The sequence below is a fragment of the Bidens hawaiensis genome, unplaced genomic scaffold (genome assembly GCF_021521415.1).
Source record: "Bidens hawaiensis isolate Kalapana, Puna unplaced genomic scaffold, B.hawaiensis_p1.1 tig00067335_1, whole genome shotgun sequence".
NCBI classification, from domain to species: Eukaryota; Viridiplantae; Streptophyta; class Magnoliopsida; order Asterales; family Asteraceae; genus Bidens; species Bidens hawaiensis.
Window position 1 is genome coordinate 3,732 of NW_027501938.1, and position 72,089 is coordinate 75,820.

Here is a 72,089-nt window from a genome sequence, read left to right on the forward strand (position 1 = left end):
GATAACTATGATGCAAAGGTATGTATAAAAAGAAAGAAATATGAAATTAGTACTAGATTTATTTAGTTGGGGTAAAGATCTCAATAAAACCCTTTGCAAATTGAGAACTTTGAGAACTATTTTGGATCACTAAAATAATCTCTAAAAAAATATTTAAAAAATTATAAAACAAAAAAAAACGAAAATTTTAAAAAAGTAAAAACAAAACCAAAATTCTTATATTTCATTTCGGTTTTCATAAAAAAAATTAATTCATATTATGCCTATACACATGTGTATAATTTCATTTAATCTCTAGTTACGTAATGTATCATTTGTCTTAAATTATACATGTGTGTATAAAAAAAACATGTGTACATATACATACATATTATACATATATGTATAATTTAGCTAAAGCGAGAATATTTTTTTTCGTGTTTTTTTGTATGAAACCGGGATGATAAATAAGAATTTTGTTTTTTTTTTACTTTTTTTATTTTTGTGTTTTTATTTGTATGTTAATGTCATTTTATTGTAGTATTATCACTTTTAATCTATATTTATGATTATATTTATGAAAATTAGTTTTTACACATATCTAAATTTTGTTTTTGCATATATGTAAGTTTTGTTATTACATAAATTTTACACATATGTAAACTTGTGATTTATATATCTAATAAAAATTTTGTATATAAAATATGGTAAAATTAGTCTCATACAATGTTAATATATGAAAAAAATCAAAAAAATGTTTGGTTGTTATGAATTTTTAAAAGTTCTTAACTTTTTTATAGTTCGGAAATGATACTAACCATATATGTCGATAAAAAAATCAATAAAAAATCATAACTCAAAATATAAATACAAAACAAAAAATTTTAAAAAACTAAAATGTTCCCCCATCATTCCCGTTCAAAAAAAAACCCCGACGAAAAGATACAATGTCGAGATGAAAGACACAATGACGAAAATGAACAAAAGACACAACTATAATTAAAAAAAAACTCAATAGATCGCAAAATATAACACAATGCCGAACAAAATATAACACAATGTTGAGTAATATAACACAATATCAAGGAAAAAAGACACAATGTCAAGAAAAAAAGACACAATTAATAACGAAAATAAACACTAACACAATGATAAACAAAAGACATAAAGATGTTTTTCACTCAACATTGTGTTTTTTTTTAATTTTTGAAAACGAGAAAGACGGTCATTTTTTGTTTTTACTTTTTTCGTTTTTTTATTAAATTTTGAGTTATGGTTTTTTTTAAGGGGTTTTTTTTGTGTGGCTACAAATCTTTCTCATTTTTGTCCCTTTTTGTAGAATAACTTTATATATGCAAAAAATTATGTATGTTTAATGATATAAAAAAAATTTGCACAGTCCAAATCATAAGCTAGTAAGCCCAGTTAAAAATTTTATTATTTAAACCCAACAAAAAAAAACTTTTTTCCTTAAGGGCAAAAAAATTTTCGCCTTCGGCCCAAAAACTTTTAACGATTTCCGGAGACGGCCCGGGCATAACACACAGTGGGACGAAAACCCGGGTGAGCTCGGGATTCGAACTGACAACCTCGCAAGGCCTAGCTCAACTCCTTTATTGCCTTAATACACAAAAAGTGACACAAGTTGGATCGAACTTGAGTCTCCACTAAAAAACCCAAATCTCTTACCACTAGACCACAACTAATGAATTACTAGAAATATGAAATAAGTATTCTGTTTGTTAGACATTACGGTTATGAAATTAGTTAAATTAGCTAAAGTATACTTTTAGGACAGAAGTAACTTGTTAAAATATATAAAATTGAGTACTTGTTTTAGTCTTTCACTTCTGTTGTCATTCAAACCTTGATACAAGTATAAAAACTATATATATTTATATAGGGGAGAGACTTTTTGAGAACCTTGATGAGTTTTAAGAACTTCATTCTAGGCCACACATTTAATTAAATGGATTAGATTATGTGGTTGAAATTAAATTTGATTAGAAAATCAAAGTAGAAGAGAGAATAAAAATGTAAGTGGTTACACTAATTTTTACGTCCGTTACACATATGTAAAAAGCCAACTCGGTGCGTAAAAATTCTGTAATTTTTTTTACGTGTATTTAACCTACATATATTACGCATGTGTAAAAAAATTCAAAATTTTTTTTTGTTACACTGAGTTCTTAAAACTCAAAGTGGTTCTCATTTGAAATCTCCCATATATATATATATATATCATTACAAAACTTTTAAATTATTTAATAACATGAAAGAACTCTTAATAACTAACGTTTTTTATATAAATTTTTGTATGTTAATGTTATTTTATTGTAGTATTATCACTTTTTATATCTATATTTACGATTATATTTATGAAAATTAGTTTTTACACATATCTAAAAATTTTTTTTGCATATATGTAAGTTTTGTTATTACATAAATTTTACACATATGTAAACTTGTGATTTATATATGTAATCAAAAATTTATATATAAAATATGATAAAATTAGTTTCAAACAATGTTAATATATGAAAAAAAATCAAAAAAATGTTTGGTTGTTATGAATTCTTAAAAGTTCTTAAGTTTTTTGGAGTTCTGAAATGATACTAACTATATATATATATATATATATATTGAGAACTTTGAGAACCATTTTGGATCACTAAAAAAAACATCTAAAAATATTTTAAAAAATTATAAAACAAAAAAAAAAAGAAAAAATTTTAAAAAAGTAAAAAAAACCAAAATTCTTATATTTCATTCCGGTTTCATAAAAAAATGTAATTAATTCGTATTATACCTACACACATGTGTATAATTTCATTTAATCTCTAGTTGCGTAATATATGTACATTATCATTTACCTTAAATTATACATATATGTATAAAAAAACATGCGTGTACATATATGTATAATTTTGCTAAAACCGAGAATTTTTTTCTTGTATTTTTTTTATGAATCCGGAATGAAATATAAGAATTTTTGTTTTTTTACTTTTTTTTTTTGTTTTATGATGTTTTTTATTTTTAGGCTTTTTTTTGTTCAAAATGGTTTCCATAGTTCTCAATTCCCAAAAAGTTCTCACAATCCTAATCCTATATATCATGTGTATATATATACATATAACAGGTTTCAAATAAAAATAAGAAGTTTCCTAGGAATGGTAAGAACCAATCGTTTTTTGACATGTGGCATTACAAATTATGGTGAAAGAACAATTTTTAGGAAACTATGACGGTTATTATGGTGAAAGAGTTATTCTAGGAAACTATGTCGGTTTTTGGTAATTTTAAATCTCAACCATTGATTAAAATGTTCCAATGGCTATGATTTATTCCTATCATTCTTATGAAACTAATTGTTTTTATTTTAACCCTCCCCTATATATATAAATATATTTGTTTGTTTATTACTAATTTCACAAACTGTTGCTAGGATACGGAGATTACAGATATGGCAAAAGATGAGGATAATATGTCTGTAGTTGAATACCCATCCTATCACCTCACACACGCTTTCCATGACCTCCGTAAGATTGGATTGGGTGGACTTAAAGGAGTAGAGGTGATGTTTGAGATGGAATGTCCAAGTATTAATAGAGAACCGGTAACAACTCAACAACAACAACCATTACTTCCATATCTTCAAGAATTACGATTATACGAAATGGACACGTTAAGTCATGTGTGGAAGTGCAACAACTGGAATGAATTGTTTATACTTCACAAACACCAACCACAATCCTCATTCCAAAACCTCACAACTATAGACTTGTACAAATGCAACAACATTAAGTACTTGTTTTCGCCTCACATGGCCAAACTTCTATCCCGCCTAAAGGTACTCTGCATAGATTTCTGTCAAGGAATGGAAGAAATTGTTTTGAGTGAAGATGCGGTACTGAATGCATTTGCCTACACTTTGTTCCCATGTCTTGATGATATAAGTCTCAGTGACCTAGATAATCTGAAGCATCTTGGTGGTGTTCTTGCCAAGAGGACAACCGATGTCATTCATGATCAATTTAAGGTATGTTTTCTACCTGTTTTTTGTTACTGTCGAAAACTCGTTATATTCTGTTGCTGTCGCCAACGTCGTCATATTCTGTTGCTGTCATATTCATTGGCTGACCTTGTAATCACCGTCGTCACATGAAGATGAAGTGTTGCCAGATGAATCGATAATGCAGCTGTACGAAAACAGAACACCAACTTCAACCAGACCTGCTTTCAACTCAAAATCCATAAGACTAAATCTTGGTTTTTAAACGTAAACACATGTAATAACTGGATCATTTTCTTATTAGGGATTTAAGGTTGTAAGTGATGAAACTACAATTACTGAAAAATATTTACATTAAATTATTGTATTCCAAGTAAAAATGACAGACTTTGGTGATCCAATGATATGCATTTGTTAAATTATTGTACGAATATTTTAACATTGACTTTTTATTTACTGCAGTCGGGTGTGACTCCATCTTATGCAGCAACACAAATGCATAACGTTCAAGTGCTAGATATATGTCGCTGCAGATCATTGGTGGGGGTGTTTGGAAGTGAAGCAATCAACAACATTAATGATTGCACTAGCAGTAACTTTGACCAAGGAAGCCTCCCATTGCCAAGACCCAACAATATTACTACGCGTCATGACCTAACCAACTTGGAGAGACTGTCCATTAGGTGGTGTGACCAATTGGAATATGTTTTCACATTTTCCACACTTGAAAGCCTTAAGAACCTCAAAGTGTTGGGCATATATAATTGCAAGTCATTGAAAGTGATTGTGAGGGAAGAAAATGGAGAGAAATCATTATCGTCTAAGGTTGTCTTGCCTCGTTTAAAATCAATTACACTGAGTGGTTTGCCAAAGCTTGAAGGTTTCTTCTTGGGGAGGAATGTTGACTTCGAGTGGCCATCATTAGATTATGTCTATATGGAGGATTGCACCCAAATGAAGGTGTTCACATATGGTGAGTCAACAGCTCCAAATCTCAAGTACATACACACAAGGCTAGGCAAATATAATCCTGAATGTGGCCTTAACTTTCATCAGGTGTGTTTTTATACTTTCTTTTTCTTTCCTTTTTTTTTATCTCCCGTGTCAATTAAAATTTCTTAACCATATCATTTTGTGATTTTAACACTATAAAAAGTTTTTTTATGGATCTCATTAGAAGTGGCAATATGGATGGATTGGATGGGTTCGGGTGAGTTTGTCAAAATGGGTTTGGGTTAGAGGTGCACAAATCAGGTTTTTTCCAATACCCAGTTTCGGGTATGGAACCGGGTTCTGTATGATCGGGTATTGGAAAATCGAGTATTGAGAGAAATCGGGTTCCGATATAGTCGGGTATGTGCTTAGGTATGACCAAGTATCATTACCCGGTTTTGAAATTTTAATTTTTTATATATATTTAAATTCGTTTAAAATTAAATTTGCTTTGTAATTTTTAAAAACAATTAAATATTACAAAAACCATGAATTCACTCAAGTGCAAATTAGTACCTTATAATATGCACTTAAAAAAAACTTAAATGTAAAAGTTGTGAAGTGAACATAAAAATATACTATGAAAATTCATGTACGGGTATTCAAAAATTGTATCGGGTATAATTTGGGTAAGGTTTTGGGTACGGGTATTGAGCTCAAAATGCATACCCTATTCATACACTACAGGTAGGGTCGGTTTCGGGTATAACAAAAACTGGTTCCGAGTATTTTCTTCGGGTCACCTCTAGTTTGGGTCAAGATGGATCATTTAAAGAAAAGTTTAGGATGAGTTGAGCCCAAGATGTGTTAATTTAACATGGAAAACCTTTGTTTTGTTCTGGTTGGTTTTTTCGGTTTTGTTTTGGTTTTTTTGTTTCGTTTCAATTTCGACATTTTTTCAGTTTTTTTGTTATTTTTTCGTCGGTTTTTCGGTTTCGGCTTCGTTTCGGGTTTGACTTTTTTCAGGTTTTCTGTATTTTGTTTCGTCTTGGTTATTTTTTTTTATCTCTTTTCAGTTTGGTTTTAGTTTTTTTTGTTTCGTTTTGGTTTGATTTCGTCCTTTTTCAGTTTTGGTCGGTGTTTTCGGTTTCGTAACGGTTGTTTCGTTTTGTTCGGTTTTGACTATTTATAGGGTTTTTTTGGTTAAAAAAAGCCGAGGCCTTGGCAAACTATATACTAACCAAGGCATCTTAGCTAATTAGGAATGCCCCCAAACTACTACCGTGCTAGCCCAACTACTATACAAGAATCGAAGGTCGGGCTCAGCACCATGACATCTCCTAAAATACAACAATCTAAGTACACATAACAAAGACCGCACAACTTATCAAAATTAGGCCTCCAACATAATAAATGGATGCCCAAAGTATAAATTCATGGTCCAGCAAAAATTTCTGATCTCCAGCCAGTTTCAAAATTTTTGGTCGGGCGGTTTTTTTCTAAAATAGCGGTTTAAACAAGTTCATGAGTCTTATCCCAGTTACAGTTAACCCTGCACATAACCTCTTGTAATCTTTAACTACCTTCACCATATTAGTTAACTTTATCAATGGATTGCTGATAACAACAGCAAGAGAACAGAAGACAGCTCTGATCCAAACCATTTGACTTTGGCAGTTGAAGCAGCTTTGACATTTTAAGATTAACCAACAATCATTAAACAGTTTATGATTTTGTTGACTTTGCTGAATCTGAGTTTGACTTAATCTGCTAGCAATCCATCTTGACCAGAACATGATAGAATTTAGATCTTTTTGACTTTCTGAGTTGACTATCATATGAATGGTTGACTTTATGCTTCAAAGACATAACAAAATACCAAAAATACCCCTGATCACCAAACAACCAATATTCCTTAGTATTCATGCGTCAACTACACCAGGAAGTTTTACTTTGACTTTCCCGTTGACTTTCCCCGTTGACTTTCCTGTATACCATTCATTTTGATTAGTTTGAAAAGACCAAAATTCCCCTGAGTATGAAAAATCCAAAATACCAGCATAAAACTCAGGTTTCTTGACCCGAAATAGGTTTGAACCTCTACCATATTAATTTAAGCCCAGTGTAAGCTACAAAGATAGTATTCAGCCAAGTTATTATCTTTCTTAATTCAGAGAAGGCTTGCAACTAAAGCTTCACTTAACAACCTGAATATTCTAGGAATTTCCACCAGTGTGATGGCCTCTCTAGGAATTATAGTTTTTCTGTTTCGTTTTCGTTTTTTTATTTCGTTGTGGTCGGTTTGGTTCGACATTTTTTAGTTTTTATTTTGTTTTGATCGGTTTTTCTGTTCCGTTTCGGTTTTTGCATTTTCAGTTTTTTTTTGTTTCGTTTTCTTCGGTTTTTTCAATTTCGGTTTCATTTTTTTTGTTTTGTTTTGGTCGTTTTTTCGGTTTTGGTTTTTTGTTACGTTTTGGTCGTTTTTTCGTTTTTGGTTTCAGTTTTTTTCTTTCGTTTTGGTTGCTTTCTGTTCGGTTGAGATTTTTTCAGTTTCTTTTGTTTCATTTTTGGTCGTTCTTTCGGTTTTTGAGTTTTCCGATTTTTGTTTCGCCTTTTGGTTTGGAGTCTTCCAAATTTTTTCGTTTTTGGTCGTTTTTTGGGTTTCGTTTTCGTTTCTTTTTTGTTTTGTTTTGGTTGTTTTTGTTTCGGTTTGCTTTCGACTTTTTCTGCTTTTTTGTTTTGTTTTGGTCATTTTTTGGTTTTTTTGTTCTTTTTTGGTTTTTTTTTTGTTTCGTTTTGGTCTTTTATTGGTTTCATTTTGGTTCGGTTCCGTTTATTTTGATGTGTTTGTTTTGTTTCAATTTATTCTGTTTTTTTGGATTCGTTTCAGTTTATTCGGTTTTGGCGCAAAACGCGTCGGGATATGCGTTGCACGTACCACAATTTTAATTGAAAAATATTGAGTTTTGTTTTGAAATAAAATAGGATGAACCTTGTGTTGGCCCATTTAGACTCATAAACGAAAGCCACTTATAAATTTTTTCAACCCAATTGACCTTCTTGAATGATCCATTTCACTTTTCAAATTACTTGACCCAAAAAACCATATGGATGGTTTTTTCCAGCCCTATATGTCCAATCTGTTCAGTTGTTTGATAAAAAGAATGTTGTTTTCTCTAACATATGTGTTGTTTTGTCCTTTTCTTTCATCTCTTTAGACTCCGGCCTCAAGTTCCGACGGTTCAAGCTTGGCCCCTGCTATTGCACAAGGGGCACCCTGGTCCTACCATAATTTGGTTCAAATGTCTTTAGATGATGTCAACTTTAAAAAGATAGTTCCATCCAATGAGTTGCTACATTTGCAAAATCTAGAAGAGGTTATTGTAAAATACTGTTGGGATGTTGAGGAGGTATTTGAAGTAACATCGGAAGTGGCAAATAACGAGTCACAAACTGTAGTGCAGTTAATGGATCTACTAAGACTCAAGTATATATGGAAGAGCAATCAGTGGACAAGATTGGAGTTTCCACACCTAACAAGACTTCATATTACTCAATGCGATAGTTTGGAATATGTTTTTACACCTTCCATGGTTGGCGGTCTCACGCATCTCCAGGAACTATATATAAGTTTTTGCTATCATATGGAGGTAATTATCGAGAAAGAAGAAGAATGTGATGGGAAAGTGAGTGACATTACGTTACCTTCTCTACACTCCTTAAAACTTGAACGTCTTTCAAGTCTCAAGGGAGTATGCTTAGGGAAGGATAATTTTACATTGCCTTCATTGAATATGTTGGTAATTAAAGACTGCCCAGAAATAGAGGTTTTCACTGAGGGGTGTGTAGTTGCTCCTGAGCTAAAAATAGTAGAGACAGGTATTGCGTTCTTTCATGTAGGGGAAGACATCAACTCCTTCATAATGACAAAGAAACAAGAGGTAAGTAGAAGTGATTCGGTTCCTGTTAATGTAATTGTGATTCAATATTTTGTTTTTACTGTTTTCTATTTATGCAGGGATGTGCGTTTAGAGACTGGGTCCCTCGTGGCTAGGATGAATGGTGTAAATCAAATATTAAAGGTGAATAATATAACCTTTTTTTCTTTTCTGGTCTCTATTAAAAATTTTGAAAAAGTTTAAATTTTCGGTCTTTAATTAATTATTCACTATTTGTAGGGAAACGTATTTGGAGAGCTCGAGTCCCTAAACTCTGCTAGCGTTGATGAACAATGTAAAGTAAATATTTTGAATTATTCTTTTTAGGTGCTTGGTGCCATTGCCTATGACATTTTTAGGCTTTAATTCATTTTTAAAATGTATTATTGATGGTGATGTGAATGTTTATTGTGTGTTACATGCGATCTTTTAAAAACCGGTATCTAACAATTCTTGAATTGGACTAACAAATGGTATAATGGTTGAACCAGGGAGCTTCAGAGCCCGGGTTGAATACCGGTCTGCTATGTGAATTACATGGCGAATTAAGTGTTTGAGCAGGGAGTGCGTATGCACCCTCTCAAATCTATAGTTTCTTTATAAACTTTTAATATATTAGACCCTAATACCCTAGTGCCCCATTCATATTTTTTTAGTGCCCAATTTGAGCACAATTTTCTAATCTTAAGTTTAATTTTGTATTGGAAAATAACAATTAAGCCCAGATTGCTTAATTGTCTAATTATTTCATTATTTCATCAAATTGCTTAATTGTCTAATCATTTCATCTGTTGGAAATTTAGAGTCTGCTAGTTATACAGGAGTGGGAGACAACTAGAAACGTCATCAATTGTTTATTTATTTTGATTTTGTTGATTTTGTTGATTTTGTTTATAATTTGATTGTTTACGCTTTTCTTAAAATTCAAAAGGTAGTGGATTTTTGTTGTCATTTGGGGAGTAATGATTTGGATTCTAGGTTTCTAAAGCATGAAATAATGAATGAGGCGCTGGCATGTCTTACAAACGAAACTGTAATTGACCGTTTACAAAACATAAAATCATGTAGAAGTCAATTGTATCATGTATTTTGTTTATTGTGTTTAATTAAATTTGTTGCTTACATATCGAAACGTAGTTTATGTAATATAATTATTCTTAACCCAACCCATGTTGCTTTGAAACACCCCATTATAGTTTGACTTTGTTCATTCTAGGTTAACTTTTTTTGACACCTACTGACTAAAACTTTTGTATTCACCACGGGTGTGAAAGCCGATATTACCGGTTCAACCGGCAGGTACGAACCCCTTGCTATAACATTGGTTACATGTAGGTTTAGATCCATGACAAGATCAAGAATCAAAGGAGATTAATAGAAGCTCCCAAAATGTTTTCGACATTTTCTTTAACGTGTTGACTGCCTCTTCAACTTAAATTGGTTTTTATCATCTTGGTAAATTAATTGCTTGAATATTCATTACAACTTTGTATCCTTTTTACTCTCTTTATAACAGTTGACTTTGAACATCTTTAAACTTTGTTTCTTTTGACTTTCTGGATAACATCCAAATGTATATTGTTCATTAAAGTTTCATTCAAAACTAAACATAAATAAACTAGCATAAATGAAAGAATGTAAATGAACATTCACAAACATAAATGAACCAAAGAAACATGTGTTCATGTTCATTCGCTTATTAATTGAATGAAATAGCAACGAAATTATGTAATTATGGGGGGGGGGGGAGGCTTCTTCTGACTATTTGACCCGTTGTTGGTTTGATATAAAGACCAGCTGAACTATCAGCGCAAGCTAATACAATACCACCGTGTGTAAACATCGCATATGTAAGGCCTACATATTAAAAACAGAAACGTTAAACCAAAAAGTTAACATTCCAGACAACAAATAACCAAATCCAAACATTAGCAAACCCATGAATAATCTCAAAGATATATATATATCCTGAGAGTTGTAACATCAATTCTCTGTGATGGTTAATCGCACCCTCTTAACTTCTCAAATCAACACGCGGTCCCTAGAGTGAAGACAATATAAATCCACTAACACCACTGCATAATAACCAAACTGTGCATGCATCATAAACTCACTGTAAACCGATACAATCCATACAAATTCATCATACAGTTCAATTTCTCTACCAGTTACTCATGCATGCAATATAAGCAACCAATTAGATCGATAAACCTAAATCTCAATCTCAATGTAAATCAATGCAATCCGAAGCTATAGCGGATAAGATCGATAAACCTGAAATTCAATCTCACCCAATCCAAAGCTATCACAGCTCAATTTCTCTATCAATTACTCATACATGCAAATCGATACAACCTCTAGTATCTCAATTCATAAAATAAGCATTTCAATTGACAGTTATGGCTAATTAATAAGTCATAACTGTAATATTCAAATAATGAGTCAGTAATTTGCAATTTATCTCATGCAATCAAACATCTTAAATGTAATATTCAAATATTGAGGAGCTTAAAACATCAAAATTAGTGTTTTTTGTTTCACCAAACATGCTGAGTCAAGATTACTCACATTCATTAAGATAATAACCTCTGTAAACTGTTGGGGTTTAGCGTAAACTAAAAACAGCAGACTCTAGAGGATCAAAAAAACTTATGGTTCCAATTTTATCGGATGTCCCCGAAGGAAACGGAATAGAAAAAAATTTGGACCATTTCTCGATTTGTGCATGTCATCCTTGCGCAGGGGCCATGCTAATCTTCTTTGTATCGTTCCAATTTTATCGGATGTCCCCAAAGGGACAATAATCTTCATCCAGCTCGGTATTTTAAAGTAGCCCAAAATTCATCCAAGTATCGATGTGGGATAAACTGTTTAGTTTCTTTTACTTTTATTTCCCTTTTGAAAAACAACATTGTGCTTTATTTAATTACTAGTAGGTGTGCCCGCGCGTTGCGGCGGGGATGCAATGGGGATGCTTTCGGTAGGAGCTCGGTTTGCGGTGTGGGGGTGTCTAAATGAAGACATAACTATAAAGTTGAATACGAAACGAAACAATTCTAATTAGAGTTTTATCTAATGAGTCAACTTTAAGCAAAACCTTAATCTTACGACGTTTTAAACAACATTAAATGAAAGTTGGATATAATACATTAACAATTTGTTAGCTATCCAAATTGTTGGATGAAATTTCTTAGGTTGATTTGCTTATAAAGTATATACCTCTGTTTCTTTTTGCACAGGAGTTAAAGCATAACCAGTTATTTAGTTATTAGAATTAAGAAATATATAAAATACCTCATATGCGTCTGGCTTTGTTCTTTGACTTTATGGTCAACCCACTGCATCATCAGTTGATTGCATTGAAGTAGGCTTGGTTTCAACAATGTCATACAAAATGAAGAACATGAATGTTTTACAAATAACAATCACTAAACACACAAAATAACAAAACATGACAAATAAAGCATTTCGGGTTTCGGTTAAGTTTTGAGCTGAAATTTTAAAAACGGGTTACGGTCAGGCCGGAAACACAGGGTTACGCCAAACACCGACATAAAATATATTAAAATTAGGCCAGGCTGGAAACAAATTAATTGGGGTTTGGTTCAGTTTCGAGCTGCAATCAAGCTTGTATATATGTTTTTTTTCATAAAATGTGAGCTTGGTGCAAGTTGAAAAAGAAATTTTTTTTAAATTATGTTATTTAGCTCAATTCGATTAAAATTTTAGGAGCAACACAAAGCAGTTGATCATTTTATATAACATTAGTATGCATCAATTGATTAATCAAACTATGAATGATATATGAACATAAGTATGTCAAAGCTAACCTAGAATTTATGTGTGGCCATTCCCCTAAGACGCAATACCACATACAATGGGTGACTGAACCTGAAAGATCAAGCACAACATTTACATAAATACATATAATTTATTTAAATCATATATTTTCATAACTCATCAGCAGTTACAAACAAAAAAACCAGAAAAAATGTCACTTGCTTTTAGCAAATCAACGTTTAGGTACTGAAACCACCATAAACAGTTCAGATTGCTTCTGTTTGATAATTGGGTAGTCTTGTGAAACCTATCATTGAACATCAATCATACATGAAACCTATCACTGAATGAGAACATAATTGAATTGAAAGGATATGCAATTGAATCACCATCCATCAGCAAAACAAGCATAAATCTAGAAATTGACTCAAATTAGGGTTGCAAAAATAAAACAAATTACCAGAGAATGATGATGTCCAAGCCAGGCTAAGGGAATAGTAGAAAACAGAGAGGATGAGGAGCCAAGCGAAGAAGAGGATGAGTATGTAGACAGCGAAGAAGAGGGTATCGAGAAGCTTTAGGTATTATAGGAAGAGGAGACAGCGATAATTCATTAATAAACGTCGCCTTGATAGGAGACAGCGATAATTGAAGGAAGCCACGACTGAATGAAACTTTGCTTATTGAATGTTGATGTCTGACCTAAAACAAGCGTTTTAGCATAAAGGAAAAAAAAAACAGATGGTTTTATTTAGTTTGTGCTTAAATTTGGTTGGGCTTTAATTAGTTTCGGCTTTTAATTTATATAATAAGAATACAAGTAAAATGGATACCTGACATTGCACCTCAAGACTGCTGCAATTAACAACCTCAAAAGCAGCAACAACATCCTGTTTTTAAGAGTTGTAAAGAGTCAATGATCATATACTAGTAACATCCATGTCCCAAATTAACACAAGTATTCTACTCAAGTTTTTTTTTTTTTTTTTTCTTTTGGTAAATTGAATTTTAATAATCCCAAATTTTTGCAGTTGGCCAATAATAATCCCACTTTTGAAAATAGCTGTCACTGATCCCACCTTTCTCACTAATTCTTTTCATTGGACCTCCGTTAAAAAAAACTTAACTCCGTTAAGTATTTTCAAAATTTCAAACTGATGTTTAAGGGCTTTTGATTGAAGTGAGGGCACGAGTCGATTGATGTAAAACTTACCTCGAAATGGTGCTCAAAACAACGAAACGGTACTTCAATTCAGGTGTTTAAACTTCCAATTAACAAAATCAAGCCGTTTGGAGCACCGTTTCTGGTAATTTTACATAAATCGATTTGCATCATCTTTTTGATCAAAAACCCTAAAACATCAGTTTGAAATACAAAAAAAAACTTTTCCGTTAAGTTTTTTTTAACGGGGTTCAATGAAAACAACTAGTGTGAAAGATAGGACCAGACAGCTCAGCCATTTTTTGAGGTGAGATTATTATCAGTCGACTGCAAAAAGGTGAAATTATTAAAATACAATTTGCCTTTTTTTTACACAAAGCAGAAATTTGTCACTGACCGTAAATACAACACCCGTTTTTGTGCATTTGTCAACAGTTATGTTGTTAACTTTCCCTGCATAAACAGAAAGCATAGACAATAAAAACACAGATTATTGGAAACAATTCAAACAGGCTAAACCATAAAATATACAAAGATTGTTAAACCATTTTATTTTTTAAAAAAAAAATTATACACTTCTCTTGAGTGATATAGCTTATAACTATACTTCATACATTAACTATTTACAAAGTTTAATAAAAGAGCAAAAATTGTGTGTGGGTCAGCACAGCCCGTTTGACCGACACATAAAGTACCAGTTTGAGCCTGTCAAGGCCGTCTCCGAGAATCGCTAAAAAATTTTGGGCCGAGGACAAGTATAAATTCGGACCTTAAGTAAAATAAGCTGGATAACTCATATATAAAACTTAAAAAGTAACCGAGTATTGTCTATGATTTGGATTTTGGGCCTGATTTATTGCGTATTGCTTAAAAAAAACTTGTAATTGGGCATAATACCATTTTTTTATAAATGCATGTATGTATATATATATATATATATATAACTTTTTTTAAAATTTTCTGGTCTCTGGGATGATCCGGCCTAAGGAGGTTGACCTCCCTGCCTCCCCATCCCAGATGGACGGCCCTGGGCATGTTACCCAAACCAATGACCCGCCCGGTTTTCCAATGCTAAAGGAAATGAGCTGCAGAAGAAAAAATACATTGTATCACCTTTGACCTGAAGAACTGAATCTTTGCAGCCAAAAATATAAACTGTTTGCTTTGGATCACAATCATCAATCAACAAATCCTTCGCGCCAATTTGATTCTCAACAACCCATCTGCATAATGTGTATTCAGATTAATAATCTGGTGTCAGTTTCTAAAACAAAATGTTAAAAAACACTTATAAATATACTGACTTTCGACCCATTACAAGCTCGAATTTTGGCGGTCCAACTTTAGCATCCGCTGCGAAATTCTTTTTAGGTTCTTTTTCAACCGAACTCACAAAACCTGCTCTATCTGTTCGGTTTTTCGTCTTCATATCATCTGTAACTTTCTTTAATCCTAAACACATGAAATTCAGTTAGATAACGATATAATGGAACTAGAAACAAGCAAGCGTAGGCCTGTAAACGAACTGAATGAACATGAACAAGAGCATGCTCGTGTTCGTTCATTTAACTTAAAACGAACACGAACACTTAATCGAACAGATATTTTGTGTTCATGTTCATTTATGTTCGTTTGTTTAAAATCTAAACGAACAGTTCACGAACATAAATGAACAAAGATAAATGAACATATATGAACAAATAAATGTAAATCAACACAAACAAACATGAACGAACGTATATGAACACACTTAAATGAGCAAATATAAAACCATTAAGTAGATAAGTCTTCCATTTAATGTTTAATTATTTGCTATTAATATGTAAACAAACATAAATAAACGGGCATAAATGAACATAAATAACGAACGCTGGTTTAGAAGACTTTGATGGAGCAGATACAGTTGCTCCTGTTGCGCTCCATACGGGTCCTAACGGATAGTGAGTTTTAACATAATCCCTCAACCCTGGTACATAAACTTCCTTCAGAGCTCGTGCCCATTCCACGTGGCTTGGATCTTTGTTTTTGAATTCTACAAGAACCTATAACCAACAAATTCAATGTACTTATTAAAAAAACACCACCCTCAAATAGGGCCTCAATTTACTCTAGTTTATAACTATTAGATAGAATATATTAGTAAGTCTAATGTGTAACCATCCTCGTTGTATTTCTATATATAGCTGATCAATTATATATAATATCTCACAAGATTTGAATTATTCTATATATAAGGATGTTAAGATAACCCCATGAGATATTATGTATTATTGATCAACTATATACAGTGATACGATGAGGATTATGCGGTTTATGCAACCGGAGTTGAAAGAAAACTGAAATATACGTGCAAATTATGTACTTTGTTGCGTTAAGGTAAAAAACCGGTACGTAGGTTGCATTAAATGGTTACAAATTGTCATTCAAAAGGGGGTGGCGCCGTGGCGGTGCCGCTTGTTGTCCACTTACCTACCTCTGTAATTGAGTCCTTGTATTTATGAATTAATTTAAAGAAAATCCCTTTTTGAGTTTAAAAAAAAAATGAGTAAGAAATGGTGAGTATGTAAGTATGTTACAATGTTGAAAGAAAATCATATTGCATACTATGTGCAATAGACATGAAGTACCTTGTTACTGTAAAACTCAGCAGACTGCCAACATTCTTCAACATGTGAAATAGGCATGCTCATTCCTAAAATTACAAAAGATTCAATAATAGATAACTTTATACAAAAGTGTGTATTTTTCATATAAATAACAAGATATGTCGAATAGTATTTTCTAACCGCAGTTTTTCCCTGTATATGCAATCCATGCTAAAGCTGTGAGACTTTCAGCAACAGATCTTAAGTGGTTGAAGAAATCAGAACGCGGTCCTTCTGTCATGCGAGTTGCTTCACCGAGTTTTTCATTTAATGGCTTGAGGAATTCACCCAATCCTCCAGCGTCAGGTTTCTGCACAGTTAATATGCAAAATCATTACACGAATTGCAGGAACGGTAAGGCGTGATTAAGGTGTGTTTTGCTCCATACATTTAACTAATATTGATATCTATTTTTACTAATTTTGTTCAAACTCAACTACTACACACACATTTTGTGATTTGCATCTTGAAATAATTGATTCATAGCAGTCTGATATATCAGATCCAAAGAGTGCTCATGTCTCCTTTTTCACCCAACTTCACAAACGCTAGAGATAACTAGGGGTGCAAACGAGCCGAGTTACTCTAGATCAGATCGATAGAAAACTCAAAATGAGCCGAGCCGAAAAATAAAGCTCATTTAGTTTTCAAGCCCAAGGTTGAGCCTTGTATGGGAAGCTCATTTAGGCTCATCGAGTCTTAACCAGCCTTGTGTATTCTTAAGTTTCACCTCTTTTAGACTTTTATTTATTAGTTTCTCACTGCACAACTAGCTTTGGCTCATTTAAGGTACTGCAGACGAGCTCGAGCCGATCTTATGCTCCTTTAAGATTTCCTCAAAAAATATAAAAATAACTAAAAACATATAAACTAATTAATAATTTATTACTAATCGAGCTGAGCCCGGGCTTGCAAAAACTACTCACGAACCAAGCTTTAGCATTGAGCTCAAAACAAGCCAAGCACGAGCCTAATCATTTTAAATCAGTATAAATAATCTTGAGATCATTTATGTATGCATATACGACTGTATGTATGTATGTATGTATGCATGCATGTATGTATATCTTGTGCATCTAATAGTCGCTCTACATGACTAGTACGTTTTAATTTCTCATTGCACAACCGACTGACCGAGGTTTGGCTCATTTAAGGTACTACACGAGGTCGACCCGAGCTTAGGTTTGTTTAAGATTTTCTCAAAACACATAAAAATAATTAAAAACGTATATAAATTAATTAAAATATAATAAACGAGCCCAGCCCAAGCTTGAGAAAACGACTCACACGACGAGCTCGAGCTTTAGAAAAAGAGCTCGTTTGAGCTCGAGTTTTTTAAACAACCGATTGAAAATCGAACCTCATTTCACCAGACTCGCTCATAAACATACCGAATACATTAATATGCATACGAAATGCGTAAATAACGAATCAAACAATATTATACCTCTCTAGTATGCGTGTATGTATATCCTGTGCATCTAATACACTCTCTACACGAAAACGAATCCGAGTTTTATTTATCATTATTATTATTAATCGATCTAACAATATCTTCTAATTAGGTATAATAATAATAACATACCTAACACGTAAATTATACATTTACACATTATATATTACACATAACAAATAAAACAACGTAACACAAACTATCGCCTTTTCGTAACCACAAACAACACGAAATCAATCACCGAAACGAACCTGCGTTTGCTTGATCTTAACAAGCAGCTCCTTCTGCGCGTCAAACGCGTCTCGCAGCACACTCGTGATATCCTTAATCTGTCCGCCGATCTTCTCGGCCGCATCGGACACCTTCTCGACGTATTCAGTGATCAGATCGTCAAACGCGACGATTGACGGATCAGACGACGCTGACGCGGCGTCTAGTGCGGTTTGCGGCTGCGAACCGCCGCGGGAGAAGGATTCGAGCCGCGTTACCGCGGCTTCGAGCCTTTGGATCAAGTTTTCAGCCATGGGAGTGTAAAGGTGTAGGGGTGTGTGTGTGTGTGTGTTTTTGTGTTTGGTGTATGAAGTGAACGTGGTTATGAGTTTGTTATATGCGGGATATATGGGAGATGTGAGGTGGTGATGTGACACGTGGATTAGTTAGGTTGGTTTTGTTAAATACAAAATAAATTACTTTTATTTAAGCTGGGACAGACGAGCTGAGCTGAGTCGAGCTTGAGCTTGATTTGTTTCGAGCTTTAATTTCAAAGCTCGAGTTTGGTTTGTGTGTAAATTTTCAAACTCTAGCTTGGCTCGTTTACTATTTATTGATAATTTTTTTATATATATTTTTCAATTATAATGTTATGTATAAAATAATATATATTATTTAGTTATTATATTTTTATAACATTATATATATTGATTAAAAGTTATTAAATATATATTTTAAAAAAATTATATATGTGACACACTCATTTAGGCTTACGAGCCGGCTCAAGCTCTATAAGTGAGGCTCGAGCTCGGGCTTGTTCATAAACGAGCTTACTTTCAGGATCGGGCTTGTGCTTGATTCAGCTGGATCGAGATTTTTAAGGAGCCGATCTCGAGTAGCTCGCGAGCGGCTCGGCTCGTTTGCGCCCCTGCTTTTAATACCATATACATAATGCATATAGGGTTGTAAACAGGCCGAAGCTAAATCAGACAAGACCTTGTTTGTTTTCGTCTGTTATGCTTTTTTCGAACAAACGGACGGTTCACGAACACTTACCCAATGGAAAGTTCGTGTTTGTGTTCGTTCATTAAGGAATTGAGTTTGCTCATGTTCGTTTTTGTCTGTTCGTTAATATTGTAAACATACGCAAATGGATGATAACAAATACTATGGACAGACGAACATAAATGACCCTAACGGGTCCAAACGAGCAAATGAACATAATTGACACTAACGAAAAATGAGCGCGCTTACATAATTTTTGAAAATATAAACATAAATACAAAAATAATTAAGAAATTTCGTTAAATGCAAAATAAATTAGTAAGTATGATCATTTTAATACCATAGTAAGGTTTGAAGGTATAGGTTATTGAAGACACAAATTATTAAATTATCTTAAAACATATAAACTTGACATATATGTGTTATGGACAACCTAGTATTTGATGGTCAAAGTATTATGCCATTATAACGTAGGCGTTAGGATTTTAACTAGCCAACCTTTAACTAGTGTATCACGGGTTTACTAAAATTAAATAATCAAAAAAAATTTTGACTGGTTGTTATGGAATGAACCCTACCCACTATCGGGTGAAGATGGCGTTAACATGCTTATGCCGCCGGTACTTTGAACGACACAATATAGAGCTTGTTAAAGTGCCCATATGACACTTGTGTCTCATGTGAGCCCATAATGACCAACCCAAAGATGGAAGATTTGATTTCAGTCTTTTAAAAGATTTTTCGTTTCAGTCTTCTAAAAAATAAAAAGTTAAAAGATTTTTTTAGAACGTTATAACTTTTTAACTTATATTTGGTTTTTTTATATTTCTTAGCTTGTGTATTAATTAGGCTCGTTTCATTAAATAAAAATAATTTTAGTTATATATAAGATGGTAAATATACTTATTTTAATGTCATGTTGAAGCAGGAGTTTGAGATTAGATGTTTTCATATGAGTACATTTTTAATTTTAGTATATTATCCGAAAAAAATATAAATTTAATGACGTGCGCACGAGTAATGGTTGTATACGTAATATCATAATTTAATATACAACTTGAGGATTTACGATCGAGGAAGTTAAGGCTATCCGCATTTTTAAAAAGAACTGTATATGTTTTCCGTTAAAACAAAAGCTACACACGTTAATAATACTTTCTTACTATGATTTGATCCTCATGCCTCTACAACAGATTCTCACCTCCTTACCACTGAAGCAGATTTGCAAATGGTGTGATTGCGCTAATCTGATAGGGAAATCGTGCATTAGATAATCAAATCCACGAAGGCATTAAACCAACCAAAACCGATAAAGAAGTTAATGCATACCATAATTGTGAGAACACTATGGTGCATTTAGAAGGCTCGTAATGATAAAATCTTCAATGACAAGAATAGTCCTCCAAGATTGTGGTGGAGATAAAAGCGACCCCATTCCGTTTCTAGGTTACAAAATGAACAAAAGCTAAAAGTTTAGATTGGTCCAATTGGTGTTATAGATAGGGACGAAGCATAGTGAAGGCCAGTGGTGCACCCCCCCCCCCCCCCCTGTTTCATAGTGGTGTGTAAATTAATCCGTTTTTCGCCCGAAAATTTGTATACATAATATAAATTTACTTGATTTCGGTCTAAAATTTGAAACCCCCCCCCCCCTCCCTGGCATTTTTGTCCAAGCTTCGTCACTAGTTATAGTGTCCTATCTAATTATTTTCATATCCTGAGCCAACTTAACTACATGCTAGACACAAAAAGAACCACTATTGTATATATGTAGCAAATACTTTCAACTATAAATTACAAATGATTCAGACTCTATTACATACTTTACTATATACTTTGATATATCATCATATTTCCTAGAAAGAACAAACAAATTGTCACAGCCAGATAGATTCACAAAACACTTAGAGAACTGGAGAATCCACACTCGAACCGGGTGTAGCGCTGTCTCTAGGCGGGCGAGATTCCTGCAAGGCGTAAAACACTTATTTGTCAAAACTGACTGAACCGAACTGTAAACACCCATATGAAAAAAATAAGTTTGTGAAGACTCACATTGCGAAAAGGGGGATCTTCGGCCTCGAGCATGTGTACGATTTGGCTCATTTTCGGTCGTTTGTTTGCATCCATGTCTATACACCGAAGACACACGAGCAATACACGCTTCAAAGATCTAGAAGGCGGGTGGACACTAATCTTCGGGTCGAGTAACTCTTCGCCTCAACGACTCGCTACCATTCCTCTAAACCAGTCAACCAAATTCATCTATGCAATATTAACCAACCCATTAATTATTCCTATTAATTTTTAAAAATAGAAAAAAAGTTTTACTATGCCCGTTTCAACCCAAACCCGTTTTGACCCGTTACTTATACTTATAGTACCTCTCTGGGTGCTCGGGAATAATCGACCGGGCTTCTTCCTGTGACTATTTCCATGAGTAAAACACCAAAACTGTAGACATCACTGCACTCGTTTAACATCCCGGTGCTTGCATAGTCGGGTGACACGTATCTAAAAATCAATCATACGCATACGCGTTTTATTATAAGATGAAAAGGTTTGAGAAAAATTAACTAGGGGTGTAAACAGGCTAAATCACTTGTGAGTTACTTGAGATCGGCTCGTTAAAAGCTTGAATTGAGCCAAGCATAAACAAGCTCGAGCCCAACCCTGAGCTAAATATAAGCTTGTTTAATAAAATGAGCCCGAGCGTGATCTTCAATTATCAAACTCAAACTGGTTCGAGAGCCTAAACGAGCATATTAATCATATATGTTTTAGTTAATATATTAGCTATTACTTATATAGTATTTATTATAATATAAAAGGTTATGATAGAAATAACTAAATAATATACATTATTTTATATATATATATATAAAGATATATAAAAAGTAATTATAAGTATATACAAACTAATTAATGAATAATAAACGAATTAAGGTTGATATTTAGAAATATAGCTTGAAACAAGCTGAACTTGAGCTCGTGGTTTTTTAAAAGTTAAGCGAGCCGAACTCGTGCTTGGATCGACTCAGCTTGTTTAAACTTCTAAGAAAACTTGACGGAAAAAAAAAGATTTGTGAAATTACTAACCCGAATGTGCCCATAACGCGCGTGGTTACGTAGCTTTTCTCAGATCCTAACAACTTAGCAAGTTCAAAATCAGATACTTTCGCGTTCCATTTTTTATCAAGGAGAATATTACTTGATTTAACGTCGCGGTGTACAACTTTCGGTTCCAATCCTTCGTGTAAATATGCAAGCCTAATGCAATTAAAAATATTAAATCATGTTAGTAACAAAAACAATCTCTTAAAATAAATAAAAAAATAAGAAGAAAAAAATCAAATATTACCCTTTTGCGGTCCCGACTGCAATCTTCATTCGAATGTCCCATGTTAACGGGCTGACCGGTCCAACATCCCCGTGCAACCATTGTTCTAAATTCCCATTGTCAACATACTCGTATATGAGCAACCTGCACAAGAATGTGTCAGACAGGTATGTTTTATCTTTAACGGGTCAAATGACTGATGAGTCAATACCTTTTAGCACCATCTACACAAAATCCAATATGCCCCACAAGGTTTTTATGCCTTACTTTACCAATTGCTTCTACTTCTACCTTGAATTCTTTATCTGCTTGACCTCTACAAAATATTATTAAATCATTAGAAAAATGTAAATAAAATAAAGGTGTGTTGGTTTTTATTAATCCCAGCTATCATCTTTTGGTCGCCGCCAGTCCCAGCTAACGAGTTGGCTACTGATGGTCCCATCTTTTAACGTATTTGTTCCCAATGGTCCGCGACTAACAGAATCCTAGCGCCGTTACTTACAAGTCGCCGGTAAAACGCCTTTGGCAGGATAAGTGACATTTTTTGTCAGAAAACTCAATCTGAGCTCCACCAACTGAGTCACCACCACTTGAGCACCACCAACTGATTCCAATGATGGTTCTAAGGTTCCCGCGACCTTAATAACTGTAGGCTTTTACTAGAAAAAGATTCCTAAAGGTTACAAAGATGCTTGGGACGAAAATGTTCAGTTTTCTAGGAAAAAAATGTGAATTTTCCACTCAAAAACGTCTTTTCGGTGACCTGCAACTAATGGCGTTAGAATTCTGTTAGTTGCGAACCATTGGGAACAATATAATAAAAGGTGGGATATTTATCAGTCAATTCGTTAGTTGAGCCCGACAAGACCAAAAGATGACAATTATGATTAATAAAACCAATACACCTAAAATAAATAATAAAAAAACTAATAAAAGCAAATGGTTAGCACCCAGAATAACGGATCAACTACTTCCAAAGTCTCCGTGAGCCCCTCATAACTAAATAAAATATGACCATTATAAGTATCTATATTTTTTTAATAAAAGAATAAATAAAGTATTGAACATATGCAACACACTATACCAATGACCATGTGATACAGTTTCTAATTTATTGAATGCAGATTTTATTCAGATCCCATTTTCCAAAGATGAACATTTTGCTATTATTATTAACTTTTATGTTTGGAATTTTATAAAAATATAAAATATGTTACTTTACAACAAATAAAGACATCAAGCTAGGTCAGAGGCTTCTTTAGCATAAAAATGTGAAGGTGTAAAATTAAAGGGAATAGGAGGGGAATAAAGATAATGTAATCATTAGTATTAACAAGTAAAAATTGAAAACGTAAACCGGGTGCGTGCCATAAACCAAAAATACCGATTCGAGATCAGAAAAACCGAACTGGAATAAAAACCAATGGTTTGGCTTTATGTTTTTGTAAAAACTGAATTGATATATTGGTTTTGGTGTTACATGTAATAAAAACCGAAAAACTAAAAAAGTCGAACCGAAGTTACAGATTTTCGTTTTTTTATTTTATTTTAAGTAATTTATTTATATTAATATATACGCAAGTACGCAACTTAAATATTTGAGTCCAAATGCATAATAATCAATTAGTTATTTTGGGTCAAACTTTATTTTTAACCTAAAATTTTCAAGCTTAAATAGTAAAACTGAAAAAAGCAAAACTAAACGGAATCCAAACTGAAAGAAAAAAAAAACGAAACCAAATAGTTTCCGAAAATTCAAAAACTGAAAGGTGTAAATTACGTAATAAATTATGTTACAGTTTCATTTTATTTAACAAATTTGTCGGTGTAAATTACGCAATTAATCCCAAAAATTAAAGTTCTTTTTCTTCTTTTAAAAAACAAAGATGAAAAGGTTACCATTTGCTTTATTTTATTATTATTTTTTTTATTAAAGTGTAATAAAATTTTTATTCCCATGCAACCTTTTTCACAATCCGTCACCGAAAACTTACACGTCATTATCATCTGTCTTAATAAGTTAAGCGGATTCCAATCTATTAAAACTATTCAATCTTTTAATCATTCTATTTTAGCTTTACAATCAAACCGAGCCATTCGCGAGTATCTCAAAATCGTATTGATAAATAGCTAAAAACGAGTCGAGTTTTTTCAAACTCAAGCCTCAAATAATGCTCGTTTAGTTATCGAGCCCGAGAAAACACTGATCGCGAGAAACTCGAGCTTGTATCGAGAAAGAGCTCGAAACAAGCCGACCCTTTTCAAGCTTGAGCCTCAAATAATGTTTGTTTAGTTATCGAGCCCGAGTTCGAGGCTTATATGGAAAGCTTGTTTAGGCTCGTCATTCGTCAAGCCTTTTAACAAACCTCGTGTATTTTTAAATTTTTTCTTTTTTAGATTTCTATGTATTAACTTCATATTGCAGAGTTAACTCGAGCCGAGTTGAGACGTATTTAAGATTTCTTTCAAAATTTATAAAAATAATTTAAATTGTATATACATTAATTAATGAAAAAATAAATAAGTATAGCCCAACTGTAACAAACAACTCACCAACTGTAACAAACAACTCACCAACCAACTTAACCTTTAGAAAAAAAACTTGAATAGCTTTAATAACTCGAAACGAACAGAGCTCGAGCCTAGTCATCTTCTCCGACAAAGTTCAATAAAAACTAACTATAAACAGCAAATAACATAAAATTTAAATAAATTTAGATAAAAAATTAAACTAACTTGTTATTAAGAAGATTCTTCACCGCCACAACAGCCCCGTCGCGTAAAACGCCCCTATACACAACCCCATACCCTCCTTCGCCAACCACGTTCTCCATCGCAAATACAACCTCTTTCAAACTATACCATTTCCCCCACTCTAAATTCAAATTCTCCACACCGGATCGAGACGAAGCCAATTCGTTAATTATCGGTTTAATCTCTTCCTGTTTCTCATCGTCGATCATACGACATCGTTTAGCGACCAATTTGCGACGATTGTTTCGGAAACAAATGATGATCGTTATGAGTATTATTGTTACTATGATCACGGTGACGGTGATGATGACGTAGAGTTTTTGGCCGAAAATTGGTGTGATGGAGGTGAGGTTAACACCGTCGCCGGAATCCGCCATTGTTTCCGACGAGATGTTATTGGAGGTTGAAAACGACGTCGGATTGAAAGAGAAAACAGAGGCTTTAGAAAGACATAATAATGGTGAAGTGAGGAGTATAGTAGAGACTTAATATCTAATATTATTATTATTTTATTTAAATAATATTATTAATATTATTATTACCTTTAAATGCCACGTGTTTGAAACCATGCTACAATATGATTTGTTATAGGAAAATTTCGAAAACAGAAGTTTATGAAAACAAATTTCAAGTTTTAGTTGACATTTACAAGAAATATTAGAAATAGATATTATAAAATAGTCGTTACGAGTATATTATGATAACGTATGAGTAGTTTTTAGAACCAATTAAAACTTATCGCGCCCTTAAACTAACTGTAACGAGTAGCTCACTAATCATTTACTCGTCACGACTAAATAAGTTTCATGCCTCGTAATCAACACCCATGAGTAATTCATAAGTTCTTTAGTCGCGCGACTAGCTTGCTAGGTTTACATTCCTTACACGAGTAGTTTAAAGGTAATTGTAAAATACCTTTGAAATCATTACTTAATTATTATTATTTTTTACTTTTTTTTTCCTAATTTTGTAATAAAAATAAAAGACTTCTTGTTAATTAGTTGTCAATTAGCTTGTGATGGAGTGGTGAGAAAAATATTTGTTGTTTTATGTGAACCAAGTTTGATTCATACCACCATCATTTAGTTTCTGTGGCACCAGGTGATGATGGGAGACTAGACGAGTATGTGGCATTCACTAGTTGGATCTTCGAACATAACGATTTTACCTCACCGTAAGGTCGTGCCTTCAAGCGAGTGTTCACGGACAGTGACCTTAGTTGAGGGTTTTTCCCGGATCGGAAGACAAGCGTATCCCAATGTGGAGAATTTTGTCAGTAACCTATTGAAGGATTCGTTGACCGTTAAAAATATAAAAATAATATTTTTTAACCAATAGCCAACGGTCATGTTTGACCAATTATCCTCCATTCAAGAGTTGTGTAGAAAACGTTGCCAGCTTAAAAAAGACACTCAAAACGCCCTAGGGGTAATGTTTTAAAATTTTCCATTTGTTATGCTAACAAAGATTACTTGGAATTTGAGCACATAACATGGGTAATTTCTTTATTTTGTTTGATCGCATTTTGGAAATTATTGAATCTAAAAAATTTGTTTGAAAGCCGATATGATTGTTTCTTTACTTTTCATTTGTTTTACTGAAGAAGTTGATTGATGCGAGTCTTCAAGTAACCGCTCTTAAAGATCTCCTAAGTTTCTTAGCTGTGGTTTCTACAGTTTTTTTTTATACATAAAACATACGTCTGTATACAGTTTTTTTTTCTACAAACACTTTTATATATGCGCATTGGATGTTTATGTTTTTCTGATATCGTTGTATAACAACTCATTATCAAATCCCGATGTATCGTGCGGGTTTTCTACTAGTATTAAATACTTATATTACTTTAGAGGTGATATTAGTGTTTTTTTGGTTGAATATACTCTTAAAAAGAATAACTATGATGTTTGTTACTATTAAAAAGAAAAGTTATTTTATAAAATGATTTTCATCCCTTTCATTAAGTGAAAAACAAAACACGGGGCAAAGTTATAATAAAAGCTAATTAGGTATTAAATTTTATATCGCAATGAAAATGCATAAGTTATTTTATGAAATGATTTTCATCCCTTTCATTCAATAAAAAAATTAATTAATTTTGTTTAACTAACATTAAAAAAATCTTTATTTCACAAGCATTCATATCCCTCTATATAGTCATAATTTATTCTAGATATGATTATTACTAGAATAACATCATTTCAGACATCAAACTTCTTAACTAAAGAAGATAATAATTATTATTTTTTATTAAAATTTATGGGTCTCGACAATTTTTATCAGGTTTCATATTGTGTCCGGGTTTTAACCGGGTAAAGGCAGAACCAGTTCCATATATGATTCATACCCGCGGGTAAGGTCATGTATGGACCAGTTTCGAGTGTTTTGCCTAGAGGTGGGCAAATAAACCGACCCGAAAATCGAACTAGTTTGAAACCGACTGAAATTGTTGTTTTGGAACCGGTCTATAATTTTCTCCACCAAAACCCATTTCCAGACCAATTAACCGAACCGAAACTGACCAAAACCCGAACAAAAAACAATTCTAATTTGGTCAAGAAACCGGTTTCAACCCGAGCCGAAACCAATTTTAAGTTTTAAAACCGTTTTGTACACGCAAAACTTTGCCCACTTCTAGTTTTGGTTTCATTAGTTAATTCGGTTTTACACACACCCGTAAATATTATTCTTATGGGTCAGGTTCAAATAAGAAGTTTGATTTTCCTAAGAAGGCTAGGAATGAGGGTATTTTAGTCTAATACTTTAATATCAAAACCCACTTACTTTAATCTCAAAACCCAATTAAATTAATTTCAAAAACCCACTTACATAAAACCCAATTACATCTTCACTCATCTCTTATAACCACCACCACTCCACCGCCACCACAACCGTCACCACCGCCACCACCTCGCCGGAAAAAATCCGAAAAAACACAATGAAAAACACAATGGAAAAATACACTATGAAAAAAAAACACAATAAAAAACACAATTGTATGACACAATGTAAATAACACAATGGAAAAACACAATGAAAAAAAAAACACAATAAAAAATTCTATTGTATAACACAATTCGGTAAAACACAATTTGTAAAAAACCGACTAATTTTTTTTTAATTTTTATTTACAATATGGTACTCATATAAAAGATAAAAAGACACTCGTTATTATGGTGAATTTGTTTTTCAATAAAAAACGTCATAAAAAAAGTTATGGACGTTTTAAAATGACGGGGAATTTGGCATGTGCCTTGTATGTGGAGAGAGAAAGTCAACAAATGTGTTATTCCTTTTATACCCTTCCCCTTACGTTCACACTTGATTTCCTCCTAAACTAATCTCAACCCTCCATGTTTAAAATCAATGGCCAAGATTACTTCTTGTCCTTCCTACAAAAACTATAATTCTTTTTATAACCCTACCCTTGATATTATTATTACAGACATACACAATGTTTAGGGGTTTATATGAAACTATAAACAAAGCTTAGACACACACACACAGGTCTCGTGCTCGTGTGGTTCATCGAGAAATGGCTGCCATTTTAGCTCGCAAATCGATCTCAGTTATCCGTAATCGACAGCTTGTAAGCTTAACCTTTATATATTAATATAACGTTATTGCGGACTAAGTTTTAATTTGAACGATTTGATATTCTAGGGTTTCGATTTTGAGTTAATTAAATTTGGATGATCTGGTTATTGTTGATTGATTCAACGTCATTAAAATTTGTTGATTGCATTTAGGTCTTTAAACGGACCGAATGCTCATGAACCGTAGTTCGTTGATGTTCGTTTATTTAATTAACAAACAAACATGAACACGCGTTTTGTTCGTTTAAGTTTTAATAAATATCATAGTTGTCAAAGGCGTAAGGTGCACTCAAGGCGCTAAGGGGGAGCCTTGGGCCTAAGTGCGAGACGCATAAATAGCCAGGGAGGGCCTGAGATAAACAAGGCGCATAGCATAAACAATACCATTTTTTGGGGTTTTAAACATTTTTTGATATTTTAGACCACTTTGCCTGGAATTCTTAGAATTTTGCTGAAATTTTCAGGATTTGTCTGGAATCTCACTAGAAGCTGACCAAAGTGGCCGGAAACTGGCCCCAAGGTTGCCAGATCGCCTTGATGGCAGCAAGGCACCTGCGAAGGGCTTTTGACAACATAGATAACTGTTCAAAAAGCTCGGGCTCGTGGCTCGCTCGATAAAAGCTCGAATAAACTAGCTAAAAAAACTTTATTTAAAACAACCTGAGCTAAGCTGAATCATTTTTGTAATCGAGCCAAAATCGACCTAAGCTCGGCTCAAAGCTTGGGCTCGTGGCTTGCTCGATAAAAGCTCGAATATAACTAGCTAAAGAAACTTGATTTAAAACAACCTGAGCTAAGCTGGATCATTTTTATAATAGAACCAAAATCGACCTAAACTCGGCTCGGGTCATGGCTCGGCTCGTTGGCTCGATCTTAGGCTCGTTTAACTTCAAAATCGAACTTGAGGCTTACTAAGCTGCCTCGTTTGATTTCGAGCTCGAGCTCGAAACGACCCAGGCTCGACCCAGGCTCGACTCTTGAACAGCTAAAATACATAAGTAGTTATGCTTATATTAATATAAACATAAAAGGGGCTAATTAAATTATAGTTATTAAAAGCCCTCGCTTCTTGCGCCTAGGCCCATTTTTCAGGCGAGGCTCAATAAACGCGCTTCTAGTTCCTAGGCAAGCACTTCGGCATTGTCTATGCCAAGAACATGAGAACATAAAAGCCGAGCAAAAGAAACGCAAGGGTTGCTATTGAAACTTGGATCTAGGAGAAGTTAAAGGCATTATATTGATACATTTTGTTATTCAAGTTTTAGAATCACATTTGAATCCTGACTATTTTAGAACTTTTGGTACTAATTAGATGATATTAAATGTTATATAATAGCTTTTGTTTATTTTATTTGAAGAGTAATATCACTTTTCATATACATAATACACTTTAAATGTTTTATTTAAGTGCGCTTATTTTTCCTCAGGCCCTTGCGTTTTTTGCGCCTTGCGCCTAGGCCCTAGGCGAGGCCTATGCCCCTTGAGTGCGCCTAACTTATGTTCATTTTAAATAAATCCTGTAAATTTAAACACTAATTTAAATGTGTTTTTTGATGAATTGTGATGTCATTAATGCTAACTTATGTTCATTTATCTTTAGCTAATCATGTTCATTTGTGTTCATTTATGTTTGTTCAATTATGCTCATTTAAGTTTGTTTGTTTGTTTATGTTCGTTTACGTTCTTGAACTGTCCATTTAGGTTTTAAGTGAAAGGACATGAACGAACACAAACACGCCTATTATCTTAATGAACGAACATGAGCAAAATAATTTGTTTGATATTATGTTCATGTTCGGTTAAAGTTAAATGAACAAACACGAAAGGGCCCCCATTCGTGTTAGTTCGGTTCATTTACAGGCCTAATTGCATTCTAAGCTTTTGACATTACTTGGTTTTAACTTCAAAATCAAATGTGTATGAACACATTTACTTTTGTTTATTACTTTTAAATCAAAATGTATGATCATATCTGTTCATATAAAAGATACAAATAATTTCATGATGATATGATATATCTCCATTTGATTTCAGGTATTGGCAGGACAGGTGTTGCAGGGCTCTAACAGTGGGACAATTTCTGGTGCACGATCGTTTGCAACCAAGCACTCATTCTCAACTGATAAAGGTAAGCACATTCTTGCTAATATAGTAGAATCTTTTGTTTTTGTCAGTCATATTGTTGGCACATGATTCTCTGTTATGCATAGTTGATATATATGCTGATAAACAACTATATGGAACACAATTGTTTCGTCAATTTGAAATGGTGAGAACGTTTCACACGTTGCTGATAGTTTTCAACTGCTTGTGTAGATACACAGATATGCATACTGATCTGGTTTGACAGGAAATTGATTATTTTTTATATGTACAACAATACTAGTAATTATGTTTTTGAATTTATTTATGTTGTGGCATTGTGAACACGAAAACTCTGATATAGAAAGTGCTATATGTTATGTTCTACAGCAATGTTTTAAAGTTGTGATAATTTAAATGGTAGAATAAGGAATGAGGAACTTGTCTTTGTTCCGTATTGAGAATATTGATTAGTTATGATTTTGATTGGTCACTCAATAGTTTTAAAAACTTGGTTAGCTTCCGTCTTGTTATGTATCTATACGATCGTTTGTACATAACTTAACTCTAAAATGCAGATGATGAGGAAAGAGAAAAGCTTGCAAAGGAGATCTCGAAAGACTGGAGTTCTGGTACTTCTCACACTGGCTCGTTTTGCTATTTTGTATCTTTTTTATGGTCTGCGATTACAGTTTAAGTTGGTTAATTATGTGCAGTCTTTGAGCGGAGCATCAATACTCTATTTTTAAGGTTAATCTATGATAAAAACTAACATTTAGTAAAGCTCTTTAGTATATGAACAACCCAAACCCTAAAAGCTCGTCTCCATGAAGCAAACCTCTAATAAAAAAGGGTAACTAAATCTAGTAATCAACATAAAAATCACACTAAATATTTAAACTAAAACTATAAGACTTTGAAGCAAAAAATATATAAAAAGGTAGATTAATTTAGGTACATTTAATTTTTCAACCTTTTTTTCCACCATCATTAAAAAAGTACGATACCAACATGCAACTATATTATGCATATGTCTCTGAGTAACTACAATCATAACCATCATCCCATCATGAACGTGAAATTACCATTTTAGCATTCAACTAAACTACATGGTAATCAGCCGGTCCTAAACCTGCCACCTAATTGTATAAGGGGTTTTCTTAGCAACACGGTCTCTTTTAGGGCCCACCGCTCATGTCTTCTCAAACGAGTCTTATAAAAAAAAATCGTTTAAGGTGTCGAAAAATTATTTTTGGCATTTTTTTTTCACGCGGACGTCTTTCTTCTTCTTGTTCACATTTTATATCTTCTTCAAGCCATCTTATCTCCGCCACCCCTTCTTTCTCTTCATATATATAACTAATGCATTTTTTAACTTTCAAGCGAACGTCCATGACACAGAGAACAAACAACAAATGTTTTTGTGTTCGTTCAATTAATAAAATGAACAATTAAAAAAACATGTTTACGTTCGGTCGTTTGTTAATAAAGGATACACATTATTACCCAATAATACATGAGATGGCACCAAAGTACACATTTTAATTTTAAAAAAATTATTTTTTGTGATTTAGTTACAGAAAAATATAAAATATATACACCTTTGTTTCTTTTTGCACGGGAGTTAAAGCAGAACCAACTATTTAGTTATAAGAATTAAGAAATATATAAAAAACCTCATATGCGTCTGGCTCTGTTCTTTGACTTTTATGGTCAACCCACTGTAGTGCTATTTGATTGCATTGAAGTAGGCTTGCTTTCAACAATGGCATCAAAATGAAGAAGATGAATGTTTTACAAATAACAATCACTAAACACACAAAATAACAAAAAAGTGACAAATAAAGCATTTCAGGTTTCAGTTAATTTTTGAGCTGAAATTTTAAAAAAGAGTTACGGTCAGGCCAGAAACACCGGCTTACCGTCCAACACCGACATAAAAAATATTAAAATTAGGCCAGACTGGAAAAAAAATTAATTGGTGTTCGGTTCAGTTTCAAGCTGCAATCAAGCTTGCGTATATTTTTTTTCATAAACAAATTAATTGGGGTTCGGTTCAGTTTCGAGCGGCAATCAAGCTTGTATATATATATTTTTTTTCATAAATGTGAGCTTGGTGCAAGCAGAAAAAGAATAATTCTTTAAATTCTGTTATTTAGCTCAATTCGATTAAAATTTTAGGCCAATGTTATTCAGTACAAGTCATTACAAATTATGACAACAATATGTAAAAGCGGCACGGTCTCTTTCAGGGCCCATCGCTCATATCTTCTCAAACGAGTCTCATCAAAAAAATCACTTCGGGTGTCGAAAATAATATTTTTGGCTTCTTATTTTTTCACGCGGACGTCTTTCTTCTTCTCGTTCACATTTTATATCATCTTCAAACCATCTTATCTCTGCCATCCCTTCTTGCTTTTCATATATATATATATAACTGATGTATTTATTAAATTTCAAACGAATGCCCATGACACATAGAACAAACGACGCGTGTTTTTGTGTTCATTCAATTAGTAAAATGAACAACTAAAAAAACATGTTTACGTTCGCTCGTTTTTTAAATAAAGGAACATTATTACCCATTAATACATGAGATGGCACCCAAGTACACATTAAACATTTTAATTTAAAAAAAAATGTTTTGTGTGATTTAGTTACAACAAAAATATAAAGCATATACCTCTGTTTCTTTTTGCACAGGAGTTAAAGCATAACCAGTTATTTAGTTATTAGAATTAAGAAATATATAAAATACCTCATATGCGTCTGGCTTTGTTCTTTGACTTTATGGTCAACCCACTGCATCATCAGTTGATTGCATTGAAGTAGGCTTGGTTTCAACAATGTCATACAAAATGAAGAACATGAATGTTTTACAAATAACAATCACTAAACACACAAAATAACAAAACATGACAAATAAAGCATTTCGGGTTTCGGTTAAGTTTTGAGCTGAAATTTTAAAAACGGGTTACGGTCAGGCCGGAAACACAGGGTTACGCCAAACACCGACATAAAATATATTAAAATTAGTCCAGGCTGGAAACAAATTAATTGGGGTTTGGTTCAGTTTCGAGCTGCAATCAAGCTTGTATATATGTTTTTTTCATAAAATGTGAGCTTGGTGCAAGTTGAAAAAGAAAATTTTTTTAAATTATGTTATTTAGCTCAATTCGATTAAAATTTTAGGCCAATGTTATTCAGCGCAAGCCAGTTACAAATTATGATAACAATATTCAAAAGAAATTAATTTATTCCGTCAAAATCCAAAACCAAACTGAATCGGATTCGGTTTGGTTTGGTTTGGTTTTGAGCTGCCTAGGCCCTAAGTTAAGGTTGGTTCTGTTTTGGTATCGCCCAAAAATCCATCATAATGTATAAAACAAAAACCGAACTAACGAATATACAAAGGGTACTCATTGTTTACAATCGAACACCTTATCCATCAAATGCAATAAATAAACACCAGTTAATTGTCTGTTACAGTTTCACCAAATGACTTTAGGAGATTAAAAGAACTTTAAAATCGGATCAACTTGCAATATTTTTTGTTTAAACGTCTGTTTTCTTATATATATAATTTATGAAACTGGAATCTGAGAGCGGGTCAGTTTGGGATATTTTGGTGATGCTGTCGGAAGGTCAAATGGGCCAGCTTGTTAGTCCAAATTAGTCATGTGCAAAGGCGAGGCATAATTGATTAGTTTTTATTACATGATGTTGGGCATCCTATCTGATGGGTGTACAACTTGAATAATGGATTTCTATTATATTAGCCTCTAACCATAACACATATTTAATGCACACATGTATAACATAAAATGCAAATCTGGAAAATCTGGAAACAGAGTTGTATATTGTGTTTGTTAACATGGAGAGTATGAAGTGGAAAAACAAAAGTGGTATGTACATGAAGTCAAAGTGATTCAACTTAATATAATTTTTATATATTAATCAAATTTTATGTCACTGAAAACCTATGTTACAGAAAATTGATAATGATAATGGACAAATAGCTAACTTTGATAAGAAAACAATTGGCATACAAGTTAATTTTAAAGTAAATTATGACAAAATTTATGAAGAGAGGAGATGGTTGTAAAAAGAAGTACTTACACAATTGATTGTAATTTGTAAATAAGTGAAAGCTCACGTCTCATTCCTTGCCAACCCATCTCCATTAGTTATAGACCGATTGGCTTTCTAAATAACAAGAAGATACCGCATAGTCACAAATTAAAAAAATGCAGTAGTTACAAATCCATCAAACAATATTTTTGCAAATCAAACAAACACCTTATATTACCTTGATAAATAGTTTTTGTAATCAAAAGATATGCTTGCACGATAGCCTGTTGTCCAATCATCAGAATTGATACTTTCGCAGCCCCCTTGCATTTAAAATATAACATTAGCTATAATGATACTAAATCTTAATTAAAATGCAATATAGGAAGAGGGTATCGAGAAGCTTTAGGTATTATAGGAAGAGGAGACAGCGATAATTGAAGGAAGCAATTAACCGAATTTTTTTATGATATTTCGTACAATAGTTTTTTTTTAACTTGCCTTTGGACTGATATCATCATTTTCTTTTAATTTTCGTTTAAATGGATTGCTAATAAGACTTTGTTGTTTCATTTTCCAAGTTTCTTAATTTTAGTAGGGATAAAACTTAAACCATAAATCTATAATCAATTTCAATTTACACATAAGCCCTAAATCCCTAATCAATTACAATTTCCAAATATTATCCGAATATCCAATAAACCATAGTCAATCATTCAATTGCTACCAATGAGGTGGTGCTCTATTGCCAAAGACAAAGCCTTTAAAACACATGGGTTTGGAGGGGAGGTCTTGGTTCAAATCCTAAAGACAATAAAAATTAAAAGAAGTTCACAGTTAAAAAAATCATTTAATTGCCCATAAACAATTCGAAATTAACAATTTATATAAACAAATAAACAATTACAATTTTAAGTGGAAGAATACCTAAATTAAACACGTAGAATTCAAATCGTTGACGAGTGAGTGATGGACTGAACGAGCACCAAGCGTTGGCTACTCGGTTGCAGCATGCAGGGGTTTGGGCAGTGTGGGGTGGAAGCCACGACTGAATAAAACTAGTAGAGACAGGTATTGGGTTCTTTCATGTAGGGGAAGACATCAACTCCTTCATAATGACAAAGAAATAAGAGGTAAGTAGAAGTGATTCGGTTCCTGTTAATGTAATTGTGATTCAATATTTTGTTTTTACTGTTTTCTATTTATGCAGGGATGTGCGTTTAGAGACTGGGTCCCTCGTGGCTAGGATGAATGGTGTAAATCAAATATTAAAGGTGAATAATATAACCTTTTTTTCTTTTCTGGTCTCTATTAAAAATTTTGAAAATGTGTGGTTGTGATTATATAAGTATGATACTTATATAATATAGCCTGTTGTCCAATCATCAGAATTGATACTTTCGCAGCCCCCTTGCATTTAAAATATAACATTAGCTATAATGATACTAAATCTTAATTAAAATGCAATATTAAAAGTATAGCTTATGAAAATGTTACAGATCATGTATTACTATGCTCCATTTGCTTAATTAACAGAACAACCGGGAGGCAAGATATCTGATACGTCAAAAAGTTTAAGGAGCAACACAAAGCAGTTGATCATTTTATATAACATTAGTATGCATCAATTGATTAATCAAACTATGAATGATATATGAACATAAGTATGTCAAAGCTAACCTAGAATTTATGTGTGGTCATTCCCCTAAGACGCAATACCACATACAATGGGTGACTGAACCTGAAAGATCAAGCACAACATTTACATAAATACATATAATTTATTTAAATCATATATTTTCATAAGGGAATAGTAGAAAACAGAGAGGATGAGGAGCCAAGCGAAGAAGAGGATGAGTATGTAGACAGCGAAGAAGAGGATGAGTATGTACACAGCGAAGAAGAGGAAGCAATTAAAGACCATTACCATTACGGTTACGTGGTCATTAATAAACGTCGCCTTGATAGGAGAATTGCCGGAGACTTGATCGGAGACATTATGAGACAATAAATATAATATTATATGGTTATAACGGCCCTGAAACCAAACAAATCCAACTCTTTGATAGGAGACAGCGATAATTGAAGGAAGCCACGACTGAATGAAACTTTGCTTATTGAATGTTGATGTCTGACCTAAAACAAGCGTTTTAGCATAAAGGAAAAACAAACAGATGGTTTTATTTAGTTTGTGCTTAAATTTGGTTGGGCTTTAATTAGTTTCGGCTTTTAATTTGGTTGGGCTTTAAACAAACAAGGGTAACATTATATTTTTTTTTTCAGGGGTAGCGAAATACGAAAACCGACCAAAACATATAAAATTTGTACTACCGACAAAAAGTTGAGGGGTAGCGGAGGCTACCCCTGGCTGTATGCTAGGTCCGCCCCTGTCGAACCGGGTTTTCGTCCCACTGTGTGTTACGTCAAAGAGTTTTGCTCTTATGGCGGCATAATGACTGTCAAGTGGCGGCCGGCGGTATGGTTTCCCGGGAAAACGCCCAAGCCAAACTCTAAAGCCAGCGTGAGCCCGGTTAAGACAATATAGTCTGGCCAGGTGAGACATAGGCTCTCAAAATTTGGAGAGTACGGATAAAAACGAAATCTATATTCGTGTGGTATGTGACACTGGATATTATTCTCGTTCATTTACATGTAAGTGCATATGATACGCATACCATATTTGAGAGCCAATCTTGAGTTTTAGAAAAAGAGCTCGAAACGAGATGATTTCAACTCGGCTTGTTTACACTACTAGATATATAGGATATTTTGGCTAACTTCAGACCTTGAAAACTTCAAGGGATAAAATGAAATCTTCCCCAAAAAAAAAACTGTTAATAATAATTTAAAAAACAGGCTCCATTGCCGGGAATCAAACCCAGGTCTCCTGGGTGAAAACCAGCTATGCTAACCGCTGAACGACAATGGATATTTGTCCTTCAATTTCTCTAATTTTTAAATATATAATCAGAGCATTGATGTAGTTCCAAATGAAAATGACAAACTGAGCATAAATACTCGGAGAAAATAATCAGTTAGATGCATTATACAAATCAATTCATGAATACTTAAATTAAGATTAAAAATAAGATGTAAATTATGCTAACCAATGAAAAAACGCGCTAAGCCAAATACGGAAAGGCTTGCAAAAGTCGAGGGGAAAGTTTTTATTGGCAAAATCAAAGCCCCAAATGGTGGAATTTGGATTGATAACTAGGCCAAAAGGTCCAGGGTTGTTTGCCACATGGCTCGGCTCGTCGAGACCTTTCTCACGGCTAGTAATGGGCTTTGTAATTCCACTCGTAGCCAAAGTTACATATATATATATATATATATTTGTAGTTTGGGTCATTTCTGTCATGTTTTCTCTTAGCACTCACGCAATGGCAAATCTATGTGTGGGCCAAGGGGTGCCCGGGAACCCCTTAACTTGTCAAAGTGCAATTTTATGTATCGTATATTCGTATACCCCAAAACTTAACATCCACCACTTTCATATAACAAGACCCTTTCTAGATATGCAAATTCTTTTTTGAAATACCGTGGATTTTTCTTCTACATCTGCCACTGGTTCCATGTAACAGTCTGTGCGGGTAAACACGTTTTCTTAGTTGCTACGATGAACACATTCGATAGCAAACATGAACATATGCTTACCATTTATCCTATGAGCTCATAGAAGAAGATTAATTTGTGCTCTCACATTTAAGAGTACTTATGTTCCTTAATGTGTCAATACCATAAAAATAATACACTTTTGTCTACCAAGATCCATATCATTTAAAAAAACACTGGTAACAAGGAACACCACACACATATCTTTATAGGGCCGTTCAAACCGCTCGTTTGGAAAATGCTTGCTCATTTGTTCGCTCGATTGTAAATGAGCCGCTCTTCTAGGTTTGGTTTGTAAACAAGCCAAACAACGGGCAAAGATCTGCTCGGTTCGGTTCGGTTCGACTCGAATATTTTTAATTTATTTTATATATAATTATATACGAACAAATAAATAAATATATAGACAGCACACATATAACAAAGGTATACAATTTTTTAAACTCTTTTACATTTTTCCTATTCTGTCAAGTTTGTTTACATGTCCATTATATCTCACTTCAAACTTTTTTCTCCTAAAAAATTACAACCTATTACACGTTTGTTAAAAACTATTAATTTGTTTACAAAATATATTATTTACAGCCTTCAAACGTGTTTCTTATTGAAATTTTTAGAGTGACAAAGAAAAAAATAATGTTCGAAAATCTCGATGTTAGATCGAAAAATGCTCGATTCGATTTTGGCTCGGTTCGAATTTCAACCGTTTGGTTCGGTCATGCTGTAAACGAGCCAAGCAACGAGCAAGCCTTCGCTCGATTCGGCTCGGCTCGTGAATAGCCCTATCTCTTCATTCTTGAGATTTAATGCCCCCATATTCACAATATGTTTTACATTAAGAAGAGCCCGAATAGTTCACACGAATTTGGAACGTGTATCCGTCTTTTAGATTCATGTATTCTAAGAACGTCTTTTTGTATTTTGATATTAAACGACACATAAGTAAAAAGTCGGTATACAAACCTTTCGTCATATAAGTCATGCTATTCGTATTAAATTGTTCTAACGCACAAAACAACGTTGTGCTAAACTCGTACCCTTTATTACAACAAAACCAGTCTGGGATACAAGTTTTTGACCCTTTGTGGTCCAACAATAATGTTTTTGTACCAAATACCTTCACTACTTCAAACCTCAATCAACACTTATTAGTTATTATTATAACCCACTCAAAGAGGATACAAAAATGATGCATAATAAGGAAACAATGTGGTACACCTTAACATTACCAACAAATTCACTGATTAGCCTCCGGAATGCGAGACAGGGGTTGTAATAAATTGGCCGTCTTTGTAAGTGTGAAGGTACATTTGCGGCATTGCATGTTCCGCCTGCAACAACACCGTCACATAGTTCTTGAGAAAAAAAGGAAAAAAAATGACGAATTTGACCACCCGTTAATGTATTCTAAGAATAACAAAATCACGAAAATCGAGATTTTGGGTTTTGTTGGTGTTTGTGCAACCTTTGGGCTTGTTCTTATAGGCCCACTAGATGTTTTTCTATGCATAATGAAATCCGTTAGGTTGCAGTCCGTGGATGTAGGTCCCCACGCTGAGACTGGGACCGAACCATGTAAAATATTTTTCGTACTTCTCGTTTATTATTTTTCTGTTTATGTGTGATATTCGTTTGTGCATTTGTGTGTTGGTTCTGCTATGCCGCTTTGTTCCTAACAGGCTTGGTATAAACGGGGTTCGGTGACTCCGGTCAGTTTCAAGTCAAACCCGTGAACCTGTTTAGCTAAATGGGTCGGGTCCGTTCGCCGTTGACCCGTTTAACCCATTTATTTTTAAAAATATGCTTTATGTAATATATTCAATTGGTTCACATCTCTGACACGATTTTCGGGCTCGGGTTCATGTCGGGTTGGACCCGCCAACCTGTAAATACGGCCAGTTTGACTAATGGGTAAAAAGGTCAACATACCTGATCAGCATCAGGATCTTCAGCAGGTACCAAAACATTAACTTCAGTTGCCTTAGAAGTTGTGATAGAAGATTCTAGTGAATCTTTGCTCAAGTACAGCTGGCAACCTGATGTGTTATCTATTGAAATGGTAGGAGCTGAACCCTGTAATCACCCACATTGAATAATATGAGATTAGCTCGTAAAAGTAGGTCCCCAAGGCCGAGTACTTCCCGAGTAATCGCTACATGGTATGGCGCCATGGCGACTTTCTTTAACCCTACCTAGTTACTAAGAATCGACCAAAAGTGGTCAACCTCAGCCAAAATCAGATCTAGCCGGTCAACTTGGGCCGATTTTGACTTTAAAAAAATCCTATTTCTATAATATTAAAGAATGAATATTGTTTTTTAAAATTACTAATTAGTAATTTTTAGAATAATTTAGTATTTAAAAATGTACTTCTCTTATTTATATTGATACTCACCTATTTTGTTATCAATATTAGTTAACTTATGCTATTCGACATATATAAGATACCCAAAAATTAATTATCTTTATATTTACCATATCCGATTACCCTGAATACACCCAACTCCCCGGTCAACCGCCTAGGTTCTGCCTAGCGACTTTTGCAACATTGCTTTATATAATAAGAATACAAGTAAAATGGATACCTGACATTGCACCTCAAGACTGCTGCAATTAACAACCTCAAAAGCAGCAACAACATCCTGTTTTTAAGAGTTGTAAAGAGTCAATGATCATATACTAGTAACATCCATGTCCCAAATTAACACAAGTATTCTACTCAAGTTTTTTTTTTTTTTTTTTTTCTTTTGGCAAATTGAATTTTAATAATCCCAATTTTTTGCAGTTGGCCAATAATAATCCCACTTTTGAAAATAGCTGTCACTGATCCCACCTTTCACACTAATTCTTTTCATTGGACCTCCGTTAAAAAAAACTTAACTCCGTTAAGTATTTTCAAAATTTCAAACTGATGTTTAAGGGCTTTTGATTGAAGTGAGGGCACGAGTCGATTGATGTAAAACTTACCTCGAAATGGTGCTCAAAACAACGAAACGGTACTTCAATTCAGGTGTTTAAACTTCCAATTAACAAAATCAAGCCGTTTGGAGCACCGTTTCTGGTAATTTTACATAAATCGATTCGCATCATCTTTTTGATCAAAAACCCTAAAACATCAGTTTGAAATACAAAAAAAAACTTTTCCGTTTAAGTTTTTTTTGAAAACAACTAGTGTGAAAGATAGGACCAGACAGCTCAGCCATTTTTTGAGGTGAGATTATTATCAGTCAACTGCAAAAAGGTGAAATTATTAAAATACAATTTGCCTTTTTTTTACACAAAGCAGAAATTTGTCACTGACCGTAAATACAACACCCATTTTTGTGCATTTGTCAACAGTTATGTTGTTAACTTTCCCTGCATAAACAGAAAGCATAGACAATAAAAACACAGATTATTGGAAACAATTCAAACAGGCTAAACCATAAAATATACAAAGATTGTTAAACCATTTTATTTTTTAAAAAAAATTATACACTTCTCTTGAGTGATATAGCTTATAACTATACTTCATACATTAACTATTTACAAAGTTTAATAAAAGAGCAAAAATTGTGTGTGGGTCAGCACAGCCCGTTTGACCGACACATAAAGTACCAGCTTGAGCCTGTCAAGGCCGTCTCCGAGAATCGCTAAAAAATTTTGGGCCGAGGACAAGTATAAATTCGGACCTTAAGTAAAATAAGCTGGATAACTCATATATAAAACTTAAAAAGTAACCGAGTATTGTCTATGATTTGGATTTTGGGCCTGATTTATTGCGTATTGCTTAAAAAAAACTTGTAATTGGGCATAATACCATTTTTTTATAAATGCATGTATGTATATATATATATATATATATATATATATATAACTTTTTTTAAAATTTTCTGGTCTCTGGGATGATCCGGCCTAAGGAGGTTGACCTCCGTGCCTCCCCATCCCAGATGGACGGCCCTGGGCATGTTACCCAAACCAATGACCCGCCCGGTTTTCCAATGCTAAAGGAAATGAGCTGCAGAAGAAAAAATAGATTGTATCACCTTTGACCTGAAGAACTGAATCTTTGCAGCCAAAAATATAAACTGTCTGCTTTGGATCACAATCATCAATCAACAAATCCTTCGCGCCAATTTGATTCTCAACAACCCATCTGCATAATGTGTATTCAGATTAATAATCTGGTGTCAGTTTCTAAAACAAAATGTTAAAAAACACTTATAAATATACTGACTTTCGACCCATTACAAGCTCGAATTTTGGCGGTCCAACTTTAGCATCTGCTGCGAAATTCTTTTTAGGTTCTTTTTCAACCGAACTCACAAAACCTGCTCTATCTGTTCGGTTTTTCGTCTTCATATCATCTGTAACTTTCTTTAATCCTAAACACATGAAATTCAGTTAGATAACGATATAATGGAACTAGAAACAAGCAAGCGTGGGCCTGTAAACGAACTGAATGAACATGAACAAGAGCATGCTCGTGTTCGTTCATTTAACTTAAAACGAACACGAACACTTAATCGAACAGATATTTTGTGTTCATGTTCATTTATGTTCGTTTGTTTAAAATCTAAACGAACAGTTCACGAACATAAATGAACAAAGATAAATGAACATATATGAACAAATAAATGTAAATCAACACAAACAAACATGAACGAACGTATATGAACACACTTAAATGAGCAAATATAAAACCATTAAGTAGATAAGTCTTCCATTTAATGTTTAATTATTTGCTATTAATATGTAAACAAACATAAATAAACGGGCATAAATGAACATAAATAACGAACGCTGGTTTAGAAGACTTTGATGGAGCAGATACAGTTGCTCCTGTTGCGCTCCATACGGGTCCTAACGGATAGTGAGTTTTAACATAATCCCTCAACCCTGGTACATAAACTTCCTTCAGAGCTCGTGCCCATTCCACGTGGCTTGGATCTTTGTTTTTGAATTCTACAAGAACATATAACCAACAAATTCAATGTACTTATTAAAAAAACACCACCCTCAAATAGGGCCTCAATTTACTCTAGTTTATAACTATTAGATAGAATATAGTAGTAAGTCTAATGAGTAACCATCCTCGTTGTATTTCATACAAAGGGAAGTTGGAAGGCGGGATGCCTTTCTCAACAAACCCTAGACCAAGCAGGAAGCCGGCCTTTTCCCCATCCTCATGAGAAGCGTTGAGGGCTGCGCTCATAGCATCGTCATAAGACGTTTCCGTGAAAACCCGATGCACAACCTACAAAAAGAAAAAAAATACAAGTGTCAAAATCTTTTCCATGTGCAAAGAAAAGAGTAAAGATATGAAATTACGCATACCTGAGACAACGCTTCTCGAAGAAGCCATTCCTTGGTAACCAGAGCTTCCTGGAGGGCAGCTTGAGCTTGGTTACTGGCGCGTTCGGCTTCACTTTGGTTGAGGTTGGCAAGCAACACTTCTTTAGCCGCAGCCTCTTCAACGCCCTTTAGCTTCCGCTCAGTCTAGTCAAGCACCCCCCTCTGGTCCAGGATCTCTTGGAGCTTCTTCGCGTCTTCCATCGCCAAGGCATCATGAGCCTGTTGGAGCGCCTCTAGTTTGGCTTTAAGTTCCTCATTCACGAGGCGTAGAGGCTCAGCAACAGCTTCAGCCTTGGTGGCCCTTTCAGTTGCGTTCCAAGCAGTTTCCTTAGCCAGCCGAAGCTGTTCGTTAACAGCTTGGGCAGCCTTGGAACGGGCCTCGAGACGGGCCTGAACTTCAACTTCAAGGGCCTTGAACGCCTTCTCCTTCTCCGCAGCAGCGGCGGAGAGCCTCCTATTCTCCTCCCGGACAGCCCGCGCCTGAGCTGCTTCTTGGATACGAGCTGCTTTTAACTTGTCGTTTTCACGACAAAGCAGCTCGACGCGCGGCTGCATCCGGGCCAGGAGAACCCGAAGCTCATTGGTTAGCCTACCCTCCTGGTAGCTAGCCATGGCTTCCCCCAACGCACCACTGGGAGCTGCGTGACGAGCCCACTCCACGCACTCCACAGGTGTGCGAAGGGTTGTTCCTCGGCGAATGTTCCATCGTGGAACATACACTTCATTGGAATCCGACACTGCAAAAAACAAAAAGCAGTTAGGAAAAGATGACATAAAAAAAAAAAAAAAAAAAAAAGAGGCCAAAAGAACCCTACGCACCTGTAGGGTCAACAACAGGCCGATAGCCGCCAAACCCATCACCTGAACCCAAGGGAAATCCGTCCAAGAGATCAGGTAGAAGGGAAGGAGGCAGAGGTTGGCGAGAAGCCCCATGCATACCTGAAGGATCGGCCGTCGTTGCCGATGACGGAGGAGGCATGGTGAAGGCCGCCGCGGGTAGTAGAAACCAACGGAGGTGAACTCACTGTAGGTGAACTCACAACCGTGGTCGCCGTTGCGGAGTCCGCAGAAAAAGTAACCGCCGGCTCAGTGAAAGATGCGGTAAATATAGCACTGACAGCCGGCGGTGATGTCATCACAGCTGGAACAGTTGGCTCAACGGAGTGAGCAACTGAACCAGCGGAAGCAGGCGCAGCCGCCTGGGTCGTCGCCTCAGGTAGGCTGACCAAGCCTACCGTCATGGGTCCGGAGGTACTCCTCCCCGCTTCACCCTGGAATGCGGTAGCATCCACGCCTGCACAAAGAAGATAAGTATTAATGATGGAAAGCTATGAAGTTAAAAATAAGGGAAGTTTGTACTTACGGGTTTTCTTGAGCCTAAAAGTGCGGACAGGCGGGGATGAACCCGATGGAGCCGGCCTCTTCACGCCGCTCACCGTTGTCATCCTGGGCTCTCCGGAGGTGACAGTCGTCGCAGCCTCCGGAGCAGTGGTCTTATCACCACCGGGATTCCCCGCCACCTCCTCGCTCTCGGTCTCTGAATCAGACCGAGGCACCGGATCGGCAGTGGAGGCCACCTTCGCCTTCCCCTTCCCGCCGGCAGCCTTCTTCTTCCGCACCAACGAAGGACCATCTGCGGATTCCTCATCAGAACACAAGATTAGAGGAATTCCAGCAGAGGTTTCAGCATTGAGGGGTCGAGGGTTGAATAACGCCTTACCTGGCCGCCTGGCGCTCAGGATCTCATGGCTTGGCGGGTAGACCTCCACGAACCGATCCGCCGTCTGTTCAAGGATGGGCAACTCGTTCTCATCTAGAGCACGAGTACCCATCCGAGCGGGACTATCAGCCTCCCGCGGATACAAGAGCGACTGCAAGTCGTTCCCCTCTGAAATAAAAGAAAAACAGTTAGAAGACAAACCTATATAAGCAAAGAAGACAGAGCATACCGTAAGGGACAGAGTTCAAACCGTATTCAAGGACGATCGGGATCTTTTGCGCCTCCGCATCCTTCCACACCCGGCTCATCCCGAGCATCACCATCCCGGACTCCGCAAAGCGGTAAACCGGAGATTGGACTCGGGATATCTTTGAAAACCATTCCGCCTCCTGGTAGTTGGAGGCGTGAAGGCTGGGGAGTGCTTGCCCATTCTTGAACTTCATGGCAAGGGGGATGGCGCGAGCGGAGATAAAAAAGAACTCCCGCTTCCATGAACGAAGACTGCGCTCGGTTGCGCAAATCTTCAAACCCTTGATCCGGGTTATCAGAGTATACCACCCCTGGATGCACCTCCAAGAGTAGAAGGTCATCAGGCGGTCGACGAAGGGCTCAACGCCCAGAATCCGGCACACCCACTCGAAGTGGCGAATCTTCGTGATCGCCATCGGGTGCACCTCGGTCAGGTGTACACCGTGCCTCTCCAGGACACGGTACACAAACTTTGTCAAAGGGAACCTAAGATTCCCATAGACAAAGAATGCGGCATATACCCCGATCTTGCCTCTGGGGGCATCATACACCGTCTGATGAGGTTCAGGAAACTCAGGCTCGAGAGACTCGAGCATGAACTTCCTGACGATGTACTGATATAGATCGACAGGCAGAGCACACTGGCACTCGCCAGCAGTACTCTTGTCATCCTTGTCGGACGTGGATGACGGGTGTGCTCGGCGTACACCCCAGCCTCCTGGGCTGTAGCCTCAAGATCGTGAGCAGAAGACATCTTGCAGGTATGAAAAAGAGAACGATTTCAAGAGAATGCTCGACTGAAAAGGTGAGTATTCGCCGGAAATCGTTTTGAAGATGAAGAGAAAAGTGAAAGTGTGGATTACAAAGGACCCTCTCCCCCTTTATATACTAATCGCAATTAATGCGATGAATTTAATGCGGAAGAGAGAGAAATCACAGGTGCAATGAAACTATGACACGTGGCAAAAAGCAAGCTGGCAACAGCTGTTAAAAGGACGCGTGCCAGTAATTTCGCGGCCACGCGCCCGAAAATTTGCGCCCACGCGCCTGAAAAAGCACCTGGAATGACCATATACTGTCACGTCGCCATAACTTCCTGCACGTCCTGACACTGTCAGAAGAAACCGTCGGACGACGTTTCAATAGTTTGGACTGTTCTTATCCTTTCACCAACTCTTCGAATTTCAAAATTTCAAAAAGATTCAAAAGCGGGAAAATACCCCTTACCTTGGCAACCAAGTAACTATAAGACAGGTGCGAGTAAAGTGTTAAGGCAAAACCCTTCACATACTTAGCACCCGCAGGGAATTGACGCCAAGAATACCTTGGAAGTAAAGTAACCGTAAGACGAGTGCGGGTACAGTGTCAAGGCAAAACCCTTCACATACTTAGCGCTCCGCAGGGAATTCAAACCAAGAAGGATCTTCTGGGCCATGCTTGCGGAAACGGGAATAACATCCCCGCATGGCGGGAACGTCGAGAACTATATTGTTTGAAACTCCAAGATGGAATTGGTGGTTTTAACATAATTGATCACTATGTTGAAAACTACCAAAACCCCATGGAGAATCCACACAAGTGGGACTCAACGCTCCTGACTTGCGAGGAGGTTACAGACCTACCCGCTTCATACCCAAAGATCAAGCAGAAAAGTCGGGAATTTCTGCGTGACATTAGGAAAACCGCGGGAAGAATCCCCACGGAAAACCTTAAAACTAAAAACCCTTTTCAAAACCCCTTGCTAGTCCAAAAGTTCACCTCACTTATTAATAATTCATGAGAAGAACATTGGACTGGGGGACTTGAAGAGGTAGGTCCCAGCAGAGCCCAGTTGGACCCGCAAGACTCACCTTGAACAGGGACGTCTGCGCAACGACCAACTGCTTCCGCAGGACCCACCATGCTCAGAGAAGACCTTACGCGCAGTACGCCAGCTGTACCCGCAGGGAAAGCCTCCCAATGGTGAAGTACCCCGCTTGTTCCCGCAGTTGCGGATACAAGCCATCAGGGAAGGCTACCCGCACTGATAGCAAGGCTACACGCACAAGGCACTAACTCTTGCTACTTCAGTAGTCACCTGAAGGAATGAGCAAGGCGGGAATACTCCCGCCCAAACGAGCCAGTCCGTATGCTTCTGGAAGGTCTTTTGTACTATACCTACCAAGGTATGGGCAAAACAGACGATCTGACCAGAACAGCCCATGAACCAATCACAAGGTGACAGCTCACCGACAACAGTACGAGGAGGAGCACCCTCTAGTACTGTTTGTCACTATTAGCCGCTGCCTACTCACCAACCCTTACTATGGGACGTGCGCAGCCTACAGTTGGTGGAACAGTGCATAGCCGGCAGTAAAGGAACAGTATACAGCCGACCTTGTCACTGTCGGCCGCAGCCTATCCACCAACCAGCATGGCTTGTGCGCAGCCCACTGTTGGTAGAACAGGAATACTATTCAGCCGGCTGTACCTTCTAGGAAACCTACCTTCGGCTATAAATACTCCAACACCTTGGAATGGTAAGGACATCATCTGATATATCATTATCTTATCTTCTCTAGCAATCTCTTAATATACACTTATATTTAGAGCAATCTAGTCTGATTCTCACGCCGGAGGGTGGTCACAAGGAGGAACCCCCCTCCCTTCTCAGTGACGAGCTTACGGTGTCTGCTTTGCAGGTCACCTGAAGAACAACCTTCTTTGCTGGACCTCATCCTCGTGGGAAACATTTATTTAACCCCCAGATTATCCGTAATCTGCCCGGGGTCGATTAGTGTTTCTTCAGTAAGTCTAATGTGTAACCATCCTCGTTGTATTTCTATATATAGCTGATCAATTATATATAATATCTCACAAGATTTGAATTATTCTATATATAAGGATGTTAAGATAAACCCATGAGATATTATGTATTATTGATCAACTATATACAGTGATACGATGAGGATTATGCGGTTTATGCAACCGGAGTTGAAAGAAAACTGAAATATACGTGCAAATTATGTACTTTGTTGCGTTAAGGTAAAAAACCGGCACGTAGGTTGCATTAAATGGTTACAAATTGTCATTCAAAAGGGGGTGGCGCCGTGGCGGTGCCGCTTGTTGTCCACTTACCTATCTCTGTAATTGAGTCCTTGTATTTATGAATTAATTTAAAGAAAATCCCTTTTTGAGTTTAAAAAAAAAATGAGTAAGAAATGGTGAGTATGTAAGTATGTTACAATGTTGAAAGAAAATCATATTGCATACTATGTGCAATAGACATGAAGTACCTTGTTACTGTAAAACTCAGCAGACTGCCAACATTCTTCAACATGTGAAATAGGCATGCTCATTCCTAAAATTACAAAAGATTCAATAATAGATAACTTTATACAAAAGTGTGTATTTTTCATATAAATAACAAGATATGTCGAATAGTATTTTCTAACTGCAGTTTTTCCCTGTATATGCAATCCATGCTAAAGCTGTGAGACTTTCAGCAACAGATCTTAAGTGGTTGAAGAAATCAGAACGCGGTCCTTCTGTCATGCGAGTTGCTTCACCGAGTTTTTCATTTAATGGCTTGAGGAATTCACCCAATCCTCCAGCGTCAGGTTTCTGCACAGTTAATATGCAAAATCATTACACGAATTGCAGGAACGGTAAGGCATGATTAAGGTGTGTTTTGCTCCATACATTTAACTAATATTGATATCTATTTTTACTAATTTTGTTCAAACTCAACTACTACACACACATTTTGTGATTTGCATCTTGAAATAATTGATTCATAGCAGTCTGATATATCAGATCCAAAGAGTGCTCATGTCTCCTTTTTCACCCAACTTCACAAACGCTAGAGATAACTAGGGGTGCAAACGAGCCGAGTTACTCTAGATCAGATCGATAGAAAACTCAAAATGAGCCGAGCCGAAAAATAAAGCTCATTTAGTTTTCAAGCCCAAGGTTGAGCCTTGTATGGGAAGCTCATTTAGGCTCATCGAGTCTTAACCAGCCTTGTGTATTCTTAAGTTTCACCTCTTTTAGACTTCTATTTATTAGTTTCTCACTGCACAACTAGCTTTGGCTCGTTTAAGGTACTGCAGACGAGCTCGAGCCGATCTTATGCTCCTTTAAGATTTCCTCAAAAAATATAAAAATAACTAAAAACATATAAACTAATTAATAATTTATTACTAATCGAGCTGAGCCCGGGCTTGCAAAAACTACTCACGAACCAAGCTTTAACATTGAGCTCAAAACAAGCCAAGCACGAGCCTAATCATTTTAAATCAGTATAAATAATCTTGAGATCATTTATGTATGCATATACGACTGTATGTATGTATGTATGTATGCATGCATGTATGTATATCTTGTGCATCTAATAGTCGCTCTACATGACTAGTACGTTTTAATTTCTCATTGCACAACCGACTGACCGAGGTTTGGCTCATTTAAGGTACCACACGAGGTCGACCCGAGCTTAGGTTTGTTTAAGATTTTCTCAAAACACATAAAAATAATTAAAAACGTATATAAATTAATTAAAATATAATAAACGAGCCCAGCCCAAGCTTGAGAAAACGACTCACACGACGAGCTCGAGCTTTAGAAAAAGAGCTCGTTTGAGCTCGAGTTTTTTAAACAACCGATTGAAAATCGAACCTCATTTCACCAGACTCGCTCATAAACATACCGAATACATTAATATGCATACGAAATGCGTAAATAACGAATCAAACAATATTATACCTCTCTAGTATGCGTGTATGTATATCCTGTGCATCTAATACACTCTCTACACGAAAACGAATCCGAGTTTTATTTATCATTATTATTATTAATCGATCTAACAATATCTTCTAATTAGGTATAATAATAATAACATACCTAACACGTAAATTATACATTTACACATTATATATTACACATAACAAATAAAACAACGTAACACAAACTATCGCCTTTTCGTAACCACAAACAACACGAAATCAATCACCGAAACGAACCTGCGTTTGCTTGATCTTAACAAGCAGCTCCTTCTGCGCGTCAAACGCGTCTCGCAGCACACTCGTGATATCCTTAATCTGTCCGCCGATCTTCTCGGCCGCATCGGACACCTTCTCGACGTATTCAGTGATCAGATCGTCAAACGCGACGATTGACGGATCAGACGACGCTGACGCGGCGTCTAGTGCGGTTTGCGGCTGCGAACCGCGCGCGGGAGAAGGATTCGAGCCGCGTTACCGCGGCTTCGAGCCTTTGGATCAAGTTTTCAGCCATGGGAGTGTAAAGGTGTAGGGGTGTGTGTGTGTGTGTGTGTGTTTGTGTTTGGTGTATGAAGTGAACGTGGTTATGAGTTTGTTATATGCGGGATATATGGGAGATGTGAGGTGGTGATGTGAGAGGTGGATTAGTTAGGTTGGTTTTGTTAAATACAAAATAAATTAGTTTTATTTAAGCTGGGACAGACGAGCTGAGCTGAGTCGAGCTTGAGCTTGATTTGTTTCGAGCTTTAATTTCAAAGCTCGAGTTTGGTTTGTGTGTAAATTTTCAAACTCTAGCTTGGCTCGTTTACTATTTATTAATAATTTTTTTATATATATTTTTCAATTATAATGTTATGCATAAAATAATATATATTATTTAGTTATTATATTTTTATAACATTATATATATTGATTAAAAGTTATTAAATATATATTTTAAAAAAATTATATATGTGACACACTCATTTAGGCTTACGAGCCGGCTCAAGCTCTATAAGTGAGGCTCGAGCTCGGGCTTGTTCATAAACGAGCTTACTTTCAGGATCGGGCTTGTGCTTGATTCAGCTGGATCGAGATTTTTAAGGAGCCGATCTCGAGTAGCTCGCGAGCGGCTCGGCTCGTTTGCGCCCCTGCTTTTAATACCATATACATAATGCATATAGGGTTGTAAACAGGCCGAAGCTAAATCAGACAAGACCTTGTTTGTTTTCGTCTGTTATGCTTTTTTCGAACAAACGGACGGTTCACGAACACTTACCCAATGGAAAGTTCGTGTTTGTGTTCGTTCATTAAGGAATTGAGTTTGCTCATGTTCGTTTTTGTCTGTTCGTTAATATTGTAAACATACGCAAATGGATGATAACAAATACTATGGACAGACGAACATAAATGACCCTAACGGGTCCAAACGAGCAAATGAACATAATTGACACTAACGAAAAATGAGCGCGCTTACATAATTTTTGAAAATATAAACATAAATACAAAAATAATTAAGAAATTTCGTTAAATGCAAAATAAATTAGTAAGTATGATCATTTTAATACCATAGTAAGGTTTGAAGGTATAGGTTATTGAAGACACAAATTATTAAATTATCTTAAAACATATAAACTTGACATATATGTGTTATGGACAACCTAGTATTTGATGGTCAAAGTATTATGCCATTATAACGTAGGCGTTAGGATTTTAACTAGCTGAAGAAACACTAACCGGACCCCGGGCAGATTACGGGTAACATGGGGGTTAGATAGATGTTTCTCACGAGGGGTTAGATCCGGCAAAGATGGTTCTTCTGATAACCTGCAAAACAGACACCGTGAGCTCGTCACTGAGAAGGGGGGGGTTCCTCCTTGTGACCACCCTCCGGCGTGAGAATCAGACTAGATTGCTCTTGAATATAAATGTATATTAAGAGATTGCTAGAGCAGATATCAGGTATAATATATCAGATACAAGATAAGATAAGATGATCATACCATTTGGGGTATTTATAGCCGAAGGTAGGTTTCCAATGAGGTGTGGCCGGCTGAATAGTATTCATGTTCAACCAACTGTGGCCTACGCACGTGCCATGCTGGTAGTTGGTGGGTAGGTAGCGGCTGATAGTGACCAGGCCTGCTGTGTACTATTCCTTTTCCACCAACTACAGGCTATGCACGTGGTATGTCAGGAGTTGGTGAGTAGGTAGCGGCTAATAGTGACATACAGTACAAGAGCATGCTGCTCGCCATACTGTTGTCAGTGAGCTGTCGTATCTTTGGACAGATCTTTTGCCCATACCTCGTCAGGTACAGTACAAAAGATCCTCAGTATCGTACGGACTGGCTCATTTGGGCGGGAGTATTCCCCCTCCCGCCTTTGTGCGAGACTGTTCCCGGCTTGCTCATTCCTTCTTCAGGTGACTGCTGAATTATTATGAGAGTTAAGCCTTGTGCGTGTAGCCATGCTGCGCGGGTAGCCTTCCCTGATGGCTGGTATCCGTAACTGCGGGAACAGGCGGAGTACTTGACCATTGGGAGGCGTTTCCTGCGGGGACAGCTTGCGTACCGCACGTGATGACGTCACGTCTCTGAGCGTGGTGGGTCCTGCTGATCCAGTTGGTTTCTGCGCAGACGTTATTTTAGTTAAGTCTTGCAGGTTCAACCGCGCAGACGTCCGTTAAGGAGTCTTGCGGGTTGAACTGCGCAGACGTCCCTTTTCAAGGTGAGTCTGCGGGTCCAACTGGGCTCTGCTGGGACCTACCTCTTCAAGTCCCCCCAGTCCAATGTTCTTCTCATGAATGTTTAATAAAGTGAGGTGAACTTTTGAACTTAAGCAAAGGGTTTTTGAAAAGGGTTTAGTTTTAAGGTTTTCCATGGGGATTCTTCCCGCGGAAGTCCTAATGTCACGCAGAATTTCCCACTGTTCTGCTTGATCTTTGGGTATGATGCGGGTAGGTCTGTAACCTCCTCGCAAGTCAGGAGCGTTGAGTACCTCTTGTGTAGATTCTCCATGAGGTTTTGGTAGTTTTGAACATAGTGATCAATTATGTTAAAACCACCAATTCCATCTTGAAGTTTCAAACAATCTAGTTCTCGACGTTCCCGCTATGCGGGGATGTTATTCCCGTTTGCGCAAGCATGGCCCAGAAGATCCTTCTTGGTTTCATTTCCCTGCGGAGTGCTAGGTATGTGAAGGGTTTTGCCTTGACACTGTACCCGCACTCGTCTTATAGTTACTTTACTCCCAAGGTATTCCTGGCGTCAATTCCCTGCAGGTGCTAGGTATGTGAAGGGTTTTGCCTTAACACTGTACCCGCACCCATCTTATAGTTACTTGGTTGCCGAGGTATTCTTGGCTTCAATTCCCTGCGGGTGCTAAGTATGTGAAGGGTTTTGCCTTGACACTGTACCCGCACCCGTCTTATAGTTACTTGGTTGCCAAGGTAAGGGGTATATTCCCGCTTACTTTTGAATCTTTTTGAATTTTTGAAATTCGAAGGGTTGGTGAAAGGATAAGAACAGTCCAAACCTCTGAAACGTCGTGCGACGGTTTCTTCTGACTGTGTCAGGACGTGCAGGAAGTTATGGTGACGTGACAGTACCTGGTCATTCCAGACGCTTTTTCAGGCGCGTGGGCGCGATTTTTCGGGCGCGTGGCCGCGAAATTAATGGTACGCGTCCTTTCAACAGCTGTTGCCAGCTTGCTTTTTGCCACGTGTCATAGTTTCATTGCACCTTCGATTTCTCTCTCCTCCGCATTAAATTCATCGCATTAATTGCGATTAGTATATAAAGGGGGAGAGGGTTCTTTGTAATCCACACTTTCACTTTTCTCTTCATCTTCAAAACGATTTCCGGCGAATACTCACCTTTCAGTCGAGCATTCTCTTGAAATCGTTTTCTTCTTTCATCTGCAAGATGTCTTCTCGTGATCTCGAATCTACAGCCCAGGAGGCTGGGGTGTTTGCCGATGACAAGAGTACTGCTAGCGAGTGCCAGTGTGCTCTGCCTGTCGATCTGTATCAGTACATCGTCAGGAAGTTCATGCTCGAGTCTCTCGAGCCTGAGTTTCCTGAACCCCATCAGACGGTGTATGATGCCCCCAGAGGCAAGATCGGGGTATATGCTGCATTCTTTGTTTATGGGAATCTTAGGTTCCCATTGACAAAGTTTGTGTATCGTGTCCTGGAGAGGCACGGTGTGCACCTGACCGAGGTGCACCCGATGGCGATCGCGAAGATTCGCCACTTCGAGTGGGTGTGCCGGATTCTGGGCATTGAGCCCTATGTCGACCGCCTGATGACCTTCTACTCTTGGAGGTGCATCCAGGGGTGGTATACGCTGATAACCCGGATCAAGGGTTTGAAGATTAGCGCAACCGAGCGCAGTTTTCGCTCAAGGAAGCGGGAGTTCTTCTACATCTCCGCTCGCGCCATCCCCCTTGCCATGAAATTCAAGAATGGGCAAGCACTTCCCAGCCTTCACGCCTCCAACTACCTGGAGGCGGAATGGTTCTCGAAGATATCCCGAGTCCAATCTCCGGTTTACCGGTTTGCGGAGTCCGGGATGGTGATGCTCGGGATGAGCCGGGTGTGGAAGGATGCGGATGCGCAAAAGATCCCAATCGTCCTTGAATACGGTTCGAACTCTGTTCCTTACGGTATGCTCTGTTCCTTTTTGTTGATTTAGAATCTCTTCTAACTTCTTTCCTGTTTATTTCAGAGGGGAACGACTTGAAGTCGCTCCTGTATCCGCGAGAGGCTGACAGTCCCGCTCGGATGGGTACTCGCGCTCTAGACGAGAACGAGTTGCCCATCCTAAAACAAACGGCGGATCGGTTCGTGGAGGTCTACCCGTTAGGCCACGAGATCCTGAGCGCCAGGCGGCCAGGTAAGGCGCTATTCAACCCTCGACCCCTCAATGTTGAAACCTCTGCTGGAATTCCTCTAATCTTATGTTCTGATGAGGAATCCGCAGATGGTCCTCCGTTGGTGCGGAAGAAGAAGGCTGCCGGCGGGAAGGGGAAGGAGAAGGTGGCCTCCACTGCCGATCCGGTGCCTCGGTCTGACTCAGAGGCCGAGAGCGAGGAGGTGGCGGGGAACCCCGGTGGTGATAAGACCACCGCTCCGGAGGCTGCGACTGTCACCTCCGGAGAGCCCCGGATGACGACGGTGAGCGGCGCAAAGAGGCCGGCTACATCGGGTTCGTCCCCGCCTGTCCGCACTTTTAGGCTCAAGAAAACCCGTAAGTACAAACTTCCTTTATCTTTAACTTCATAGCTTTCCATCATTAATACTTATCTTCTTTGTGCAGGCGTGGATGTTGACGCATTCCAGGGTGGAGCGCAGAGGAGTACCCCTCCGCCCATGACGGTAGGCTTGGTCAGCCTACCTGAGGCGACGACCCAGGCGGCTGCGCCTGCGCCTGCTTCCGCTGGTTCAGTTGCTCACTCCGATGAGCCGACTGTTCCAGCTGTGATGACATCACCGCCGGCTGTGAGTGCCATTTTTACCGCATCTTTCACTGAGCCGGCGGTTACTTTTGCTGCGGATTCCGCAGCGGCGACCGCGGCGGCTTTTACCATGCCTCCTCCGTCATCGGCAACGACGGCCGATCCTTCAGGTATGCATGGGGCTTATCTCCAACCTCTGCCTCCTTCCCATCTGCCTGACCTCTTGGATGGATTTCCCTTGGGTTCAGGTGATGGGTTTGGCGGCTATCGGCCTGTTATTGACCCTACAGGTGCGTAGGGTTCTTTTGGCCCTTTTCATATTTTTATCATCTTTTCCTAACTGCTTTATGTTTTTTGCAGTGTCGGATTCCAATGAAGTGTATGTTCCACGATGGAACATCCGCCGAGGAACCACCCTTCGCACACCTGTGGAGTGCGTGGAGTGGGCTCGTCACGCAGCTCCCAGTGGTGCGTTGGGGGAAGCCATGGCTAGCTACCAGGAGGGTAGGCTAACCAACGAGCTTCGGGTTCTCCTGGCCCGGATGCAGCCGCGCGTCGAGCTGCTTTGTCGTGAAAACGACAAGTTAAAAGCAGCTCGCATTAAAGAAGTAGCTCAGGCGCGGGCTGTCCGGGAGGAGAATAGGAGGCTCTCCGCGGCTGCTGCGGAGAAGGAGAAGGCCTTCAAGGCTCTCGAGGTTGAAGTTCAGGCCCGGCTCGAGGCCCGTTCCAAGGCTGCCCAAGCTGTTAACGAACAGCTTCGGCTGGCTAAGGAAACTGCAAGGAACGCAACCGAGAGGGCCACCAAGGCTGAAGCTGTTGCTGAGCCTCTACGCGTGGAGAATGAGGAGCTTAAAGCCAAATTAGAGGCTCTCCAGCAGGCTCATGATGCCTTGGCGATGGAAGACGCCAAAAAACTCCAAGAGATCTTGGACCAGAGGAGGGTGCTTGACCACACTGAGCGGAAGCTAAAGGGCGTCGAAGAGGCTGCGGCTAAAGAAGTGTTGCTTGCCAACCTCAACAAATGTGAAGCCGAACGCGCCCGTAACGAAGCTCAAGCTGCCCTCCAGGAGGCTCTGGTTGCCAAGGAATGGCTTCTTCGAGAAGCGTTGTCTCAGGTATGTTTAGCTTCATGTCTTCACGCTTTTCTTTGTAAATAGAAAAGGTTTTGATACTTGTATATTTTCTTTTTTGTAGGTTGTGCATCGAGTCTTCACGGAGACGTCTTATGACGATGCTATGAGCGCAGCCCTCAACGCTTCTCACGAGGATGGGGAAAAGGCCGGCTTCCTGCTTGGTCTAGGGTTCGTTGAGAAAGGCATCCCGCCTTCCAACTTCCCTTTATTTGATGTGGATACTGAAGCTGTATACGACCAAGCAGTGAATCAGTATGCCGCCTTCCCGCATCCGGTGGTGGAGAAGGTAAACGAAGTTGCTGCTGCTGATGATGGGCTAGCTATCCTTAAAGCTTTCCTTGAACTGCCACGCTCTACTGATGGTGCTGGTCCAAGTGGAAGTGGCCCTGAAGCTTGATCCTGAAGATCCCTTCCCACTGCTAGGATAGATTTAGCTTGTATAGATTTATATTCTTGTAGGCGGGTAGTTACCCGGCCATTCTTGTAATGAATATTATGAAATATAAATCTTTGTGCAGGTAAGACCGCTACTTTCACTGGATTCCTTGCTTTATAAACGTTATATGACTTGCATACTTTAGTTTAAATTAGCAATTTTCCAAGTGTTTAGAATAAGTTAACCTTTGAACGTGGTAGATAATAGGTTGAAGTTTTGCTTCCTCTTTCGTGATTGTGCGGGTAGGACCGTCACTTGCACTTAGTAGGATGGCTAAACTTTACCTACATCTGACCTGCGTGGAGGTTTTCCTCATCTTTTTTGAAATTTCTAAGTGTTTAGGATAAGTTAACCTTTGAACGTGGCAGATAATAGGTGTGAAGTTTTGCTTCCTCTTTCGTGATTGTGCGGGTAGGACCGTCACTTGCACTTAGTAGGATGGCTAAACTTTACCTACATCTAACCTGCGTGTAGGTTTTCCTCATCCTTTTGTTAGAAATTCTCTGTTTTGAATAAGTTTTCAGTTCGTCGCGCGGTTGTCAATAGGTTCGGTTTCCTCTCATGATTTGTGCGGTTAGGACCGGCACTTTCATTTAGTTGACCAAAGTTTACCTATGACTGACCTGCGTGAAGGTTTGCCGTTTTTTGGGTTTATGCGGGTTTTGCCGCCTTCCCCACGCAACGACTTTCCACGTAACTATGCGGTGAAAACCGGCATATTAGTGTTGAATAAATTAACCGTTCGACGCGCGGTTGTTAATAGGTTAGTGTTCAGTTTCCTCTATCATGATTCATGCGGATAGACCGGCACTTTCATTTAGTGGGATGACTGAACTTTACCCTTCAACTGACCAGCGTGAGGGTTTGCCGTTTTTTGGGTTTATGCGGGTTTTGCCGCCTTCCCCACGCAACGACTTTCCACGTAATTATGCGGTGAAAACCGGCATATCCGTGTTGAATAAATTAACCGTTCGACGCGCGGTTGTTAATAGGTTAGTGTTCAGTTTCCTCTATCATGATTCATGCGGATAGACCGGCACTTTCATTTAGTGGGATGACTGAACTTTACCTTTAACTGACCTGCGTGAAGGTTTGCCGTTTTTTGGGTTTATGCGGGTTTTGCCGCCTTCCCCACGCAACGACTTTCCACGTAATTATGCGGTGAAAACCGGCATATCAGTGTTGGAAGTTAATAAGTATAAATGTAAAATCATCAGCGTCGATATTCTAAGGAGAATCATTTCCATTAGAAGTGGCTCTGGGCCTTTTCTTTACAAATTTGGAATTGATCTACATGCAAACTGTATAATTGAGCTCCCTTCCATGTTGTTGGGATGGGAGTGACATCGAGCCGATACGCACCTGGTTCGGGATCTCGTTGTTTGCGCAGTATGTAGTCTCCATTGAAGCTGCAATTTTATTCGTGTTTTCCCCAACTGGGGTTCTACACGCATCAGCCTGCTCAGCGTTCATTGCGCCACGAGGTGCGCGAGCGTCCCATCTCTGACAAATGCTTCGACCATGTCCTTTACGTCTATGCATTCTTCAGTGTTGTGGCCTTTTGTCCTGTGAAAGTCACAGTATTTGCTCCGATCAGCATTGTGACGATGTCGGATTATTGGAGCCTTTGGCCATGGGAGCCTCTCAGTGGCGAATATCTCGGTGACGCTTTTGGTGAGTGGCGTCCATCTGGAGTTCCGGTTTGACTGTACGTTATCCCTTCCACCTAACCGATGTTGCAAGCCGGATGAGGTGTCAAAGTTTACCCTTGACTGCCAAATGCCTAGCTTCCGCTTTTTGTTTAATCGGGCGGTAAGGACGTTGTCTTCTCTTGTTTTCTGGGTGTAGAGGTTTGTGCTCTGGGGGAGATCTCTACCCAGTTGCTTCTCCGTTTCCGCAAAGCGTTTTGCTGCTGTCATGATGGCATCCCATGTGGATGGCATGCCATCTTTACCCGTTAAGGTGCGGATGAGCTCTGGGTCGTTCGCGCCCTGGATAAAAGCAGCGCGAACAAGATCTTCGCTAATATTACCCAGACTTAGCTTCTTTGAGTTGAAGCGAGTGATGAAGTCTGGCAAAGATTCATCTTTTTCTCGAATGCAATTGAGGATTGTCCATTGCTCCTCGGTATACTTTCTTTGCTGGCTGAAGTGTTGGCTAAACTTCTGCTGGAAGTCTGCCCAATCATAGATGTGGTGGACCGGTAGACGATCGAACCACGCTATAGCTGCCCCAACAAGCGTCATTTGGAACATGTAACACCACGTAGGTTCCGTCCAACTACTGACGGTTGCCCCCGCTATGAACCTGTTCAAATGATCGTCTGGATCAGATATACCATCGTAAGTGCCGATGTTGGACATCTGTTTGGCACTTTTCGGGACGATTGCTTCCGCAATGTCCTTTGCAAATTTGGACGTTCCCGCCTTTGCAGCATTTGGTGTAAATGTTTTCGAGAAGTCACGTGGACTTCCACCTGTGTTTTTTGGTTTGAAGGCTTCTCCAAAACGCCTTCTCGGTTGGGAGTCCGTTTCCTTACGCTTCCCTTTTGCCCTATGGCGAGGGTTCGCGTCGGTGTCGGATTCCTCCGAGTCTTCGCACTCACTACTCATGTTGAGCTGTTGAGTGCTTCCAAATTCGTCAGCCTGTTGGACGGAACGCAAGCGTTCGTCCAACTCAGCTTGGAATTCCTTTTGACGTGCTTCCGCCCACGCTTTAACCTCATCGAGTGTTTGGCGGGGGAGCCTCGTTCGTTCTCTCTCTAACCGGGTATCGGTGAATCCCAGTGAGCGATTATTTACTGCACTTGCCCCAGCTTGGGTAACTGGGGTAGTGTTCGTAAAATTTACTGCATTTGCCCCGGCTTGGGTAACCGGGGTAGTGTTTGTAAAAACTGTGTAGTCGGTATTCCCCCCAGTAGCTGGGGTTGTGGTTACCGGAATTTCTTTAACCATCTTTCCAGAAGTTTGAAAAAACTGAAAAGAAATGAAGTTCTAGCTTTTATGCACGGATGGCGCCAATGAAGAAACACTAACCGGACCCCGGGCAGATTACGGGTAACCTGGGGGTTAGATAGATGTTTCCAATGAGGGGTTAGATCCGGCAAAGATGGTTCTTCTGATAACCTGCAAAACAGACACCGTGAGCTCGTCACTGAGAAGGGGGGAGGGTTCCTCCTTGTGACCACCCTCCGGCGTGAGAATCAGACTAGATTGCTCTTGAATATAAATGTATATTAAGAGATTGCTAGAGCAGATATCAGGTATAATATATCAGATACAAGATAAGATAAGATGATCATACCATTTGGGGTATTTATAGCCGAAGGTAGGTTTCCAAGGAGGTGTGGCCGGCTGAATAGTAATCCTGTTCAACCAACTGTGGCCTACGCACGTGCCATGCTGGTAGTTGGTGGGTAGGTAGCGGCTGATAGTGACCATGCCTGCTGTGTACTATTCCTTTTCCACCAACTACAGGCTATGCACGTGGTATGTCAGGAGTTGGTGAGTAGGTAGCGGCTAATAGTGACATACAGTACAAGAGCATGCTGCTCGCCATACTGTTGTTAGTGAGCTGTCGTATCTTTGGACAGATCTTTTGCCCATACCTCGTCAGGTACAGTACAAAAGATCCTCAGTATCGTACGGACTGGCTCATTTGGGCGGGAGTATTCCCCCTCCCGCCTTTGTGCGGGACTGTTCCCGGCTTGCTCATTCCTTCTTCAGGTGACTGCTGAATTATTATGAGAGTTAAGCCTTGTGCGTGTAGCCATGCTGCGCGGGTAGCCTTCCCTGATGGCTGGTATCCGTAACTACGGGAACAGGCGGAGTACTTGACCATTGGGAGGCGTTTCCTGCGGGGACAGCTTGCGTACCGCACGTGAGGACGTCACGTCTCTGAGCGTGGTGGGTCCTGCTGATCCAGTTGGTTTCTGCGCAGACGTTCCTTTAGTTAAGTCTTGCGGGTTCAACCGCGCAGACGTCCGTTAAGGAGTCTTGCGGGTTGAACTGCGCAGACGTCCCTTTTCAAGGTGAGTCTGCGGGTCCAACTGGGCTCTGCTGGGACCTACCTCTTCACTAGCCAATCTTTAACTAGTGTATCATGGGTTTACTAAAATTAAATAATCAAAAAAAATTTTGACTGGTTGTTATGGAATGAACCCTACCCACTATTGGGTGAAGATGGCGTTAACATGCTTATGCCGCCGGTACTTTGAACGACACAATATAGAGCTTGTTAAAGTGCCCATATGACACTTGTGTCTCATGTGAGCCCATAATGACCAACCCAAAGATGGAAGATTTGATTTCAGTCTTTTAAAAGATTTTTCATTTCAGTCTTCTAAAAAATAAAAAGTTAAAAGATTTTTTTAGAACGTTATAACTTTTTAACTTATATTTGGTTTTTTTATATCTCTTAGCTTGTGTATTAATTAGGCTCGTTTCATTAAATAAAAATAATTTTAGTTATATATAAGATGGTAAATATACTTATTTTAATGTCATGTTCAAGCAGGAGTTTGAGATTAGATGTTTTCATATGAGTACATTTTTAATTTTAGTATATTATCCGAAAAAAATATAAATTTAATGATGTGCGCACGAGTAATGGTTGTATACGTAATATCATAATTTAATATACAACTTGAGGATTTACGATCGAGGAAGTTAAGGCTATCCACATTTTTAAAAAGAACTGTATATGTTTTCCGTTAAAACAAAAGCTACACACGTTAATAATACTTTCTTACTATGATTTGATCCTCATGCCTCTACAACAGATTCTCACCTCCTTACCACTGAAGCAGATTTGCAAATGGTGTGATTGCGCTAATCTGATAGGGAAATCGTGCATTAGATAATCAAATCCACGAAGGCATTAAACCAACCAAAACCGATAAAGAAGTTAATGCATACCATAATTGTGAGAACACTATGGTGCATTTAGAAGGCTCGTAATGATAAAATCTTCAATGACAAGAATAGTCCTCCAAGATTGTGGTGGAGATAAAAGCGACCCCATTCCGTTTCTAGGTTACAAAATGAACAAAAGCTAAAAGTTTAGATTGGTCCAATTGGTGTTATAGATAGGGACGAAGCATAGTGAGGGCCAGTGGTGCACCCCCCCCCCCCCTGTTTCATAGTAGTGTGTAAATTAATCCGTTTTTCGCCCGAAAATTTGTATACATAATATAAATTTACTTGATTTCGGTCTAAAATTTGAAACCCCCCCTCTCCCTGGCATTTTTGTCCAAGCTTCGTCACTAGTTATAGTGTCCTATCTAATTATTTTCATATCCTGAGCCAACTTAACTACATGCTAGACACAAAAAGAACCACTATTGTATATATGTAGCAAATACTTTCAACTATAAATTACAAATGATTCAGACTCTATTACATACTTTACTATATACTTTGATATATCATCATATTTCCTAGAAAGAACAAACAAATTGTCACAGCCAGATAGATTCACAAAACACTTAGGGGGTGTTTGGTACAGAGAAAAAGAATGGGAAGAAATGGAAATAGAAATGGGAGAGAAATGGAATTGGAGAGAAATAGAAATGGGTGGAGAATTGACAATCATTTCCTTTGTTTGGTACAATAGAGAAATGGGTGGAGAAACGGGAGCAGAGACGTGATTAGGGTTCCGCCTCGGCATCATCATGGTGGAGAAATGGTGGCTCAGAGACGCGTCGCAACACCGCGAACGGAGTAGAGCGTCATCATCATCGCCGCGCAACATCAACACCGCGATTTAGGGTTCCGCCTCGCAACACCGCCTCGCGATTTAGGGTTTCGTTTTGGCTCAGAGACGCGAACGGACGTGGCTGCGGCGTCGGCCGCCGTGCCGGACGTCGGCATCATCATCACCATCGCCGGTCGGAGCATCATCATCATCATACGCGAACGGAGTAGAGCAGAGACGCGATTTAGAAGCAGAGAGAATTCCATTTCTCTTCCAAATGGAGAGAATTGGATTTCTCTACTTTTTGCCTACACCCAATTCTCAGAGAAAACCAATTCTCCGCCCAATTCTCCGCCTAATTCTCCCAAACAAGAGAAACCTAATTCTCCACCCTCAAATCTCTCTACCAAACACAACTGGAGAATCCACACTCGAACCGGGTGTCGCGCTGTCTCTAGGCGGGCGAGATTCCTGCAAGGCGTAAAACACTTATTTGTCAAAACTGACTGAACCGAACTGTAAACACCCATATGAAAAAAATAAGTTTGTGAAGACTCACATTGCGAAAAGGGGGATCTTCGGCCTCGAGCATGTGTACGATTTGGCTCATTTTCGGTCGTTTGTTTGCATCCATGTCTATACACCGAAGACACACGAGCAATACACGCTTCAAAGATCTAGAAGGCGGGTGGACACTAATCTTCGGGTCGAGTAACTCTTCGCCTCAACGACTCGCTACATTTCCTCTAAACCAGTCAACCAAATTCATCTATGCAATATTAACCAACCCATTAATTATTCCTATTAATTTTTAAAAATAGAAAAAAAGTTTTACTATGCCCGTTTCAACCCAAACCCGTTTTGACCCGTTACTTATACTTATAGTACCTCTCTGGGTGCTCGGGAATAATCGACCGGGCTTCTTCCTGTGACTATTTCCATGAGTAAAACACCAAAACTGTAGACATCACTGCACTCGTTTAACATCCCGGTGCTTGCATAGTCGGGTGACACGTATCTAAAAATCAATCATACGCATACGCGTTTTATTATAAGATGAAAAGGTTTGAGAAAAATTAACTAGGGGTGTAAACAGGCTAAATCACTTGTGAGTTACTTGAGATCGGCTCGTTAAAAGCTTGAATTGAGCCAAGCATAAACAAGCTCGAGCCCAACCCTGAGCTAAATATAAGCTTGTTTAATAAAATGAGCCCGAGCGTGATCTTCAATTATCAAACTCAAACTGGTTCGAGAGCCTAAACGAGCATATTAATCATATATGTTTTAGTTAATATATTAGCTATTACTTATATAGTATTTATTATAATATAAAAGGTTATGATAGAAATAACTAAATAATATACATTATTTTATATATATATATATATAAAGATATATAAAAAGTAATTATAAGTATATACAAACTAATTAATGAATAATAAACGAATTAAGGTTGATATTTAGAAATATAGCTTGAAACAAGCTGAAATTGAGCTCGTGGTTTTTTAAAAGTTAAGCGAGCCGAACTCGTGCTTGGATCGACTCAGCTTGTTTAAACTTCTAAGAAAACTTGACGGAAAAAAAAAGATTTGTGAAATTACTAACCCGAATGTGCCCATAACGCGCGTGGTTACGTAGCTTTTCTCAGATCCTAACAACTTAGCAAGTTCAAAATCAGATACTTTCGCGTTCCATTTTTTATCAAGGAGAATATTACTTGATTTAACGTCGCGGTGTACAACTTTCGGTTCCAATCCTTCGTGTAAATATGCATGCCTAATGCAATTAAAAATATTAAATCATGTAACAAAAACAATCTCTTAAAATAAATAAAAAAATAAGAAGAAAAAAATCAAATATTACCCTTTCGCGGTCCCGACTGCAATCTTCATTCGAATGTCCCATGTTAACGGGCTGACCGGTCCAACATCCCCGTGCAACCATTGTTCTAAATTCCCATTGTCAACATACTCGTATATGAGCAACCTGCACAAGAATGTGTCAGACAGGTATGTTTTATCTTTAACGGGTCAAATGACTGATGAGTCAATACCTTTTAGCACCATCTACACAAAATCCAATATGCCCCACAAGGTTTTTATGCCTTACTTTACCAATTGCTTCTACTTCTACCTTGAATTCTTTATCTGCTTGACCTCTACAAAATATTATTAAATCATTAGAAAAATGTAAATAAAATAAAGGTGTGTTGGTTTTTATTAATCCCAGCTATCATCTTTTGGTCGCCGCCAGTCCCAGCTAACGAGTTGGCTACTGATGGTCCCATCTTTTAACGTATTTGTTCCCAACGGTCCGCGACTAACAGAATCCTAGCGCCGTTACTTACAAGTCGCCGGTAAAACGCCTTTGGCAGGATAAGTGACATTTTTTGTCAGAAAACTCAATCTGAACTCCACCAACTGACTCACCACCACTTGAGCACCACCAACTGATTCCAATGATGGTTCTAAGGTTCCCGCGACCTTAATAACTGTAGGCTTTTACTAGAAAAAGATTCCTAAAGGTTACAAAGATGCTTGGGACGAAAATGTTCAGTTTTCTGGGAAAAAAATGTGAATTTTCCACTCAAAAACGTCTTTTCGGTGACCTGCAACTAATGGCGTTAGAATTCTGTTAGTTGCGAACCATTGGGAACAATATAATAAAAGGTGGGATATTTATCAGTCAATTCGTTAGTTGAGCCCGACAAGACCAAAAGATGACAATTATGATTAATAAAACCAATACACCTAAAATAAATAATAAAAAAACTAATAAAAGCAAATGGTTAGCACCCAGAATAACGGATCAACTGCTTCCAAAGTCTCCGTGAGCCCCTCATAACTAAATAAAATATGACCATTATAAGTATCTATATTTTTTAAATAAAAGAATAAATAAAGTATTGAACATATGCAACACACTATACCAATGACCATGTGATACAGTTTCTAATTTATTGAATGCAGATTTTATTCAGATCCCATTTTCCAAAGATGAACATTTTGCTATTATTATTAACTTTTAGGTTTGGAATTTTATAAAAATATAAAATATGTTACTTTACAACAAATAAAGACATCAAGCTAGGTCAGAGGCTTCTTTAGCATAAAAATGTGAAGGTGTAAAATTAAAGGGAATAGGAGGGGAATAAAGATAATGTAATCATTAGTATTAACAAGTAAAAATTGAAAACGTAAACCGGGTGCGTGCCATAAACCAAAAATACCGATTCGAAATCAGAAAAACCGAAAAAAACCGAACTGGAATAAAAACCAATGGTTTGGCTTTATGTTTTTGTAAAAACTGAATTGATATATTGGTTTTGGTGTTACATGTAATAAAAACCGAAAAACTAAAAAAGTCGAACCGAAGTTACAGATTTTCGTTTTTTTATTTTATTTTAAGTAATTTATTTATATTAATATATACGCAAGTACGCAACTTAAATATTTGAGTCCAAATGCATAATAATCAATTAGTTATTTTGGGTCAAACTTTATTTTTAACTTAAAATTTTCAAGCTTAAATAGTAAAACTGAAAAAAGCAAAACTAAACGGAATCCAAACTGAAAGAAAAAAAAAACGAAACCAAATAGTTTCCGAAAATTCAAAAACTGAAAGGTGTAAATTACGTAATAAATTATGTTACAGTTTCATTTTATTTAACAAATTTGTCGGTGTAAATTACGCAATTAATCCCAAAAATTAAAGTTCTTTTTCTTCTTTTAAAAAACAAAGATGAAAAAGTTACCATTTGCTTTATTTTATTATTATTTTTTTTATTAAAGTGTAATAAAATTTTTATTCCCATGCAACCTTTTTCACAATCCGTCACCGAAAACTTACACGTCATTATCATCTGTCTTAATAAGTTAAGCGGATTCCAATCTATTAAAACTATTCAATCTTTTAATCATTCTATTTTAGCTTTACAATCAAACCGAGCCATTCGCGAGTAACTCAAAATCGTATTGATAAATAGCTAAAAACGAGTCGAGTTTTTTCAAACTCAAGCCTCAAATAATGCTCGTTTAGTTATCGAGCCCGAGAAAACACTGATCGCGAGAAACTCGAGCTTGTATCGAGAAAGAGCTCGAAACAAGCCGACCCTTTTCAAGCTTGAGCCTCAAATAATGTTTGTTTAGTTATCGAGCCCAAGTTCGAGGCTTATATGGAAAGCTTGTTTAGGCTCGTCATTCGTCAAGCCTTTTAACAAACCTCGTGTATTTTTAAATTTTTTCTTTTTTAGATTTCTATGTATTAACTTCATATCGCAGAGTTAACTCGAGCCGAGTTGAGACGTATTTAAGATTTCTTTCAAAATTTATAAAAATAATTTAAATTGTATATACATTAATTAATGAAAAAATAAATAAGTATAGCCCAACTGTAACAAACAACTCACCAACTGTAACAAACAACTCACCAACCAACTTAACCTTTAGAAAAAAAACTTGAATAGCTTTAATAACTCGAAACGAATAGAGCTCGAGCCTAGTCATCTTCTCCGACAAAGTTCAATAAAAACTAACTATAAACAGCAAATAACATAAAATTTAAATAAATTTAGATAAAAAATTAAACTAACTTGTTATTAAGAAGATTCTTCACCGCCACAACAGCCCCGTCGCGTAAAACGCCCCTATACACAACCCCATACCCTCCTTCGCCAACCACGTTCTCCGTCGCAAAATCACTCGTCGCAAATACAACCTCTTTCAAACTATACCATTTCCCCCACTCTAAATTCAAATTCTCCACACCGGATCGAGACGAAGCCAATTCGTTAATTTAACTTTAACCAGACGGAGCATGTTCATGTTCGTTTATTTAACTTTAACCAAACAAGTGATAGGACACGAACAATTAAGTGAACAGTGTTTTAGTGTTTTTTTAATCTTTAAATCAATCTCTTTAAAAAGTAGTGTGTACATCAATAAGCACGTGTTAATTGTCAAGGCACGCTTTCTCGTGTTTAGTCATTAGTCACTACATATTAAAATTGTTTGTAAGTGACGCAACTTGGCCAAAACTAAAATTAATTGTTTTGACAAGTCATCTTTATTCTCATAAGCTTCATGTTATATCTGTTTTATGTGTTTGGATGCTTCCTGTTATATCAGTTTGGCATTTATTCATTTATTAAAAATGACCCGTTTTCCTGTTTTGGGTTTGGTTATAAGGTCAAATGTGTTAAGTTGAAAGATTTAACTAGAAAATAAACGGGTCAAATGGTTTAGAACCCGTCTACATTGTGTATTAAAATCCATTGAAAACATAGAAATAACTTTACTAAACAAACGTAAGATTGTTGTAATTTTTTGTATTGTTATATTTTTATCTATTAATTTTTTGTTTCTATTTTATTACCACCTCGTGTTCTGTAATTTTTTTTTCTCGGTGTTGATTTTATTGTTTTTAGGAGTATGTAGTGGTTTTGTAGGAGCCCTATGAAGAATCATGATCAATGTCATGGAAGATACAATCTGCTGGACCCGAACCTGGAACTGGACCAGTCCTACCCGAACAGCGGGTAGAAACTAGGTTTCGGTTCCTCGGAAAAGTTGTACCCGGGCCTGCTAAAACCGCTACCACCTCTACCTCTACCCGGTCAAGCCCTTGACCCAACAAATAAAATCCCATCAAAATTCGGTCAACTACCAAACCAACTTTTGTTGACCATACCAGAGCGGTTTCCTAGCCAATTCCGGTTCCTAAAAATACATGATTCCTGAAACACTTTTTTGCATGTCTTTCTGAGGTGCACATCAGAAATTAGGGTGATTCATGGATGCACGGATTTTATCAAGCATCGAAGCATTATTAGAATTTTTTCATGAATATCATGTCTAGACGCACCTAGTTGCGCACTCTGGATTAAAATGTTATACTTGTTTTACGCTTCTGCAAACGCAATTTGTATTGTAACTATATTTTCTCATTAATGACGAGCAATATTAATTAAATGATAACTATCATTATTAAATGATTGTTCGCATGACACATGGTTAGATCCTGGTATGTCACGCACCTAATGGTAAAACCCCGTTAGTTGAAAATTGATGGTGTGACAAGATACTCATTAATTTTTCTTCTAAATTTGCCACCGGCTACGTCCAAAAGCCTAAAATTTTAAGGAATTGCAACTGAGTTTGTAGATGGAATTTAGATATGAATAAATTACAATTTGAATTTATGATCGACTTGATCGCTTTATAAGTTTTTAAAAGAGACCAGAATGTGGTGACAGTGAGGACAATATCAATGTTAGTTTTGGTGGCGATATTGATATTGGCTGCTTTATAAGTTTGTCAAATAGACTGGAATGTGGTGTTAGCGAGGACAATATCAATTGTAGCTGTGGGGTGATATTATTATCACTATAGAATAAATAATAGCTTTGATGCAACTAATCAATCATTGGTCCAAGTAGGTCCCAATTGTACAACATAAAAATTTACTATTTAGTGGCATAAAGTGGTCCTTGGAGTGAACCGCTATCAATGGCGTGCTTTAGATGCGATTCTCGTGTTAATATATATTGTACATATGTTACAAACCATGATAATTCAAATAATATACATTATAACTATGTGTTTTGCTCTCTGACCTTACTATACTACCATATTTTATGATAGAGTATGTATTGTCTAGTCGGTCTAGATCGCTAATGTTTGTTGTGACTGCCATAGCCTAGTGGTGTTGTGTATTGCCCATATTGACAATAAATAAAGATTGCCTTCTTAAACCTTCACACTTTGACCATACAGTGAAAAAAGAAGACGGGGTTTTGATGAAGATGGCGGTAAGAGTGGTGGTGGTGGTGGTGTGGTGTGGTGATGGTTAGGAGTGAATATAACCATTTGACAGGGGCGGATGTAAGGCAAAGGCAGGAGTAGCACCCTCAACTTTTCCGACGTAGTGGAAAATTTTTAATTTTTCTTATGTTTTATGTGTTTTGTTACCCCTGGAATTATATTATATCACCCCTGAGATCAAGGAGAGCAACTCAAACAAGAAAAGAAACACAAAGATAATGTTTTGCAACATTTTCCGGTGATCTGAGGTGAATTTTACCTTGTAATGCTGGTCATTGAAGTTTGGTGAAGAAGAAGAAGATAAAAAGTAATGTTTTCTTTTAGTATTTATTTACGTTGATTTAATGTAATACCTACAACACTACAAGGGACTATACCTATACCTGCTTTTGGCATATCTAGAATTTTATTTTTAGGATTTATTTATGTTCACTTTTATAGGAACAAGAAATTTGTTTTATGTTCGTTTTGTTAAAAATAAGAAAGTTGATTAGTGACTCAACTTAACTTTTACTTTATTTAATTAAATTACACTAATTTATTTTCATTTGGTTTCACTAAATTCATTTGATTTTTTCAAAAAAATTTGTATTTTTAAATATATATATATATATAATTCTTTTTAACGACTAAATGTTACATTCTACATTGGTTAAACTTTTGTTCTCCTATTGTACACTCTAAGGCTATGGGGTATGGGCCATATTAACAATGGTTGAGTGATAAGGTTAAACGATAAAGGGAAAGTTAAGTTGGCACATAGGTGATGAGTGATAGAAAATGAGAAAAATGATTGATAACATGATCTAACTATCTTACCATTTCACCAAAATGGGTATGACAACAATATGTAAAAAAATTTACTATTTGTAGATGCAATTAAATTTACATGAATTTTCCTAAATTTGTTTCTATCCTTTTATAAAAATATACAATTAAGGTATCATTGCCACATTATGGTAAAAAGAATTCAAGCCAAGCTATTTGCATAAGAATTAATACTATTACCTAACTATACGCATTTTTAAAGGTGCACTTATAATATAAAAATATTTTATGTTGTGACTTGTGACCCTCTGAGTGAAATCTGTCTCGTACTACCAATGACAATGGAGAAGGTATACTTGTAACATTTCAAAATGGAAGAATGGGATTAAGAGCATTTCCATCTCTTCTTCTGTTTGTAAATTCAAAATTATATTAAAAATTATCAAAATTTTCTTTTTAATTTTTAATTAAATTATACTTTTTTTTAATATTTTTATCATTATCTTTTATCTCTTCTTTACTCTCAACCACTGCCAAAATATATTAAAAAATTATAGAGTGCTATAGGAACTTTTCAAATATACAGAAAATTTACTACATTTTTTATCTCATCTACTCAGAACACCATACACCACTCCCTGTATTATAAAAACCACACTCACAAAATATAGTGGATGGATTGTGAATGCTCTAAGTATACATCAGTAAAAGTAAACGCCAAGTAAATATCAACGTTAGTCAACTTTAAAAAAGCAATGTCGGTTTCTATGATACAAATGTTACTTTTTATTAACCTGCAGCTTTAATTGGATAGTGTGACTGATGTAATGATTAATTGTTTATCGGTTGCTACATAATTTGTTTGTGCGGTCGAAAGAGAAACATTTGATAAAGTAACAGAAGATGACGTAATGGCTCTACATACCTGGTAAGTTTAACTTTGTGTATTATCATCATTTTTTTTATGTATGGTAGAAAAAAATTTATGCTACCCTAAAATTATGTTCTAGATCCGCCACTAGCCATTTGATGAAGATGAAAATCATAGTGGGTGGGACCCTTGTTGATCAAATAGTTTATTTTAGTGTCATGTAGGGTTTCAACGATTTCACCGTCACCAAATTATGGGGGCGTCTTTTGTTATGTGCTCTTGGTTGGAG

The 72,089-nt window shown here is 37.1% G+C and overlaps 1 protein-coding gene, 1 non-coding gene and 4 pseudogenes across 4 annotated transcripts; 1 reads left to right on the plus strand and 5 right to left on the minus strand.

The window, feature by feature from the left end:
• The first annotated feature begins 3,442 nt into the window (after window positions 1-3,442).
• LOC143604920 (uncharacterized) lies at window positions 3,443-8,978 on the plus strand. Its single transcript, XM_077081246.1, has 4 exons — window positions 3,443-4,018; window positions 4,454-5,047; window positions 8,143-8,865; window positions 8,943-8,978. The coding sequence occupies exons 1-4, from the start codon at window positions 3,443-3,445 to the stop codon at window positions 8,976-8,978; spliced, it is 1,929 nt and encodes a 642-aa protein (XP_076937361.1).
• Window positions 8,979-11,558: 2,580 nt separating this feature from the next.
• On the minus strand, window positions 11,559-11,661 carry LOC143604925 (U6 spliceosomal RNA). Its single transcript, XR_013148387.1, has one exon. It is a non-coding gene; the product is annotated as a U6 spliceosomal RNA (small nuclear RNA).
• Window positions 11,662-12,717: 1,056 nt separating this feature from the next.
• Window positions 12,718-18,426, minus strand: LOC143604921 (cyclase-associated protein 1-like; annotated as a pseudogene).
• A 2,551-nt stretch (window positions 18,427-20,977) lies between these two features.
• On the minus strand, window positions 20,978-25,591 carry LOC143604922 (putative receptor-like serine/threonine-protein kinase At4g34500; annotated as a pseudogene). Its single transcript, XR_013148385.1, has 7 exons — window positions 25,197-25,591; window positions 22,669-22,773; window positions 22,479-22,601; window positions 22,217-22,387; window positions 21,502-21,631; window positions 21,173-21,382; window positions 20,978-21,084 (listed from the first exon to the last, which is right to left on the minus strand). The product of XR_013148385.1 is annotated as a putative receptor-like serine/threonine-protein kinase At4g34500 (transcript).
• A 14,217-nt stretch (window positions 25,592-39,808) lies between these two features.
• LOC143604919 (cyclase-associated protein 1-like) lies at window positions 39,809-51,152 on the minus strand (annotated as a pseudogene).
• Window positions 51,153-63,733: 12,581 nt separating this feature from the next.
• Window positions 63,734-68,125, minus strand: LOC143604923 (putative receptor-like serine/threonine-protein kinase At4g34500; annotated as a pseudogene). Its single transcript, XR_013148386.1, has 7 exons — window positions 67,932-68,125; window positions 65,394-65,498; window positions 65,204-65,326; window positions 64,946-65,116; window positions 64,229-64,358; window positions 63,858-64,109; window positions 63,734-63,811 (listed from the first exon to the last, which is right to left on the minus strand). The product of XR_013148386.1 is annotated as a putative receptor-like serine/threonine-protein kinase At4g34500 (transcript).
• Between the last annotated feature and the right edge of the window lie 3,964 nt (window positions 68,126-72,089).

What these genes read in the sequence shown, in the direction of transcription:
- LOC143604920 (XM_077081246.1), top strand. Translation starts at nt 3,443, where the DNA reads ATGGCAAAAGATGAGGATAATATGTCTGTAGTTGAATACCCATCCTAT. An exon ending in TCATTCATGATCAATTTAAG is followed by an intron (nt 4,019 to 4,453) that starts GTATGTTTTCTA and finishes TATTTACTGCAG; the next exon opens with TCGGGTGTGACTCCATCTTA. An exon ending in GTGGCCTTAACTTTCATCAG is followed by an intron (nt 5,048 to 8,142) that starts GTGTGTTTTTAT and finishes TCATCTCTTTAG; the next exon opens with ACTCCGGCCTCAAGTTCCGA.